The sequence below is a fragment of the Quercus suber genome, unplaced genomic scaffold, assembly GCF_002906115.3.
Source record: "Quercus suber isolate HL8 unplaced genomic scaffold, Cork oak 2.0 scaffold_434, whole genome shotgun sequence".
NCBI lineage: Eukaryota > Viridiplantae > Streptophyta > Magnoliopsida > Fagales > Fagaceae > Quercus > Quercus suber.
Window position 1 is genome coordinate 369,966 of NW_027069885.1, and position 72,089 is coordinate 442,054.

The 72,089-nt window shown below is 34.7% G+C and overlaps 4 protein-coding genes across 4 annotated transcripts; 2 read left to right on the top strand and 2 right to left on the bottom strand.

The window, feature by feature from the left end:
* Positions 1–4,850: 4,850 nt before the first annotated feature.
* On the top strand, positions 4,851–6,931 carry LOC111984266 (uncharacterized). The gene is made up of 5 exons (XM_024015891.1): positions 4,851–5,468; positions 5,592–5,933; positions 6,126–6,341; positions 6,407–6,658; positions 6,743–6,931. The coding sequence occupies exons 1-5, from the start codon at positions 4,851–4,853 to the stop codon at positions 6,929–6,931; spliced, it is 1,617 nt and encodes a 538-aa protein (XP_023871659.1).
* A 26,763-nt stretch (positions 6,932–33,694) lies between these two features.
* Positions 33,695–35,042, top strand: LOC111984260 (AT-hook motif nuclear-localized protein 23). Its single transcript, XM_024015887.2, has one exon. It carries the CDS (start codon positions 34,020–34,022, stop codon positions 34,854–34,856), a length of 837 nt encoding a protein of 278 aa, XP_023871655.1. The 5' UTR covers positions 33,695–34,019; the 3' UTR covers positions 34,857–35,042.
* Positions 35,043–36,596: 1,554 nt separating this feature from the next.
* Positions 36,597–38,691, bottom strand: LOC111984270 (heavy metal-associated isoprenylated plant protein 4). The gene is made up of 4 exons (XM_024015893.2): positions 38,462–38,691; positions 37,952–38,133; positions 37,220–37,307; positions 36,597–37,129 (listed from the first exon to the last, which is right to left on the bottom strand). The coding sequence occupies exons 1-4, from the start codon at positions 38,583–38,585 to the stop codon at positions 36,717–36,719; spliced, it is 807 nt and encodes a 268-aa protein (XP_023871661.1). The 5' UTR covers positions 38,586–38,691; the 3' UTR covers positions 36,597–36,716.
* Positions 38,692–50,692: 12,001 nt separating this feature from the next.
* LOC111984262 (uncharacterized) lies at positions 50,693–56,969 on the bottom strand. Its single transcript, XM_024015889.2, has 3 exons — positions 56,414–56,969; positions 54,587–55,333; positions 50,693–53,426 (listed from the first exon to the last, which is right to left on the bottom strand). Exons 1-3 carry the CDS (start codon positions 56,904–56,906, stop codon positions 51,028–51,030), a joined length of 3,639 nt encoding a protein of 1,212 aa, XP_023871657.1. The 5' UTR covers positions 56,907–56,969; the 3' UTR covers positions 50,693–51,027.
* Between the last annotated feature and the right edge of the window lie 15,120 nt (positions 56,970–72,089).

The window sequence follows — 72,089 nt, forward strand, 5'->3', positions numbered from 1 at the left end:
TACAACTTTCAAAAAAATCCAAAGTTATTGTAAACAATATGTATTTAGCCTGCAAAAGAAAAGTAAAATTTATAAGTACTTAGGGCATATAACTATTTATTTTCATTATTTAATAATAACACTACATTGTTTTATCCTCAATGTTCAAAATAACATGAATTTCTAAACTCAAAATACTGTACATTGAAAAATGTACTCAAAAAACTAGAGTTACAGTATCCACAACATGGCATTGCAACAAAATACTATAACTATTGAGTTTCTGACATAACAGTACAATTTTGCCATTACCAAACCAATTAATAACACCACTCAAGGACTGTAGCACACCATTCACACCACAATTACTTAAGGGGGAAAGCAAATAAGAAAGTAAATGCAACTAATTGTGATTCAATAACTTATTTGTTCTTCACTATAGAAGACCAAACTTTTATCATGCAATCCAATGAACTAGAGAACAAATACTTATCCAATGAACCAGTATCATTAAACACTGCCAATTTTCATGATCCCAAACCTGAAACAAAATAAACTTCATGCCTAAGCAAACACCAACACATTATTAAACAATAAACACATACAAAAAGATTCTAGACTAAGGAAATAGCCTAGTCTAGAATAATTGTTATTTTGAATGGCTTTTAATCTATAAATCTATATAATAGGAAGATTATTAATATAGGAATATAAGAGTAGTAAAACAAAGATCACCATAAGTGGTAAAGTAAAAATCACCATTCACACCACAATGGACAATTCACATGGTGAATATGACAAAACTTCCAAAACTTAAAAACAAAAACAGTAAAAATTGTTTTTAATACCAATACGCCAAAGTCCGTAACAAAGCTCAGCCAAATCTCTCAGCTGTAACGCAAAAAAACACAATAAGCACATGAACCCAATATCTTACATATTTGCACAACTATTATATATATTGACATATATTTCAATTGCAATAGACTGTGTCAATTCACTCAATTGTCACCTAGCATTAACCAAAAGAGAAAGATGAAAAAAAATAAAGAAAGGTCGTCATGCCAAGTGTAATTGAGTAATTCATTGTAATTACAAAAGTAAGAAGCCTCAAAAATAAATTTATATCACAGATGAGAAATAAAACCTTAGAAACCATGGGGCTTTTACTTACACCTACTATCTTTTCATGCCAAGTGCCAATCTATTCATATTTTTTGCACATAGAGGCACCCGCTAATATGATTTATCTAATATGATTCTCATCCCAAAATAAACAAATTACAGCCGATAAATACTAACATGTTACATGACTAGCAAAAAATAATTCAAGGACCCGTTAATTGAATCCAAGGACCAAATACATAAAAACAAGAAGCAACCCAATTGCAGAAAATGGATGCAATTATAGACAAGCTCCATCAAATGTGAGAAAGAGCACAGTTAGTCAGAGTGATCAAACACAAAGGCATCAATGCACAGTACATAAACACAAAAGTCTAATAAGCACCCATTTTTGCAAACTCCAAAAATACACGATTATGTGATGTAAATTACCTGCTACTTGGGTTAGGACCTTTAGGTTTGTACATTTCTACCAAGGGCCAAGGTATCCCAAGCAATTCTGGCCGAAGTATGAAAAAAAATAATAAATAAAATAAAAAAGAAACCAATGCAACTCTAAATATCAAGGCATTACTATCAACTTTTTAAAATTTTGTTTGATAATATTATGGAAGTCAGTATTGACATTTTTTGGAATTGAGATGTCAAAATTTTTAGAGATTGGGATACATGGATATTAGTGGTTGGCAGTTCACTAGCATTGAATTAAATAATTTAAATATTTTCTTTGGAAAAATTCACATATTAAAATATTTTATTTTCAACAGGTTACATGTTGCAGTTGATTTTCTCTAAATTTACAAACCAAATAAAAATTTTACATTAATTATCTCATTATATGTCCAACAATATTCTAGCAAAAATTTCATCAAAAAATAATATTCTCATTAGAGAGTCTAATAAGCCACTACAACATCTAAAATAAAACAATTACACAAAAAAAACTCAATAACAACAAAAATAAAAATGAGCCAAAGGGAATGAAAGAAAAAAAAATAAACAAAAAATAAAAATAAATAAATAAAACTTACTGATTTAAGATCGTCGGGAATGGTTCGAATTGGCGACGAATGGGCTGAAATAACACTTCAAAACCGTCGAGAATCGGCGACAAATGGATCGAGATTGGCAACGAATAGGAATCGTCGAGAATCGGCGACGCTGGGAGCTGAAATGACACTTCAAAGCGTCGCAGATGCGAAGGACGGCGAAGCGTCGCCGGTTCGAGGAAGACGAAGCGTCGCCGTTCGAAGAAGACGAAGCGTCGCCGTTCGAAGGAAGAGGAAGTGTCGCCGTTCGAAGAAGACGAAGTGTCGCCGGTGATTTGGAGTGGCTTATCGGCAACGGTAGCTGCTTATCGGCGACGGTAGCTGCTCATCGGCGACGGTTCATCTTTCTCGGCGATTCAAAGAACGGTTTAGCGTTGCCGATGAAGATTTTTAGTGATGGTGGGTCGATTCAAAGAACGGTTTAGCGTCGCCGATGAAGATTTTTAGCAACGGTGGGCTGCTTATCGGCGACGGTGGGCTGCTTATCGGCAATGATGGGCTGCTTTATCGGCGACGGTTCATCTTCATCGGCGACGGTTCGTCTTCTTCGACTAGGTTTCTTTTTTTTTTTTTTTTTTGTTTGGGTTTCTCAGTTTTTTTTTGAGTGGCTGAGTGTTTTTTGTTCTGCTGAGTGGGTGAGGCTAATTTTTGGGTTGGAGTATTTATAGTGATTTTTAGTGACGAAAACATTTCGTTGCTAAAGATCACTTTTAGTGACGAAACTGAAATTCGTCACTAGAAGTGGGAAATAGCGACGAAATATCAGTTTCGTCACTAAAAGTGATCTTTAGCGACGAAACATTTCGTCGCTATTGCCCACTTTTAGCGACGAATTTTTGTTTCGTCACAAGAGGACCCAGAATTTTTACACTTTTAGCGACGAATTTTATTTTCGTCCCTAAAGAGACCATATTTTGTTCAGATTTTTAGCAACGAAATTCAACTTTCGTCACTGTAGCATACTTTTAGTGACGAATTATGATTTCGTCACTAAAAACATTTAAGTGCAAAACCATTGTTATTTTTAGTGACGAATAGTTTTCGTCACTAATTCTTCCTTATAGCGACGAAATGATTTTCGTCACTAATACTATCACAGCAATACCTATAGTGACGAAATATTTTGTCACTAAAACTTTCAACTTTTAGTGACGAAATATTTCGTCACTATAGCTTAATTAAAATTGCGCCAAAATTTCCCTCCACTGGCGCCTATTTTTTAGTTCACAATAGCGACGAAATTTATTTTTCGTCGCTAAATGTAATAATTTTTTTCACTTTTAGTGACGAAATTCATATTTCGTCACTAAAGCTGTATTTTTAGCAACGAAAAATATTTCCTCACTAATTTTCGTCGCTAAAAATACATTTTGTTGTAGTGGTTAGGGACAATTGACATTTGATATAGCAAAAATTACTTTTTGTTGCAACCTTTGGAGAAACAAAAAGGTAGGATGCGATAGATTTGGAGGACATGTTACTATTGTTATTGGGGATTGTAGAAGGGGGGAAAAAAACAATGATGTTTTATTTGTTAGTTTTTTGTGGGAAGGAATAAAAGACATAATGTTGTGTCTCTAGTTTAGTTTGTATTATATATATATAGTTTTTTTTTTTTTGAGAAACAGTTATATATATAGTTATATACAAGATATGTTGTAATATATATACTAAAAGGTGTCTATTGGAAGTTCATAACCATTCAAATTGGATATACCAAAAGGTGCCTTTTGAGAAATCATAACCCTTCATATTGAATATATATTAAAGGTGCATATTGAACAAAAAAGTGTCTATTGACCGAAAATGTGCCTATTAAATCAAAATGTGTTTATTGATCGAAAATGTGTCTATTGAATGAAAATGTGTCTATTAACCGAAAATGTTGAATGAAAAGGTATTTGTTGAAAAGTCATAATCTTTTGGGTATAATTAGTGGTTCATATTCATTTGGTAACTTCTTCTCAACTTCTTATCTTTCATCTTTCTTAGAAGTGCAAGGAACCTGTGGATCTTCTCAAAAATTACTATTTGTAAGTCGGTTTTTTTTTTTTTTTGGGTTAAATAGTGAAAAGGTCTAGGAATCAAGCCACACCAACAGAAGCAACAATAATATTGAACGATTTCTTTACACTGCCTTACAACTACTATTCTTCTTAGATTTCTCATTTTCTTCCCTTCTCGTCTTTTGCAACATTTTATCTGAAAATAAGAGTAGGACTTGCAAAATAAGTATTTTCAAGTTATTAATATGTAAATGAAATAATGTAGAAAATCCAATATGACTCAACCTATTATATATATATATATTTTAAAAAAAAAAAATTAGAGACACTGAAGAGTGCGTGAGGGTGGGGAAGTAGTTGGTACAAGTTATTAATATGTAAATGAAATAATGTAGAAAATCCAATATGACTCAACCTATTATATATATATATATATATTTTAAAAAAAAAAATTAGAGACACTGAAGAGTGCGTGAGGGTGGGGAAGTAGTTGGTTAAAAAAAAGGTTTCTAAATTCTTTATACTTTTCAAATTTCCCAAGTTGATTCTATTTTTGCCTTCTTGTTTTTTCTTCTATTTTTTTTTCCTTCTCCATGGTTTATAAATCCTTTCATCTTTATCTCTTTGTTAATGTTTTTATCTGACAAGCACGCCGATACTATCTTGTCTGGATTCGAGGGAGGATTTGTATATGTACTTGGCAGTATTCGAGCATGCTGTGAGCGCCATATTATTGAAGGATCAGGGGGGAGTTCAGAAACCGATCTACTACATTAGCAAAACGTTGGTTGATGCAGAGACGAGGTATTTACCTTTAGGGAAGCTTGCACTGGCATTAGTTCATGCAAGAAAGTTACCCCACTATTTTCAAGCGCACACGGTGTATGTATTGACTGAGTATCCCCTCCAATCTCTACTCAAAAGGTCCGACTTTATGGGCAGTATAGCTAAGTGGGGAACTAGGCTCGGATCGTTTGATATTCGGTACATGCCCAGAAATTCGGTCAAAGGCCAAGTGCTCGTTGATTTTATCACAAAATTTACTCCCTGTGAAGGAGGCCAAGCAATTGTATGCAATGCTGAAGCTTGGCCATGTAAAGTCTTTGTGGACTGCATGTCCAATGCAATGGAAGCGGGGGTTGGAATCGTCATCGTATCACTGGAGGGAGTGAAAGTGGAACATTCTTTGAGATTGGGTTTCAAGGCATCCAATAACGAGGCCGAATATGAGGCGTTGCTTGTGGGGCTGAGGGCTAGGCTTAGTCCAAAAGCAGCCGACCTAGAGATTTATTTTGAGTCTTGGCTAGTGGTTAGCTAGGTTGAAGGAAACTTTGAAGCTAAGGACGCTTGAATGATTGATTATTTGAAGCTCGTCAAGCAGATGATAAGCAAGTTTCAGAAAATAAAGATAGTTCAAATTACTCGGGGGTAGAACAAGCATGCCGACTCCTTAGCAACTTTGGCATCTACACTGGCCGATGAGATACCGCAGTTGATCAAGGTGGAGGTGGTACAAGAACCTAGCATTGACCTAAAGGTGAATATCTCAGTCATTTCATTGCTTGAACCTAGTTGGATGGACCCGATTATTGAGTTTTTGGCCGAAGACCGTTTACCAAGCGAGAGCAAAGAAGCAAATAGGGTGCGTAGAAGTGCTGCTCTGTTCTGGCTGTCCAAGGATCATAGGTTATATCTAAGGTCTTTTGTGGAAACTTATCTTTTGTGCCTCTATCCTTCCAAAGTTAATGCCCTTGTTACCGAGTTACATGAAGGGGTGTGCGGCAGCCATGTGGGAGGTCAGTCATTAGCCCATTGAGCAATGACGTAGGGATTCTAGTGGCCTAGGATGTACAAGGACATTGCTGAATATGTGAAAAGGTGTGAACAATGTTAGAAACATGCCCTTTTAATACACCAACCAACAGAAAGTTTAAATCCCATCAGTAACCCTTGCCCTTTTGTGCAGTGGTGGCTAGATATCGTTAGTCAATTCCCTCAAGCAATTGGGAACAAAAGGTTCGTCTTGGTGGCTATAGATTATTTCACTAAGTGGGTTGAATCCAAGGCATTGGCTAACATTCGGGACATGGATGTTAAGAAGTTCGTTTGGAAAAACATTGTGACGAGGTTTGGAATCCCGGAGTCCTTAATATCAGATAATGGCTTACAATTTGACAATAAAGTGTTTCACAAGTATTGTGGCGACCTCGGTATAAAGAATAGGTATTCAACCCCAGCATATCCTAGAGCAACGGCCAAGCTGAAGCTACGAACAAGACAATTGTTAGTGGGTTGAAGAAAAGGCTAGAAGGAGTGAAGGGCAAGTGGACCAAGGAGTTGCCAAATGTGTTATGGGCATACCAAACAACATCGAGGAGATCAACTGGCGAGACCCTGTATTCCTTAACATATGGGGTGAAAGCAATTATACCTTTAGAGATAAGCCTTTCCAGTACACGAACCTTGGATTTCTCCCCAGGCACGAATAGTGAGTTAATGGTAAAGCAATTGGACTCACTGGAAGAATGCCAAGAAGTGACGACTATACGCCTAGCAAACTATCAACAGAAGTTGGCTTAACAGTATGATAAGGGCATAAAGGCGAGGGAGTTTGGTGCTGGTGACCTCATGTTGCAGAAGGCTGTAGGGAGTGCTCAAGATATCAACGTCGGGAAGCTAGCCCCGAACTGGGAAGGTCAGTACAGGCTCACTGCCATAGCTGGAGTAGGAGCATACCATCTGGAAGATATAGAGGACATGTCGCTTCCTTGACAATGGAATGTTCAAAACTTGAGGAAGTTTTATCATTAAGTATGTAAAGCTTAAAGGGCCACTTTGTGCACTACTTAATATGTAGATGATAATGTAAATATGTGTAATATATCAACTTTGTTGCTTGTGACTATTCCTAACAAACTTCCTAAGGACAGAAATCTAGGCTCAACCTGACCCCGGTCACAGGCCAAATGAAAATCTTATTATAAATCTCCTAAGGACTAAAGCCTAGGCTCGGCCTGACCCCAGTCACCGACCAAGTGAAAACTTTGTTTCAAATCTCCTAAGGACAAAAGCCTATGCTCGGCAGTGATAGGTGATCACACCATAATATAGTGCACCCTCACCTATATAATAACACCCACTTGGTGAATGGTGTTGCTTCACCAAACAACAATAGTTAGTTAATTACATAGACATATATTTTCCCAAGAGACATGAGGAGTCTATGAATATCAGGACTCCTCATTCATTGTTACATTACATAATTTTATTCACTCTGTCTGTTCAAATCTCTTAAGGACAGAAACCTAGGTTCGGCCTAACCCTAGTTACCGACTAGGTGAAAACCTTATTATAAATTTCCTAAAGATAGAAGCCTAGGCTCGACCTGACCCCGGTTGTTGACTAGGTGTAAACCTTGTTACAATTTAAGGACAAAAACTTTAACCTAAGTAGCTTAAGGAAAATTTCTATTGACAATATTGTCTATGAATCATAAATATCATGAAAGTATCAAGCATGAAATATAAAAAGAAGGTTCTTATAAAAACAAAATTCTAAAGTCATCACCAGAACTTGGTGACTTCAAATATAATTTTTAATAAAAGCTTCAATTGTTTATCACCAGAACCACAGTGACTCTGAAACTAATGTACTGTCACCACACCTTAGTGACCTAAGGAAATCAAACTAAGAAAATAGGTAGAGTAATACCCAACACACCAAAAAATAAAAAAAAATAAAAAATAAAATAACTATGATGAACAGATAAAGCATTAGGTTGTTGGTTCTTGTGGTTGCTAGGGCTGGCAGGGGTCGGCATCTACAGTGACTTGGTTGGGATTTGGGAGGACAGGTTGAGCCACTTGCCTTTGCCCTGCATTGGGGTCGCTGGAGACCTCGAGATCAATAAGCTTAGCATGTGAATCAATCTCTTTTACTAGCGCCCTTATGCTTTGACTCTCTTCTTCTTCGGCGCAGGCAGGGCTCTGAACTAAAGGAGGTGGGGGCTCTGGATAGGGGATCTGCTCAGGGATCCTGAAAGGGGACTCTTTCGATATGCCCAATGCATTCACGGTAGCCATCTATCCCTCACCATAGCCGTATCATCGGGATTGGAACATTATTGGCTCGCTTGAATTATTGGCGTCGACAATTCCCATATCATAAAAGTTGTCCTCACTTTCCTCCAATGCCACCTTCAAGTCAACCACCTCCTTATCTCTAGTAGAGATTATGCTTTCGGCCTCAGCCAGCCTCAACTTCATTTCACCCATCTTAACCCCTAAATCTGTAGCTCTTTGTTCGGCCAGCACATAAAACCCCTCGTGCTCCTTCACCCTTCCCTTGGTAACCCACAATGCAGCATTCTTCTCCTGCATAGTGGCTTTGGCCACCTCCTTAAAGGCTTTCTCTTTTTTAGTATATTCAACTAAGCTCCTTAACCGATCTTGCATCATGTGAACCAGTTGGGCGGCCTAGCAAAATAGCAAGAGATCTTTAAGTGTTAGTGAATGCTGTAGAATTATAATAATAATGATGATGAACGATCATTACCGCGATAGTGTGCCACTCAAGCCTGAGTGCCACTACTTTGTCACTACCCTCAGAGAAGTACTGCACATCATTGGGTAGCTGAAGGGCCTAGCCCATGCTTTGGGCTACTCGGCCACCCTTCCCTTTCTCCCAATTCCAAACACTGGATGTAGCCGACAAAGGCTGGTTGCTAAGTTTGCACATGATTTGTCATCCTGACACAGGTGATGCCGAGGATGAAGTGATGTTCGACACCACAATGGCTGAAGGACGGGGTGCTTGGGTTGTCTCTCAAATGATAAAGGGAGTTGTTAATTTAACAGGGGGAGTCTGGGAAGGAGCTTGTTCCTAGGGGTTAGCAGGCTCGTCCGTGCCATAGGGCCTCTTACGTTCGCGGGTAGCTAAGGGAGGAGGTGCTTGTTGTGGAGGAGTTTACCACCAACCAGACAAAAACCAGTCAACCGTCATCTTCTTTTTAACCACCATCTCGAAATTAGAGTCCTCGATTTTGGTTCCTTCAGAAGAAGAGTCTAGTGATTCAACCTCCGCCTACTACTCAACCCAAGCCTTTTCCTCAGGCTCCTCGGTAAGGATATGCTCAGCTCGACCGTGGAATACTGTATCCGTCGAACTGTCCTTCACAGGCAGTAGTGAACCTTCTCTAATTTGCCTAGGATCGAGCCTCCGGGCTTCACCAAGTGTTAGTCCTGTGGGCAAGAAATTGTGCAATCAAATGTCTAAGTATGACAATAAAAGATTGCCAACCGTCAGCACTTGACCAGGGTCTTGAAAGCTTGTATATGTGGGAGTGCAGCTGAGGATGAGGTGAGAGGCACGCAACTAGCCATTAAAATGTACGAAGATCTCAGACCGAAGTATGAAATTCAGATCTCAAATATGAATGGCGTTACGGTCCAGTTTAAATCTTTTAGTGTCGCCAATCAGAAATAGCCATTAGCATTCAAGTAAAAATAAAGATAACCTTAAATAAATAACAAAACACTAATAGCAATAGTAAATCAAATGTGAGCAGTATCGACCAATATCTCGAGGCGAGGTTGGGCATGTGAGCATATTAGCAAGCCAATTGCTACTCACCTGAACATATTCTCCAGCCGAGTTTCTGTTAGAATCAGGGAGGCATGATATCAATCGTACCAGCATGTCCTTAACCTTAACGTAATACCCCAACCTCTCGTTACTGCACAAGCTATACATAAAGTTAATATCATGTTGGTCGAGATATAACCCGTACAAGTTATTTAACTGGCTAACACTGCTCACCACTCAATAGAAATTAGGTGGAAGTTGGTCGGGAAAAAGACCGTAAAACCTAAGGGTTCTAAGTATTAATGGATCTACGGGGAACCTTATCCCACCCTCTAGTATAGACATTAATGGGAAAAACACGACATGAGGGCGCTGTTCAAGTGCTATATTATCCTCATGGCAATACGCTACATCTACATCTAAGGGGACGCCAAACCTAGCCTTAAAATTGGCTAAGGCAATCTCGGTCCTAAGAAGATGAGAAAAACCCATTCTAATGTATCAAACAAAGGGAAGGAAAACTTAAAAGTGAAGGGGAGAGCGAACAACTTACAGTAGAAATGCTAAGAGGGACTTGCTTGGGAGGGAATTTGTGCTCAATAACCTAGGGCGCTCAGAAATGGAGGAAGTATAAAATGAAACAAAGGAATGAGGTATAGGTTTTATAGGCCAAAGGAATTTAAAAAGCATTAAATAGATCTTCAGGCAGGAGAAATGATCAAAACCTTTTTTTTTTTTTTTTTTTTTTTTTTTTTTTTTTTTTGTGTAACTGTTACATGCATTGCCTTGGTTCATGAAGCGTCAGATGATCATAGTCGTCAGATGGGACAGCTTGTCATCCCCTTTTTCTCCAAGCATGCAGGCTGTCTTATTTGTAATTAATGAACTGACGGTTGGAATCATTAGTGGAATCCCTGAGAAATGAAATGAAAATCTTAATCAAAACCTTTGATTCTATCCTTGAGAATGGGGAAAGAATCAAAGGGGGGCTATTGTACGGTCTTGGGCCCATTACCCTTAGCCTAATATCAATAATCCTAAACAATTGGAATAAACAATCCTACTTAGGGGGCGGTCCACCGTGCCTGGGAGATTAGGATTTTAGTGGTATCAACCTTGAGTCTAATGCTATTTAAGCTCGGTCTGAAGAACCTCGGTAGTGCCTTGAGTAATATTGCTGCCGAGCAACAATCGGCGTCTAGCGCAAGTTCCAAAGCTCCTATTTCCAAAGTGGGACCCTCTTTTGTTAGGAACAATCTAGATGGGCCCCTTCCACATGAGTGGTGGGGAAGGTAATCATTAGTGGTCCACTAAGGCAAGGCTATAAATAGAAGAACTACATGAGAGCAAATGGTTAGATACTAGAGAGGAAGGACGAGGAAAGTAACCGAGCACAAACAGTAAAGTATTCGATTAGAGAGGTCAGTTACTTTAGCGGGCCTTTAATCAACCTATTTAGGAGCTACCCATTGTGGGATACTCAAAAGCCCACTAAAATAAGTAGACTGAGAGCCCAATTACAAGGTTGGCCTATTAGCAGGGAGTTGGGCATGCAAAATGGGCATAATTTGTCAATTTCTTTTGGTGGAGTTTTTTCCTTACTTCAAAAAATAGAATCAATTGATTTTTTTTAAGTGATTTTTACTTACTCCTTTGAGTTTATGATACAAATACTTTGCTACATTAATCTATACCACTTTTTATTTACCATACATTTGAGGAGAGATATCTGACCTTTGAACTTGTTTTGGAACTTTGTTGGCCAGTGTTATCAAAAAGAGAAGTCCTGTTGCAAATACTAAATTTCGGATTGAGGGGGAGAGAAGGGAAAGAAGAACGTTCAGAGAGAAAGATATAAAAAATAAGTGATATTTTATTTATAACTACTGCCCCAAGAGTTGTGTCTCTAGTTTATAATGATAGGCAATTTTTTTTTTTTTAAAGGTGAGCATTTAATTGAAAAGATACAATTGTTGTGTTTTTAATCATAGATGAGGCACTAATTTGTGTAGCCACGTGGCGTAATAAAGAGCGGTCAACAAAAAGTAAAATTAAATGCTTTGACTATTAGAATAGATATAGATATAGATATAGGTATAGATTTGTGGCTATCTACAATACCCTCATTCATTCCATTCACTTTGAGTGTATATCAAACGAGTTGCATGCTCGTGCCACTCACGGGACCTTAGTGGCAGCTCCATAAATATTTTTTAAGGGGAGTTAGTAAGAAGATAAATCTTAGGTAAGAGATGAATCTTGTGGTTTATGTGGTTCCCTTATTGAGGTAAAACCCAATCCAAACCTAACAAACCTAGAATTTCTATAGAATGAAATCCATAAAAAAAAAAAAAAAAAATTTAATTTTTCCCTTTACAAATCTACTACCTATCTATTTTAGGACTCAACTTGTGTTTAGTGCACTGATGCACTAGATACAAGCTTAATCCTTTATTTTAATACTTATAATAATCTCTTACCTATATAATAGATTATTATCTATTTGATTAAAAAAAAATTTATATTTCCATCTGTTACCGTAGCGTAAATAGAGGTCTAAATTGTCATAGAACTCACCGCTTTGAACGTATTTTTTGTCGTCTATATATACTATAAAACTAAAGCCTGTTGAATTTTTGTTGAATTTTTTATTTACTTCATATCATGCAACATAAGCTTTGGAAACTCCACAATTTTACACATCATTTTGATTTTTAAAATTATTTTAATTTTTAATTAAAAACCATGCAAAATCTTTGAAAACCACCTAAATTTATTTCATGTACGCTTCTTTGCTTTCTCCAAACCCTAAAACAGCCTCCTCTATTTGTCTCCACTAAGAGAGAACCTTAAGCTTTCATAAGAAATGAAAAAAATTTGAGTTCATTTTTTTCTAATATTTGAAATTGGTTGCTAGATTTTTTGCAAGCCGTTGCATGTTCAAGCAATGGTTATTTATCAAATTGTAACTCAAAAAACAAGAGCAATTCATGCAATGGTATAATTTAATTATCAATTTGAGATTTTATAAAATTATTCTAGTCTATTACTAAATAGGTTTTAGTTCTTTGCTTGGGAATCTGACTAGTTTTATTTAAAAATAGAAATCCCATCGATTTGGTGAGAGAATCCAATGCCAATACTTAGCAAGAAAGAGATGGTCATTGACACTATGTATCGAGGGCTCAAACAGCCTTTTAAACCTCAATAGGTACTAGCTGTCGAGCTTTAAAATCCAGCACTTCTTCACTTGATTCTTGGACAAACTTGCATGACTTTAACACTTGAACTTGAAAACTTGTTTCTTGAAGCCTTGTTTCTTGAAGCATTATAGCTGTCGAGCTTTAAAATCCAGCACTTCTTCACTTGATTCTTGGACAAACTTGCATGACTTTAACACTTGAACTTGAAAACTTGTTTCTTGAAGCCTTGTTTCTTGAAGCATTAAACACATCCTAGATCTACCCAATTACAAGTAAAGTGTCAAATGATTAGTCAACTCTATATTGACATATGTTCCTAACATGATTCACATATGTCCTAACAGTTGCCAACATTTACAAAATGAAGTTCTAATACATTTAGTTCCTAAAGTCTTAGAACCTAACAGTATCTCCTCTTGTTTCTTAATCATAATTAGCCTTGATTCACATTATGTTTTTCTATAGAAAATGTTTAGCAGATCACCTGGCTTTCCTGTGGTTTAACAGTCAAATGTGGGAGTAGGCAATTTTAAAGACTTTGATAAAAATGCTGATAGGAGTATTTTTAGAGGTGATATATGTGGATCAATTGCTGAATTGATGAAAGAATCAGTATGCAAACTAGTCATTCTTAATTGGTGTAATGCATTTGATGGGTTAAACCGTTAAAGGAAACAAATGATTATAAGTTTCTCTTTGCTGCTGGTTCTCTTATGAAAAACATGGTAATTGTTAATCCAACTCAGAGTTCTATTACTTATCTAGAAAAACATTTGTTACACATTTATACTGGCTTTGCTAGCCTGACAATATATTCTTTAGTAGTAACTGGCCCCTCGTAAACTTTTCTTAGATGATGGTTATTTGTATATGAAGGGAATTCAACTGAAATTCCCAACCTGTGAGAAAAAACAATAGAGAAAACACACGCCAAAGAAAAACCAATCACACGCACAAGATAATATATACGTGGTTCGGCAATTTGCCTACGTCCACGGAGTTGTAGGGATTTCACTATTATCAGGGAAAAAAATACAAATTGCGGTAGTACAGCTCTAAAACAAGACAATAATAAAACCCTAATCACCAAGCTGTGTTTTCTACATCCTGCGCACATGATACACTATGGGTTTGGGCTTGTTGACCCAAGCCTTCGCTTCATGGACTAAACCTCAGAAAATCTTCCATTAAAAACCACGCAACATTATTTCGGGTCAAGTCGGGTCGTCAAGCGGATCAAACACAACTAGTCTCCATAAAGCCCAACAAATCTCCCACTTGGAGACTAGTTCAATCACCAACATCAACTGCAATCCTCCAAAAACAATCCCTTATCCCTGTAACTCATCCTCCTGTCCTCAAGCTAGAAGACCAACTGAAGTTGCACACAGCTTCAGTTTTTCAATAGTGACACCCTTAGTCAACATGTTTGCTGGGTTCTTAGATCCATAGATCTTCTCAAGTATTACCAATTTGTCTTCAACAAGGTACTGGATCAAGTGGTATTTTTTTTGTATATGTTTCAACTTTGAATGAAAAGTCAAATTTTTAGCAAGAAAAATTGCACTCTGACTGTCATTGTGTAGAATGCCCATCTCTTGCTTCTTACCCAATTCATCTAAGAAACCATGTAGCCAAATCATCTCCTTTCCAGCTTCAGTTGCTGCAACATACTCAACTTCTGTAGTAGATAAAGTAACAATCTTTTTCAGATTTGAAGCTCATGATATAGTTGTACCACCCAGAGTAAATACAAATCTAGTAGTACTCTTTTTACTATCACCAGCAAAATTAGCATCTACATAACCTTGCAGTTTCAAACTTGCACCTATGAAGCAAAGACGTGTATTTGATGAACCCTTTAGATATCTCAGAATCCACTTGACTGCCTCCCAATGCTGCTTTCTAGGCCTACTCATGAATCTGCTCACAACTCCCACTGGATGTGCAATGTCTGTCCTTGTACACCCCATAGCGTACATCAAGCTGCCAATCGCTGAGGCATAGGGCACCTTACTTATATGGTCCCTTTCTTCTTCTGTCTTCGGTAACTATTCTTTGCTCAGTTTGAAATGACTACCAAAGGGCGTGCTCACTGGTTTAGCTTCATTCATATTGAATCTGTTGAGAACTTTCTTCACATATTGTGACTATGAAAGCTTCAATGTACCATTAGCCTTGTCTCTAATGATTCTCATACCAAGGATTTGCTTTGTAGCTCTTAAACCCTTCATTGCAAACTATTTTAACAATTGCTTCTTCAGATTATTAATCTCCTCAATGCTAGACCCTGCAATGAGCATATCATCCACATACAACTGTAAAATGATATAAGAATTGTCAAAGAATTTAACATAACAACAATGATCAGCTTCACATCTCTTAAGCCCAATTTTATGCATAAAACTGTCAAATTTCTTGTACCACTATCTAGGAGCTTGTTTTAGGCGATACAAGCTCTTTCTCAGTTTGCAGACTAGATTCTCTTGTCCCTGAACAATGAACCCTTCTTACTGAATCATGTAAAGGTTTTCCTCCAAGTCACCATGAAGGAATGCCGTCTTCATATCTAACTGCCCAAGATATAAATTTTCTGCAGCCACCATTCCCAATATGAGTCTAATTGTTGACATCTTCACAACTAAAGAAAATATCTCTGCTAGTACCCTTTAACAACTAATCTGGCCTTGTAACGTTTGCCACCATTGTGCTCATTTTTTATTCTATATACCCACTTGTTGTGCAAAGCCTTCTTTCCTACTGACAATTCAGTTAGTTCCCATGTCGAATTCTCCAACAAGGAATCCATCTCATCCTTCATGGCTAACTCCCACTTGCTTGAATTCTCATCTTGCAAGGCTTCATCATAACACTATGGCTTACCACCATCAATCAACAGGAGATAATTTAGAGCAAGTGAATAACCCTGTGGAGGTCTAATGTTCTTGGAAGATCTGCGAACTTTAGCTACAGGTGTACTTTGATCTACTTGTGAATTTACATTCTCCTTATCTTCTTCACCCATTTTCTGGACAATACTTTCAGTCAATTCATCTAAGTTGACAAACTCAGATTTATTTTGATCTATCTCTGTAACATCTAGCACTATAGTTGACCTGTCCTTATACATAACCTGTTCATTAAATATCACATTTCTACTTCTGATGATTTTCCTGTTTTGTTCATCCTAAAACCTATAGCCAAATTTCTCATTACCATAGCCAATGAAAAAACATATTTTAGACTTTACTACGAGCATCAGAATCAATATGAATATAGAAAATACAACCAAAAACTTTTAAATGTGAAAAATTTACCTTTTTACTGCTTCAAACCTCCTCAAGAAGTCTAAACTCCATGGGAACTGCTGGCCCTCGGTTTATCAAGTAAGTTGTAGTGCTAACAACATCAGCCCATAAAGTTTTTGGTAGTCCAGCATGCAACCTCATACTCCTAGCACGCTCATTGAGAGTTCTGCTCATGCGCTCAGACACACCATTTTGCTGTGGTGTCCCAAGAATGGTCTTCTCCATCCTAATTTCCTGTGCAACACAATACTCACTAAACCCTTCATTTATGTACTCTCCTCCATTATCTGACCTTAAACATTTTACTTTCAAACCTATTTCTGTCTCAACTATGGCCTTCCACTTCTTAAAAGTTTCAAATACATCAGATTTATTTTTCAAAAAATAAACTCATACCTTTCTGCTTGAGTCATCAATGAAAGTGATGTAGCACCTTGAACCTTTAAGGGATGCAACTGGAGAATGCCCCCACAAATCAGTGTGTATTAACTCTAATTTTTCAGCCTTCGATGTCCTGCCAGTTTTCAAGAAGCTTACATTTTTCTGCTTTCCTAATATGCAGCTTTCACACATGTCAAAATCAATGGACTTCAATTCTGGTAGTTTTCCTTTTGACAGCAGCATCTTCATCCCTTTCTCACTTATGTGACCGAGTCTACAGTGCCATAGACTTATATCAGTACTTGCATCAGCAATTGCAATTGTGTCTCTTGGACTTGAGGTCATATATAGAGTACCAATCTTCTTTCCACGAGCCAATACCCTAGCTCCCTTTGTAACCTTCCAAGTACTACCAACAAATAGTATTGCATGTCCTTCATCATCAAGTTGTCCAACAGAAATCAGATTCCTCCTTAGGTCAAGAATATGTCAAACCTTCTCCAGTAACCAAACAGACCCATTGGGCAACAATATCCGAACGTCTCCCATACCCACAATCAGCCAAATACACCTTACCAAAATCACCTGCAACATAAGTCTGCATGATTTCTCGGTGTGGAGTGGTATGAAACGAAGCTCCTGAGTCCAAAACCCAATCATCAAGCACTACAAGAAGAAATGCATCGTGTACATCTTCTGTTACAATATTAGCAGAATCATTTTCATTCTTCTTCTTAGAACTTTTGCATTGGTTCCTAAAGTGACCCGTTTTTCCACAATTCCAGCATTGTACTTGTTGGCCTGATCTAGATTTACTTCTATTCCGATTAAAATTTCTGGATTTTGATCTGCACCAATTTGAATTTTTGTTATTACCTCTGCCTCTTGTCTTAAGGTTTAGGGTAGAACCAGATCCTGGGGTTTCACCTGCATCTCTTCTGTTAATCTCCTCAATCAAAATTAAATCTCGTATATAATTGTACTTGAGCTTTTCCTTTCCTGTAGAATTGCTTACTGCCATCTTCATTGTCTCCCAACTGTTTGACAAAGAAGCCAAGACGATTAGAGCACGAATCTCATCATCAAAATCAATTTCTACAGACAACAATTGATTTGTGATAGTGCTAAATTCATTCATATGTTGTGCTATTGATGTGTTCTCTGCCATCTTTAGATTGAATAGTTTCTTCATCAAATGCACCTTGTTATTTGTTGACAGCTTTTCATACATATCAAACAAAGCCTTCATCAAATCTGCTGTGATTTTCTCCTTTACAATATTGTGTGCAACAGATTTAGACAGAGTTAACCTGATGACTCCTAGTACTTGTCTGTCAAGAAGAGCCCATTCCTCAGCCTTCATAGCCTTAGGTTTTGTCCCCAAAAGAGGCAGATACAATTTCCTCCCATAGAGATAATATTCAATTTGCATCTTCCAATACACGAAGTCTGTGCCATCAAACTTTTTTATTCTAGACGCCTTTCCTACTTCCTCTGCCATTGCTCCCACTCAAAACCTAACCCTAGGCTCTGATACTAGCTGAAGGGAATTCAACCGAAATTCCCAACCTATAAGAAACAAAAATAGAGAAAACAGACGCCAAAGAAAAACCAATCACACTCACAAGATAATATCTACGTGGTTCGGCAATTTGCCTACGTTCACAAAGTTGTAGGGATTTCACTATTATCAGGGAAAAAAAATACAAAGTGCAGCAGTATAGTGTTTTTTCTCTCTCTAAAACACGACAACAATAAAACCCTAATCACCAAGTTGTGTTTTCTACATCCTGCGCATAGGATACACAATGGGCTTCGGCTTGTCAGCCCAAGTCTCCGCTCCATGGACTAAGCCTCAGAAAATCTCCCATTAAAAACCACACATTATTATTTCGAGTCGGGTCGGGTCGTCAACCAGATCAAAAACAACTAGTCTCCACAAAGCCCAACAGTATAAACTTTCCTTACACGACAAAAGGTTCGATTTTTGTGATATGGGGGAGATGGGTAAATCAAATCATAATCTATGCAAATAAATTAATTGGAGAGTAAATTGAATTTTGGAATAAAAGTTTGTCTTTCCCATGATTGGAATTGGATTCAAGAATTTTGAAGTTTTGTCTAAATAATGAAATAGAATTAGCAACCAAAATTTCAAATATGGAAACCTTTCTTGAATTTTTCTTTTTGAAACGACTGAAGGGGTGCATTTAAATTTGGGAGTAGTCAAACTTGTTTAAGTCACTGAAGGTAAGACAAACAATCTTTAGATAACATCTATGGTGTCAGCCTAATCCAGTTTTTTCTACAGGATACATATATAATATTCTATCTACTCTAGTCCATCTTGTCCTATCTAGGCATCCAATTGTGTTTTATACAGAAACAGACACTCTTTAAGTTATATACACATTTCTTACTGTAAAAATAGTGTATAATGTTTATATATTATAAGGTGGAATTTATTTGTTGGTTTGCAAATTGCTGTTTGTAAGATGTACCACTTGTTAATTGGGACACTGCCCTACATTTCATACATAGTATAACAGACATTACAAATCTTCTTTGCACTTTAGAATCCACATTAAAATATAAATCCAAACTGCCCTTGTTGAGATACTTCTCTATAATTAAGTTAGTGATATTGAGTAGTAACCTTGTGATGTCCTTCCTAACTGGTTTTATCTATAGAGACTTGCACTCTTTTTCATATAGTCTTCCTGATAGCTCAAAGATATTTAACAGGCAGCTTCCCTTCTTTAAATTGTAGAAATTCTAGGATTCCTTGTTTTAAATGTGCAGGAACAGCAGCAAGAAAATTTTCAATATTTGTAGGATTTGCTCTAAGGCCTAGTAATTTTTTGAAAGCCTCAAGAGAATCTTGAAATATAGTAAGAGAATGGATATAAGCATTTGAAAATAGCATCAAGCCATCTGCAAAAAAGAGATGAGTGAGTTTTAGAGCTTCACATTTAGAATGAAATCTAAATGCAGAGGAGCTTGAGATAGCTGATTGCAACATTCTTGAAAAGACTTCCATTACCAATATAGGTAAGGAGATAACGGATCCCCTTGAATTATCCCACAAGGCCGCCATTGCAAGCAATAGAGAATTTTGGTGTGATAATACACTCCCTGGCCCAAGAAACAAATTTAGGGGGAATTCCAATAGAAATAAGGCATTGAAGAAGGAAGTTTCACTCAACTGAGTCATAAGATTTCATAAGATCAACCTTCAAAGTACATCTTGGATGGCCCTTCCCCCTGTGGTAGTTTCTAATAACTTCCATCAGTAGAATATTTTCTGCAATGTTTTCTTACAAACACAGTTTGACACTACCCAACTATGGAATTTAAGCAAGGCTCAAATCGATTTGCTATAATAGTAGCGATACACTTGTACACAATATTACAGCAGGAGATGGGTCTAAAGTCACCCATTTTTGAAGGATTAGCGCACTTAGGGATCAAAGATAAAACAGTTGCATAAACTTCACCCAAAAGCCTTCTTGAAAGAAAGAAAGATCGGATTGCAGCAACCACATCTGTATGCACCACATCCCATGCTTTTTCGAAGAAATGCGCATTAAAACCATCAGGTCAAGGGGCTTTGTCTCCATCCATGCTAAAGATAACCTTCTTAACCTCAATCTCAGTAACTTGAGATATCATAGCTAACTTATGACAATCTAAGACTTTAAAATTAAAAAGTCAAGATATGAATGCAGAATTCATATTATTGAACGTTTGAATGTTGAACATTTACTAAATGCATAGAGAGACAAGCAATAAGATACAAATCACATGTATAACGTATTTATAATGCAAATCAACATGACCGGTCCCAATAATACATAAAATCATATAAAATTGTTCTGTCCCTTATCTGTTTTGACTTAAAAATGAGATATTGATGCCAATGATATTACACATGTTGTTCATCAACTGAAAGTTGCTCCAAATTTCAACTAATTAAGGGTATGGATTTAGGAAGCTTAATTTACAAGTTCAGGAGAGTTTTTTGTCCTGCACACTATTTATTCACAGCTCAAGAAAGTTATTTACATGCATCTAGTTGATCTTTAAGAACTCAGGTTTTGTATTCACACATCATCATGATATTAACAAGTGATCTTGTGAAAAAAACTAACGTTACTAACTGCTTGGTTTTTTTCTTCATAAGTTACCCCTGAATATAACCTTCCTAACCGCAATTCAAGCCAACTAAACTAGTAACTGATAATGAAGTACAATTGAAATAATATGCTAACTCTTCCTAAAGTAAAACGGTAATTGAGACTCAAACATGGTCCATCCCGAAATTCGAATTTCATTATAATGTCAATCATCCTACTTAATTTCACATGGAACTCATTAGAAGCCCATTCATAATAGACTAACCTCATTACATGTACTTTGCGTGCGACATGTGATGAGGCTTTTTTTATTTTTTATTTTATAGTGTTATAATTTTTTATTTATTTCAATTTGAGGTTTACTTATGCATTTAGAACTACAAATACAACTAGGAATGTCATGAGGCTAGCTTCAAGAACAAATATTACATGTTTATTTTGTGGCAAAAAAAAAAATCCTGTGTTTTTATTTTATATATATATATATATATATAATTTTATTTTGAGAATCTAATTTAGAAAAAAAAAAAAATCCTGTGTTTTTATTTTATATATATATATATATATATAATTTTATTTTGAGAATCTAATTTAGAAGTAGATAAAACAATTTGAAAATTAACAAGAAAGTGACCTTATTTTTTAGACAATTTTTAGTGAAAGTTAGAGTTATATTTTTATCAGATTGTCATTTAGTTTTGTCTCTAATTAAACATAAGGGTATAAGGGTATTTTAAGAATCCCAAACAGAGAAAACCCTTTAAATAGTAATATAGTATATTACATGTTTATTTTATAGCAAAAAAAAAAATGTGTTTTTTATTTTATATATATAATTTTTATTTTGAGAATCTAATTTATAAGTAAATAAAACAATTTGAAAATTAATAGGAAAGTGACCCTATTTTTTAGGCAATGTTTTAGTGAGAATTAGAGTTGTATTTTTACTAAGTTGTTCTTTAGTTTTGTATCTAATTAAATATAGATGTATAGGGGCATTTTTAAACCAAAAAAATGAAGATTCCAAACATAAGAAACCCCTTAAACAGTAATAATAAATTATAGATATAAGCAACATTAAGGCTCCTGTCTTAAACATTTTGATGAATAGTCTCTTTTAAAACTTTGATACAATCAAAGAATCCCAGTTGCTGTAACAGAGAGTGCATCAACAATAAGATTAAGCAATACATAAACAAAGTCAACATGTACAAGTACAAATTAAAACACAGGACCCAGTTGGGGAAAAATGCAAATCCTAATGACATTGCAACCTAATCCCCAAAGAAGAAATAGTTAATCCCAAAATATACGCAATTCAAATCATCAATAAAGAGTTTCAACGTGTCAAGAGCGATCTCATCTCGGAGACCAAATCCATGGAGAACGACGAGAGATAGTGGGTTTCAGTGGAAGAGAGAAAGAATTGAGAGGAAGAGAGAAAGTCAAGGGTTTGAGATTAGAGATGAGTTTGTGTGGGTTTAAGATTTGCCTGAAAGGTAAAAATCACCCACTCAAAATTTTGATTTAAATTTAAATTTGAAATAAACCCTAACGGCTTGTGAAGTTATAAGAATTCCATTAATAACGTGTCAACATCTAAGTGGATGATCCTGTAGCCCCGTAATAATTTCCCCTTTTCTTGATATGGACAAATATATTTAATGTTAAAAAAATGAGGTTTTTTTTTTTTTTTTTCTTTTTTTGAAAAATGTCAAGATTACAAAAAGAATGTTTTTTTTTTTTTTTTTGATTTACAAAAAGAAAGTTGAATGCCGATTTGAAAGAAATATTAAGATACTATTATTAGATTGGAAGAGGGTCTATATAATATACTAACTATTCAATTTACTATGAGTTATACAACACAACCAAATGGCGTCTTTAAATTAAAGACACCATTTGCTGCTCAAACAGATAGTTGAATGGTCTACTTGTGTAGTGTTTTTTTTTTATTTTTTATTTTTTATTTTTTTTTGGTAATGTATGTCAACGGCCTCTGTGTTGTATTTTTTGCATATTTGCTGGACTGAGAACTAATTCCTGCACTGTGTATTGTAATCGTCATAGGCTGTTTATGGCTCTGGCTGTTTGTATCTTCTACAGAATTGCCACAGCCTTGTGTTTTTCTGCATAATTGTCTGGTATGCAGATGGCCTTGTGTTATTGTAATGGTCATGGTCATGTGTTTTTTCTGCATTGTGTGCTGTTTGTATTTTCTGCAAAATTGCAAGAATGAGAACCAGCTTCCGCTAGCCATGACCTTGTGTTTTGTTTCTGCATAATTGTTTGGTTTGCAGACCAGTTGTTGCTGCACCTGTGCTATTGTAATGGCCAGGGTGGCCTTGATGTATTGAATAGTCAAAGTTGTCACATGTCATGTATATTTATCACCAATAAAATTTCCACCTTTTACCTCTAAAAAAAAATATAAAAATAAGAAGGAAAGGAAAAAGACAAAAGATGCACCATTTGTTTCCCTTGTTATCAGTATCCCTTGGTTTTTTGTTTTTTTTTTTTTTGTTTTTGATAAGAGTATTCTCAGGTTATTTCTATATACCTCTATATATTAAAAGAATTCAAAAAGTTAATTATGACTTTAAAACACATGTCAAAAATACTCATAATCAAATTAGTTAATCTTTATTCTTAAAAAAAAAAAAAGTTCTATAAAAAAAAATAGAGTTAAAATTGTAATTCAACAAAATTAAAAAAAAAAAAAAAAACTACTAGATAAAATTTTTTTTCCTAAATATTAGCACTCTATTTGAATATATCTTTTGCACGAGTAATACGGAGTACATTTTTTTTTTTTTCCTAAAAATTAGCACATGCTATACTTAACAATTTATTTATTTTCAAATCTTAAATTTCAGTTTTTTAAAAATTCATTTCTGTATAACTTTACTATCAATAAATAAATTCAAATAAAAAAAATTACATTAATTTTTTATAATTACATGTTATAGTTGGGCATCTTTTATTTCTTGGTATTATTTAACACACAAAACAAAAAAGAAGATGAAAAAGGAAAAAGAAAAGGACAAAGGTTCTTTAAGGATATTGCCAGATTTGACAATGTAAACTTTTCCATAAACCTAAAGCTTCATACCATCAGGTACGGTACCATCCTTTCATCAGTTGACATGATAGAATTGCAACAAATGTGGGCCGTAGTATACCAAGACCTAGTTAACAAATAGTTTTTGACCAAATTAAATGGAAAGGGACATGTAACTTATCTATTTGTTTCTCGGTTGTACCTCCCTATTAAGAAGACTTTTAATATGTTTATCCAAAAAAAAAAAATTACTTTTGATATCAATCATAAATAGTGGTCAATTCCTTTTAATTATTATATTTTTAGATGGAACAATTAGGAAACAAAGCTTGGTTTGTATAGTAATTAAATATAAACAAGTGTAGAAAGAGTACATTCAAATGAGTTAATATCTGTTTCTCAAAAAAAAAAAAAAGAGTTAATATCTTTAATGAACTTAAATATTATTGAATATTTACGATATAGCCTTCGGTTCAAATTCTTGGAAAGTCACACATTATAGTTAAGTATAGATTTTGATAGGTTTATTTTGGGTCTCCTTATCTAATAGTATATTTGTTTATTATCAACTGATCACTAATTGGCAACTGTACATGACACAAGCCATATGTTTTATTAGTCCATAAGAAAGTATATTGTATGCTTCCTATATGAAGAGATAGTTCATCTCAAAATATGTAATATGTTTGACATATGGTACATTATAGATTTTGGATTTTAGTTTGCTCGATTCATTACATGTTATAATATTGGGTTGTCTTGTTTGATTTGAACAAATTGGCTTCTCTTTTCATTTTCTTTTGTCCCTTTTGTTTTCGAGGCAATTTTGGTCGCTTAGTCCCCTTGTTTTATGCTTATCCTTTGGCCCCATTTGAACTATTTTTTAAAACCGGTATAGTAGTCAACATTCAATGCATCTATAGATTCTATACCACTTATATTATTACACACTATTTTTATTACACATCATAATTTGTACTTAATCCTATGATTAATCTATGGTTAATCTAATGTTAATCTCTTTATAACTTAATAGACTCTATGTAGTACAATAGTTTTGTATTGTAAAAATGTAACCTTTTACAATTTTCTGTTGTACATATATCAGTCATTAAATTAGTGGCGGAGCCACTAAAGGACCAAGTGGGCCAATGATCATAACCTCCTCCAAGCACATGATTTAAAAAAATAATAATAATAATGTACATGTTGAATTTTTTTTTAATAAATATATCAGATGGCTCATTCAATTATGTGTGTCTGAAAAAAGTATTTGAATATTGCTTCTTAAAATAGGTCATATCCCATAATATTTTTCCAATGATGTTAACTCTACAATTAGGGCTCTCCAAATCCACCCGAATCCGAAAAATCTGGCTAGCCATATCACTGCCCGATTTGATCAGGCAAGAGAGACTGGCTGCAACAGGCTTGTGTGAAGGAAACCCAATTAACTCGGGTCGAGTGGCTGGTGTTATGATTTGAAACTCGTGAAAATCGACTAGTCCAAAAATTTTTAAAAATGATGCTTTTGTATATCGGTCATCTTCTAATTAGGTGTCTAGATTACTTCATTTAGATGATTGACATGCAGCATTATCTAAACCCTTCAAATCCAAGAATTTCATTTCATTTCATTTATTAGATCTCTCTCTTAAGGCTCTCACTCACTTGATCATGGCATGGTGCATGAGAGAGTGATCAATTAATTCCCATGCAGCAAAACCCATGTCTTTTCCGATTAATCTCCTAAATTCCCCTTTGTGGATGATGTCTCTATTCACTGTTTGAGATGTTTTGTTTCCCAAATTATTTGGCTTCGTGTGGGGGATTTGTATTACTGGATTTGAGAAATTTTTTTGTTGGATTTGGGATTTAATTTAATTGATCTGTGTTTATACCCAATTTGTTTCATGGGTTTGGAATTTGATTGTGATTTTTGAGATTTATTAGTTAGATATTTCCTTTTTTTTTTTCTTCTCAAATTTTGTGATTTGAATAAAGTATTGTCCAAACAACTTTCGACCGATCACCTAAAGTAGTGGGCGGTCGACGATGGGTCCAAGACTTCCTCACCTGACATGAGCGAGTTGAGTGACGATTTTACCCTCAACCAAACCCCACCCAACCTATGGACACCACTATTTACAATGAATTAAAATAAAATAAGAATAGCATGACTTAATATTCTCTCATGAGTTATGACTCTTTTTTTTTGAGAATCAAGACTATGAATATTATTAAGAAGAAGGGAAATTTTGCCTGATACAATTCAAAACAATGGGATGGAACATCTTCCATCCAAACAGAAAAACCAGTGACATGACTTGTATGCCTAGCAAGGTTGTGAGCTACGCTATTTCCATCTCTACCAACATGCTGGAATTTTACATGATTAAGTCACAATGCCAAGTCTTGTGCCTCTTTTATCAGCAAGCCAAAGGCAGCCAAATTTTGCACCTGATTCGTGAGGCTTGTGATGACTGAGGTGGAATCGCCTTCAAAAATTACTCTATCAAAGCCAAGTTCGGCAACAAGTTCTAAAGCCCGTGTTGCTGCCAAGGCTTCCATCTCTGCCACAGAGCTAGCAAGCTGTATACTCTGGGCTAAAGAGACCATAGCTAGTCCTTGGCGATTACAGAATATCACCCCAAGTCCAGCTCGACCAACATCCTGGAAAATAGCCACATCGAAGTTTGCTTTGAACCAGCCAACAAGTGGTGGAGACCACCTTGCACGTGGTTTGACCGTAGGAGCTACCACTGTCTTTTTTGGCTGTGTAGACTGGTACTCCATCAACGCCTCAAATGCTCGCCGTACTATAAGATTTAGAGGGAAACGAGATGGGGCTGTCCTGACCTTATTTCTTCGATACCAAATCGTCCAAGTCTGCATTGCGAACATTTCAGCATTACAACCCATTTCAAAAACATGGAGGAGCAAGTGGGGAAAGTCTTGGAATGCTTTGTGGTCTCTGAAGTTCCATTGGGGGTCTTCGTTCCACAACTGTGTAAGGGCTGAGTAAGACCATAAAGCGTGGAGAGCATCTTCATCATGTTGTGCACAAAGGGAACAGCTAGAATCCTCCACCACACAGCGACGTTCAGGTTCTTCAGAGTTGGGATAGCATCTTTGCAAGCTCTCCAAAGGAAGTTCCTGATTTTACATGGTGCTAAGAGGCTCCAAATTCTCTTCCATAAAGGTTTCATCAGCTCAGCATGGGTAGAAGTCTGTGAGGTGGCCATTTTAGCTTCAGTTTTTAGGAAGTAGTAACCTGACTTGGTAGTATATTGGCCGGTCTGAACATATAGCCAAAATAGAGAATCCTCTGATGTGGTTTGGCCAAAGGGATTTGTGTAATCAGGTTAGCTTCCATCTGAGTAAAATGATTAGGTAGCAATTGTACATCCCATTGTCTAGTTGTGGGGTTAATAAGATGACTCACCGTGGCATTTTGTAATTCAACTGTGAGAGGGCTTTAAAGACTTAGATTTTGCAATGAAGGCAGCCACTTATCACCCCACAACTTAATTGATTCTCCATTGTCCTCTCTTCATTTTGCTCATCTCCTTATGACCTCCCTACCTTCAAAAATACTCCTCCAAGCATATGACCCTCCATAGCTTCCATAATAGAACAATGTGGAAAGAATTTGGATTTAAACACTTTGTAAAACAAAGAGTTTGTATTATGCAGTAACCTCCATGTTTGTTTGGCTAAGAGGGCATCATTGAACAAAGATACTTCTTTGAAACCCATGCCACCTTCGGATTTTGGTTCACACATGTTCTCCTACTTAATCCAATGAATTTTCCTGCGGTATCCTCTTTGACCCCACCAAAAGCCACGAATGAGTTTTTCTATTTCATGACAAAGGGCAATTGGTAGCTTGAAACAACACATGGTACATGTCGGAATAGCTTGGACAACTGCCTTAATCAAAACTTTTCGCCCCACTTGTGATAGTAGGCTTTCCTCCCATCCTTGAAACTTCCTTCAAACCCTCTCTTTAATGTAATCAAAGCTAGCTTTTTTGTGCTTGCCCACAAGTGATGGTAACCCAAATACTTGTCATACTACAAAATTTCAGGAACCCCCAAAGCTTTTTTGATTTCAATCCTCATAGCAAGAGTGGTAGATTTGCTAAAGAAGATTGCTGTTTTGCCTCTATTTATTTGCTGCCTCGACATGCTTTCATAGGAGGCAAGAAGATCAAGCACCTTTTGACATTCTTCTCTAGTGGACTTGCAAAACAATAAGCTATCATCTGCAAAAAGCAAATGGGTTAGTTTTGGGCTTCTTCTACTCAAAGCAAATCCATGTATGGATCCCTCACGTGTTGCCTTCAAGATTAAAGTATTTAGGCCTTTTGTACACAACAAAAATAGAAAGGGCGATAAAGGATCACCTTGGCGAATCCCCCTTGTAGGTTTTATCAAACCCTTTGGCTCACCATTCACCAACACCGAGTATGAAACTGTTTTTACACAAATCATCATAAGTGCTATCCATCTTTCGTTAAACCCCAAATTTCTCATCACCTCCTCCAAGAAACACCATTCCACTCTATCATACGCCGTACTCATGTCTAGTTTTAATGCCATATAACCAGACTTCTTCGAATTGTGATTATTCATGATATGCAATGTTTCGAAAGCCACAAGAATATTATCCGAAATCAATCTATTTTTTGTGAATGCACTTTAGTGTTCGGTTATGATTGAGGGTAGGATTTTTTTTTACCTATTTGCAAGGACCTTTGAAATTTTTTTGTAAAGGACATTGTAAAGGCTAATGGGGCGGTAATCAGTGATAGCAATGGGGTTTTTTTTTTTTGGAATTAAGGTTATGAAAGTCTGGTTTAGGGGATGGGGTAGTGTGGCAGAATTTAAGTATGATAGTATGGTTTTGGTGACATCATTACCTACAAGGTTCCAATAGTTTGGTAGAAGAGAGGAGGCATACCATCGGGGCTAGGAGCTTTTAACGTAGCCATCTGTTTTAGTGCAGCTTCTACCTCCCATTCCATGAAATCTTGTGCCAATTGTGCATTCATATCATCGGTAACCACCTTCTCCATTGAAATCAGCCCCAAACTCGGATTGGAAGACTCAAAGAGTTGTTGGTAGAATGTTGTAAATGCCTCAGCAATACCCTCATGTTGGCTTACCCAAGTACCTGAATAATCTTGGACCCCAAAATCCTATTTCTTTGATGCCTTTGAGTAGCCCTACTATGGAAATACCATGAATTTTTATCACCATCAGCCAACCAAAAGGCCTTAGCTCGCTGCCTCCACATTTGATTTTCCTTCACCAACAAGTCATTAATCTCCTTTTTCAAGCTCCTCACTCAGGAATTACTCCCATTTTGTATTGCTCTTTGTTCGGTTTTCACTAACCACTTCCTTTTTTCGGCTAATTCTCTCCTAACATGGCCAAAGTTCTTACGACTCCATTGTGATAATTCACACCCACATTTTTCAATCTTTTTGATCACTTGTCTTTCGGCTTCACAAGGGAATGAACCTTTCCATATTGCTTCAATCACCCTTCCATACCCCTTATCTAACATCCACATTTCTTCGAAGCGGAATGGCCTTGAACTTAGAGGGGGGTCTATACCACTTGGAACAATCCATAGAGGGGAATGATCCGAAGTAGTACAAGTAAGGTGAACAACCTTGGTGCCAGCAAAGTGGTTGAGCCAATCTGTTGTACATAAAGCTCTATCTAATCTTTCCCATATTGATTGACCCAAGGTATAATGTTTACTCCAAGTGAACCTTGAACCTGAATACCCTAGGTCCACAAATCCACATGCATCGATTGCTTCACGAAATAATTGCATTTGATTGTGACTTCGTCTACTTCCCCCAATTTTTCTTCCCCTCTTACCATCTCGTTGAAATCTCCCGCACATAACCATGGACTTTGAAATTTCCTTTTTAGAGTTCGTTGTAAAACCCAAGACTCAATCCTCTTTTGAGTATCCAGTTTACCATAAAATCCTGTGAAACGCCACACAGTGTCTTTGTTTTTATTTATGATTGCATCAATATGGTTCTTGTCCGAACCCTTCCACTGAAATATCAATTGATAATCTCCAAAATAGCACTAACCCTCCTCCCCTACTTGTTCTTGGTGATACGAACATGCTTTCAAATTGAATTTTCCTTTGCACATCTTTTAGCCTTACTTCATCTGCCCATGTTTTGGCTAAAAACACGACAAAGCGATCTTTTGCCCGCACCATCTCAGCAAGCTCGTTCATTGTACATGGGTTTCCAAGCCCATGACAGTTCCATACTAAGCAACTCATTGTGTTTGGTGGGGCTGACAATTAGCCTCCACCATTGAAAAAAGTTTGTTATTCTCATCTTCTGAAACCCGTCTATGTTTGCTTGGTAACTCTGGATGAGCATCCCCACTCCTCTTCCTACAAAGTGTCCTCCCCTCTTCTGTATTGCCCTTTGACTTTGATTAATCTCGGCCATAAGGTATTCTTTTGTTTCTTGGTTTCTTGCTGGGTGCTGGTTCGGACTTGGAGGAAGGAATTTTTTTTCATGTCGCCCTAGTTCTAGCAAGCCGTGCTCCTTGATTCTCAGCTGACGTGGCATGCTGATTACAGTAAGGAAAATCCCCCTTATTTGCTACCTCATTAATCTGCCTTGACTCAATTAAGGTGTCATAAACAATTCCCGTTACCTCCTCATTAATCCCTTTAATTGGGATTTCAAATAGCTCTGCCGTTGGAATCTGATTTGGAATGGATTTCTTTGCACCATTAATTTCCTCCATTAATCTAGGCTCATTAATAGGAGTTTTAATAGGATCAGATATTATTGGGATTGAGTGCATTTCTGTCTGTACCTCTATTTCAACCCCGTGTAACGCTTCTTCCACATTAAATTCCTCACGCTGCATGCAATCAATGCTCTCATCATTGCTTGTACCCGTTGTCATGGATGAGTGGGGTGCTTCCACTGGACCTCCATTCCCTGCCTTCCCCTCCGCTGCACCTGGTTGTGGATTGTTGACCTGAACCGAGGCATGCACTCTAGGTTTCTGCCTCTCATAATACCCAAGAACGTAAATAACATCCTTGCCTGATGATGTATACGGTGCTTCCTTTAAAGTTGAGACAAATTGTTGTTGCTCCGGTGTAAGTGTACCCTTACTATCAATCCAGAGTTTACAATTCTTGTCACTGTGATTTAGACGTCCACACCAAAAACAAATGTTAGGCAGTCGCTCATACTTGAATTTCACCCAAACTTTTTCTCCATTCTCCATTGTAATCAACCTTCCTCGACAGAGAGGGAGAGAAATATCTATAAGGACTCGAACTTGTATAAAAAGTCCCCCATCATCATCAACTGCCCCAGTTGATTTTTGCACCTCACCGACTACGTCACAGATTTCTTCAGCCACTCGCCTATTCATATAGTGAACTGGAACATCATGACATTGAACCCAGAATAGAGTAGTTTTGAAGATCAGTTCACACACTGGTACATCGGAATTGTATCTCTGCAGTATGACTAAATGCTTGTCAAAACTCCACGGTTGGTGTTGCAAGATCCTATCCACATCGCCAAGATTGTCAAATACAAATAAAACTCGCCGATTCTTGTGATTACGGATTTTAAATCCATTAGTGGATCTCCATAGCTGCTTGAAAGTCCTCGCCATTGCTTCCATATTCAAAAATCGGGGAGTTAAAAATTGTGCTGCTAGCAGAAATTCCCCTGATCGTTGGTCTCGTTGAAGAACAAGACCTGTGGTCTCTCTCTCTGACAGAGAAAAATTTCTCCATCTGGCTGCTAGATCCTCCATGATACAATTTGGAGAAGAAGACAACCTAACTTGTGTTTCCCTTAACCCCACAGAAATACCCAACTAGCTCTAATTACAAACTTGTTGCCTTAGAGGACAAAACTCTCCTTCTTAGGAAGGGACAAAACACTACTACTACCGTAGGAAAAGAGAGAGAGAGAGCTCACCTAGCAACAGAGAGACTAATGCTCTATAAGTCTACCAATGTACTATCATGAGTTATGACTTAACTGAAAAAATAGAATAAATCCACGTTTTTTTTTTTCTTTATGCTATGCTTAAGTAATTAAGGCAAGATAGCTTGTTTTCTATTCTACACTTTGCTTTTGATTTAAGACGGAGAAAGATGCAATATTTTTCTTAGTATTAGAACATTTATGTTAAGTTTGGTTGACTCTTTCTTTATACATTTATTAGTTTTAAAAATACTTCATTTACATGTTGAAAATGTCTGTAATTTTTTTACATTGTTATTATTATTTTCTTTTATATCATGTGTCCAAAACTAATTGAGAGTGCCTGATGACTATTCCTCCAAGCATGTGTAAAATTCTCTCATCTCACATACATCATATAATTATTACAAGAAATTACCTTTATTCCCAAGATACTGGTTAGGAATTTTGGAACTAAGTCCACTAGTCGACCAGTGTTGGTGACATAGCCCACAATCGTTTTCATCATTCTGATTGTTGTTTTCACTTTCGTCCTGCCACTCATGATACCTTCATCTACTGATTATTATTCGAGTCACCAGTACAACCATAACATCTAGCCATAGAAACCATCGTCTATCCACTGCCCGTTGCCATATATATATATGGTGTCAATTTGTCTAAATTGACAAATTGAGAGATGTTAGAGATTTTAGTTTGAGGGAGATGTTAGAGATATCAGTCTAAATTCAATGTTATTTGTACAACTTGTTCTACTACATTACTTGTTCAGAACGTCATAACTTATACAACAATTAATTATGGTTAATTAGTTTAGAACTAGTCTCTCTCTATATACTCTTAGTAGTTTTTTGTTGTAACCCAATAATTTCATATACTAACAAGACTTTGTGTGTGTTGGCATAAACAGTCAACTGAACCAAAATAATAATCTTTCACTTCGGGTCTTAATTTATCCTTTCTCTCTCACAATGTTCTCTATTCCATAAACAATTCTAATATAAATGAATAGAAAGTCGAGTCCCCCTTTTTCTGTCGTGGTCTGCGAGCAAGTGAGCAACTATGCTATCCCTCACCATTAAAACAACAAGTGGTTGGTCCTTCTCAAAAAAAAAAAAAAAAATGAAAACAACAAATGGTTGGTGGCATCTAATCTAACGTAAATACTATATTCCAGATTATTAATCAAAAAGAGTGCCGCTGAATGGGGACCATTATTAACATATTAGAGTTTTCTTGAGGTACAGTTTATTATGATAATTAAACATTTCTCTTTCTTTTTGGTGAGCTTTAAAACATCTATATCTTATTAGAAATGATGAAGATCAGTAATGTCTGAAAGTTAAAACACAGGTAAAATCGCTTATAGATTCAGAATCTAATCCTTAATTGTTATAAAAAGTTCATTGGCTCACAACACAAAGTCCTCACATACACGTACTTGTGCACGTTTAATCTTATTTCCTTAATAAGTTTCATTATCATTGACAAATCCAAATCATTTACTAATTCATTTTTTTGCTCTATAGTTGTGGATTAAAACCAAGTAAACCCTGTTCAAGTTTCACCTCAATGTATCTTTCAGCACGTAATTAATTATTATACACCACAAAATGCGGTACCTCTCTTTCTCTCTTCATTGGCCTAATAAAAAATTAAAACCCAAAAAACATTTTTTATGTTTTTGGGGCCAAGCACGACGCATCCTTGGACATAGACATATACATCAAACAATTCACCCCATGTTTTACTTTACTTTTTAAAAAGCTCATTAGAAAATAAATTAAACTAAACCACCAATCAAGAACATAATCTATAAGATAATATTTTTATTATTTTTTTAATACAAGTTTACTTTTTTGGTTGAGAACAAATGGGAATGGCTACTTCTGCTACACAGTTTTATCTCTTTCCCTCTTCCCTTCCCTATTTCCCTTCTCACCTCTCTGCACCTCTCCGATTCCCCTTTTTCTTTTCTTTTACTCAAGGGTTTTCAATCATCATGATCTCTCATTTTCTTTAAAAACAACCTTAAAAAATATTAAACCCCACTAATTATTATTAATATTCTTAATTTCACTTTACATTTTTTACTATAATTTTTTTTTCTTTCTCTTTTGGTTTTTTCTGTTCTCTCTCTCTCTCTTTCTATAGAGCTTTAGCTCGATCTGTGTATGGCTGGCTTAGACTTGGGCTCAGCATCTTCTCGCTTTGTTCAACACCTTAACCTCCAAAGACAACACAACAACGACGCTGACCATGAAGAAAACGACCACAACAACAACAATATTCCACAAGAGCTCGAGCTGGTCAACCCTAACCCCACTGGTTCAGGCGATATTGGGGGTCGCAGACCAAGAGGTCGACCCCCAGGTTCCAAAAACAAGCCAAAACCTCCTGTGATAATCACCAGAGAAAGCGCAAACACTCTCCGAGCTCATATCCTGGAAGTCACAACCGGCTGCGACGTGTTTGACTCCATCGCCACCTATGCTCGCAAGCGTCAACGTGGGATCTGTGTTCTAAGTGGGACGGGCACCGTCACAAACGTGAGTCTCCGGCAACCCTCAGCTTCTGGCGCCGTTGTCACGCTACCAGGCCGTTTCGAGATACTGTCACTGTCAGGTTCTTTCCTTCCACCTCCTGCTCCGCCTGGCGCCACTAGTTTGACCATATATTTGGCCGGAGGACAAGGGCAAGTCGTCGGAGGCAACGTCGCCGGAGCTTTGATCGCCTCGGGACCCGTCATCATCATTGCTTCGTCGTTCACTAATGTGGCCTATGAGAGGTTGCCGTTAGATGAGCAAGAAGAATCATCGCTACAGCAAGATCAGCAGCAGCAGCAGCAAGTCTCACAATCTTATGGTGGTGGTGGTGGTGGAATTAATAATCCATTTCCGGACCCGTCTACGGGGCTGCCGTTCTTTAATCTGCCGCTAAACATGCCGAATGGTGGTCAGTTGTCGGGCGACGGTTGGGCCGGGAACTCGGGTGGACGGCAGCCTTATTAATTGACCTAACTTTTGGTCAGGAGAATTAAGGTTAGGGCATCCCTTTTAGACCTCAGAATCTTTGTACAATTACTAATCATCTACTGTGTACTTGCTTGTTTAATTTGTTGTGTTTGTTAATGGTTGTGAACTTTGGTTTCTGACTTTCTGAGATGGATTTTGAAGTGGATGTTGATCTTTTATGGATGGAACTTTTNAATGGGTGAATCAATAATGCATAATATATAATATTATCTTGATACATAAGAACCATCATTGTATAATACCCTTTTCACTTCACGTACTATGAATTTTTTTTTTTTGATTTTTTTTTTTTCAAATAATGTGCACCATGGAGATTTGAAGAGTAACGGATGCATCAAACTTATTTTCACATGTGCACCCTCTAATACTTTTTTTCTCTTGTTGCACTTTCTCCTTTTCAAGTTGTGACTCTTTGTTTCTCAAAAAAAATAAATAAATAAATAAAAGAAAAATAAAAAAATAAAATAAAAAAAAATAAAAATAAACAGAAGAAGAAGAAGAAGAAGAAGAAGTTTGGACTCTTTAATAGGCAATATTAGGTCTACATATGGTTGACTCTTGGCCTAGGGCTATTATAAAATGGCCCCCTTATTGCAATTATTATTTTCCTGTAAAACGATACTTAAAATAAAATTTGATAAAAAACTAAAGATAAATTATATCACAAGATCTTCTTTATCAAAAAAGAGATGAGAGCAAGCTTACTAGATGCAAAAACTTAAGTAGTAATTGTGTATCTTAAAAGGCAAGAATAGTGGTTTTTAAATTTAGAACAATTATAATATAGAAAGTTAAATAAAGGTTATTTACATAATATTAAATATTAAAATTTTCACTTAAATTTATCATCTTAGGTCTTGAGTCGGTCTTGGGTTTACTACACATTGTTTAAGTTGTATTAATTCTACATATGTCGGTACTTGTGTTTCATTTTTAGAATTAGGCTTTGATGGTACTTTATTTTCCTCATCACCAAGATCTTGTTACTATTGTCACTTGTGTAGGAGTCTGTAATTTTATTGTCATCCTTAGAACTAGAAGCTATGTGAACACCTTGATATTTAATTATTTATTGGGGTAAATATCTCTTGATGGGGTTGGCGTATATATTTTTCTCTAAGTTCTTCTTTCATTTCTTTTCAATCAGTTGTCACAAACTGGTGCCTTCCAAGTAGATTATTACCATACCAAAAATCCTTAGCTACTTATGAGTTTCAATTTTCTATGAGTAGAATGTGTGTTATATCAAGACTCTCAAGCATATTTTTTTTTTTTTAGAATCAACCTCTAAGCAAATAAATGTCACAAAAAGAATAACAAGTTTTTAGGAGTATAATTAAAAATTATAGTTGCTCATACATTCACCACAATTAGCTCTCTGCCCTTTTAGTTCAATTAACAGATTCCTTATGCTGATGTTGCTTAATATGGATTTAGGGTTGCGCATTTTCAGCAAGATATACTTCTCAAAACATAGATAGTAAGCCGTAATTTAATGAGTGAGCAAGGTATGGCTGCTTTATGTTATCCGGGTGTCATCACTAACTTGCATTTTGTAATTCCCAGAACGCTGAAGTATGGATTATAATGGATTAGTAAGCAATATATAAACCATAAATGCAAACTAGCATTGTAAATAAATAAACAAAGTTACAATGAAAAACGTAATATGGAAAAGATGTTCAGTTTGATCTCCAACAAATAAATCTTGGAATATAACAAAAAGTTTCTTGCTTATATAAAGTTCTTTTGCACATTTTGGTAATTCCATTTACATTTCAATTGTAGGATTAAATTAGGGAATTAAGAATCCCAAATAAAGTCAGAACACTCTTTCTACATTACAGAACAAGCATTTGGATTTTCATCACTAAACATTTGGGGAGCATAGACATAATGAATAAAGTATGGTGCATTGCCCTCTTTAGTTTTAGCCTCCACAACCTTTATCTCTTCCTTCAATTCTACAATCTTGGTTGTTTCAGTGGTTTTCCCTTCACCTTTCCCAGTAGGTTTGCCTTCTCCTTTCTCGCTGGGTTTACTTTCACCTTTCTCGGCTGGTTTACCTTTTTCTTTCTCTTGCTCTTTCTCTTTCTCTTTTTCTTTTTTCTCAGCCTTTTTCTCTGACTTTATAATCTCTGCATGTTTGTGCACCTTGTTTTTCAAGTACGATAGTAATTTTTCAGGTTCAATGGTTCCTTCAACCGTTAGATTTTGTGCTTTCATGTCAGTTTTAACGTTGTGAATACCTGCGTATATATGTTGTTGACAGACTAATTATGAACCCAACATCAACCTGGAACAGAGTTTAATTGTATTAACACTCTTTTGGTTGTTACCTTTGTGCCTTAGTAGCCTTTTCCTCAGGTCTTGCTCACATTTTTCGCAGTGCATGTGAACTTTCACTGATGTTGTACGCGAAATCAACTTGTGAACAAATAAACAAGACCAGTTTTTACATTTCCGTCAGTATATAGTAATTGAAGAAATGTGTGTTTAGCAGTTGCTTTTTTTACCTATGGATGAGTATAATTTTTGACAAACTCAAGATAGAGAGCACTTATAAATGAAAATTGTGAACAACATATTGCAAAGAAACTATAACAATTGGAAATGCAATGAGTTCAGCTAATAATAAGATTTACTATGGTCCTCCAATGCCAATGGACGCAAGATATTATGCTATGTGTTACATATTGCATTCTTCAAGTTGTTTGAAATAATTCTATTTTTTTGGGTGAGAAGTATCATCCATAATATGCTTGAATGACAATGTTTTTCAGTGATAAAAAGCGAAGTCCACCTCATTGGAAACCATGTATGTTGGTTTCTAAAATGAAAATGGGAGGGTTTTCTGTGGTGCATGTGATGCTAGCTGTAATGGCTCAGTTCTGGGGGACAGACTTTTGTGTGGAAATGTTATGAAGTACAAAATTGTTTAGCTGAGTACTCCATGTGAAAGTGCATGCATCCAGATCATAAGTACACACACATGCAATTGCTTTTTGTGATTTCCATTATTAATAAGATGCAGGTTCTGCTATTAAACTTTATAGTTAGAATATACTCACTTCTTTAGTTTCTTTGACTTTCTTCTCTATTGTAACACTTTCCTTGGCCTTGATTTTTGGAGATACCAACTCAACCTTTCTCTTACTCACTTTCTCTATTCGTTTCTGAATTTTAACTGGGTCGATCACACCTTTAACCTTCAATTCACTCTTCTCCATGTCAATGTCCACAGTGTGAACCCCTGGTCACAACGACAGTGCCATGACAATTTCGCTTTAGGCTCCATGCATATCAGGTTAACAAGTGAATAATGAAGGAAATAAAATAGAAAACTTGAAACCATATATGAGAAATCTTCAAACCCGGAGAAAATTAAATAGTCCTAATTAAAAAGAACTGCAAATAATTCATTAAGATTTTATTTCCGGAATTCAGTATTATACGAAATGTCATATCATTTAATCGACAAATAGATCGAAAGGAGTATATAAACTAAAAACATGGTTTAGGATTTTATAGCACAGAGATTGAAATCTAGTGAAAGGACTAAGGAAGGAATCCACAAGTACCTTGTGTACGTAAAAGAGGCTTCTTGATATCGTTTGCGCATTGCTGGCAATGGAGATTAACATTGTAAACCGCAGTGATCACCTCAATTTTTTCTTTCTCTTTCTTTTCATCTTCAGCTGCCATCACTCACTATAATGAGAAACAAAAGAACAATTCCAAAAGCAAAATGGCAGAGACTATGAACAATTTAATACCGTCTCAATGTTGCTTTCAAAAAGTTCAAGAAAGAGCTATGAAGCATTGGTGTTTGCTTACTTTTATTAGGCAACATGTTGGGTGGGAATTGATGAGGGTAGATCACCAGCAAATTGAAACTTTAATATATAGTATATGCTGAAAATGCATGGTTTCCCTTTTAGTGAGTGCACGTTAGATGACTAGTATTCACTAATATCTACATGAAACTTGCACGCATAAAATTAAAAAAAAAATAAAATAAGTGGATGATTTCTTCCTAGTGAGGGGCATATTATTAGGTGGTTGTCTTTCTTTAGGCAAAACCTAAGGCAGTCATCGAGTAATTAAGTCCACTAAGATGATAATCATGAGCTATAAAGTCCATTATGACGATTTGATGTTTGAATCTTATCTCTCCCACAAAGAGCTATCACTATAGCAATTTACTGACAAGCAATTTTTAGTGGTATTGGACATTCGGACTATCCATGTTTTTTTTTTTTTTTTTGGGTAAGAGTACTATCCATGTTCGCTTGTCCTTGTTGAAAGGTATGTACTTCTACATTGTCATATATACCCTCTCATGAGTATGTCTCATTGAGAAGGTATTTGATATCAAATGATACTATGTTAGTGGTATCAAAATTCAATAAGTGTGAAACATATTAGTAAAAAAATTAATCAACTAACAAATGATAGACATGTGTTAGTGGGTAGTTATTTTTGTATACATGTCTTTTGTTTATTGGATTTTGATACAGATAATATGATATCATTTGATATAAAATACTTTTTTGTGTCTCCTTAATGATGAATAAATTAAATAAATCGTTTAAACTGTCAAATTTATCTTATTTTTTGTTAACTTTATCTATACTGGTATTTAAGGGGCTTCCCTTGTTTGGACTAGATTTTTTTTTTTTTTTTTTTTTTTGTTTCAAGATATCCTTATACCCCTAGGTTTAAGTAGAGACAAAACTAAAAGATAGTTTGGTAAAAAATGCGTGTCTAATTTGCACTAAAATATTGCTTACAAAATAGGAACACTCTTCAACTAATCCATTTCTTCAAAGTAACTACACGTTTATTGTTTATTTTTTATTTTTTTTTGCCTTAAATAGAAAAATTAGTTAAACACTCCACATTTATCCAAAAACAAATCTAAATATAAAAAAAAAATAGTTATTAAAAAAAAAACTAAACTAAATAGAGATAGAAACTTTTGTTTTTTGATAAGTAGATACGTTTTTAACTCCCACTAAAAAGTTGTCTATAAAACAGGACTACTCTCCTGAAGATTTTCAAATTGCTTTATCCATTTATTAAAAAGATTAAAATTAAAACAAACACACATCTCTTTATAAAAACACATCTGCCATATTGATAAAAAAATAAAAAATAAAAAACATCTACAGTTATTTAAAAAAAAAACTAGTTGTACACCCACATTTTAGTCACACAAACAACTTCAAACTTCTACCCAACAAATTTAAATCTCCCCATTATCATTAAGTACTTACTAGCCTCTGAGCACGTGCTCAAATGCTCTTCTATTTTTTATGTAAAGGTTAATAGTTTAAACCCATTATAATTTGGGATTATTACATTTTTCAATCACAAAAATATATAAGGGTGTAATGAAAAAATTATTTCACCCACAAAAGCAAAAGTCATAACACTTATAACACACCTAGGTATTTTTGAGAGATTGAAACTCTTACCCATACTATCTCTCCTTTCTCTCTCTTCTTTTGTATCATCTCTTTTCTTCACTACAATTCAGAAACACTTTTTAATTGTTGATATATGTATATATGTGAAAGGAAATTATTGTATTGAATTCTCTTTTCCTATTTTTCTTTTTTAAATGTTCCCGCTATTTGGAGCCGCATTGCAGGACGAAAAAAACTTTTAGTCACAGTGTTGAGGGCTCTCATAAAATGGGTGGGACCCACATGTGAGCCCCACCACCTTTGTGAGAGTTCAGAACACTATTTCGGGACTATTAAGAACTCGTTTGGTAAGAAATTTTTAGTAATATTGTTTAAGTGTTGTAGAAATATGTGTATATTAAAAAGTGTTGTGAAAATATATGTTGTGATGTTTAAACACTAAAACTATTGTTTAAACAACAGTATCAAACAAACCCTAAGTATTGCTCATCACAAGACAGCAAGAATCTCAAATTTCCCAAATTTTCTTCTTCTTCATCACAAGACAGCAAGAATCTCAAATTTCCCAAATTCTCTTCTTCTTCTTCTTCTTCTCTCTCTCTCTCTCTCTCTCTCTCTCTCTCTCTCTCTCTCATGCAGCATTTGGATTTGGGTAGTACCCATTTGGGAAGGGTAAGAATATCGATTTGGATCAAAATCTTTAAATTTGAACTAATTTTCATGTGTTAAGAGCCTTAGACCAGCAAGTGTGATAAGTAATATTTGAGTATAATCATCGCATCTTATATTTAGAAAATTGAAATAACAAACTCACAACTTATAGATAGTAGTAAGGTCCAAGTGCCCTTAGGGTATCTACTAATCATCTATTTTAATAAACTTTTTATGGTATGTATGTTGTGACCAAGCCTTGAATCCCATTACATAATTGGATAATTAATTCAACTTAGCTTAAAATTTGATAATTGGCAAACCCGAGTTCTAAATTTATACCTATAGTATTTGTCATGCCAACATATTTTGTTTGTTGGGGATTTCATTAAATCAAGGAGTAATAATAAAAGAACAAAATGAACACATTAAGTAAATAGAAATTAGTAATTGACTTGAAGGCATAATTGAATGTTATCCTTAGAGAATATTTGTCCTTATATGCAAGTTGCTAAAGGACTTCTACAAACTTGTCCCCAGGATACAACCAAGTTATAGGGTTCTATAAATACCAATTTTGGAGAATACCCACAAGATTTCAAGTGAACATAAACCTCCATTTATACCTATATGGAGAGTTACAATCCTCAAAAAATCATTTACAAGATTTAAAACCTTTCCTATCGTTCAGAGCGGTTACCACAAATTTTGCTGAAAATTTTACAAAAACAGTTTTTACAAGGCTCGATCGATAAAGAGGAATCAGGCATTAATTGAAGGCTCTTTTTGATCAATCGAACATGAATCGAGCGTCAATTGAGTCAAGCGGAACCTTCAAATCAATTTTCTTGATCACTTCCATTGATCGAGCAAGATCTTCTACCGATCGAGAAGCCTTTCTCACTACTTCGATCGATCAAGAAGAAGTCTAAACCAATCGAACATCCTGAAGCTTGAATTTTCACAAAGAAAATTTTTTGAAATTTCATTTTATTCATTTTATTAATGAATACTCTCCAAAATTATGCCATTATTATTACAATTTATCCATGTATATATGTAACACTGTTTAGTTCATATCAAGTCTAAACCTTGTGTGCATTAGTACAATGAAGGGCAATGGAGAGAATTGTGTAGCTCCAATTTCATATTCTAGTTTTGATTGGAAAGCTACACTTACAGAAATGTATAATGCATCAAGTGTGATTGATACACATCTAGAGCTAGATCATTTTCCAAATGAGCTTAATCATTCTCAAATTTGTATTTTTTTTTTTTTTTGGGTACTTTTCCACTGCTATTGTCATTTCATTAGAAATATAGAAAACTAAGACTTACACTCACTCATTAATGAAATATAGAAAACGAAGACTTACACTCACTCAATTGAGTCGAGTCTAAATCTCATGTTCTATTTTTTCTATCCCACTCTATGTTCCACAAATAAAAAATTGCCAAATGTCCACCTACTTAATTAAGAGCTAATTTTCTGTCTTCTCTTATTTTAGTTTCTTAAAATAAATAAAATAAAAACCAAAACTCCCCCACCGGTTATTGCCATTGGTTCACCACAACCAACCAACGTGGGTTCCACTATATAGCCATCTACCAACGCCTTGTTGTTTTCAAATCCATGATTGGGTACAGGTATTGAGAAATTGCGTTGTCCTTTTATCAACTAGCATCTATTCATAGAATCCACCAACCAATGGTCTATTTTGGTAGATTGATAAAGTATATTAGAAAAAAAAAATTCAAGTGGCTTTATGGCTGTGATTTTCTTTTGGAATTTAACATAAATTGTGTTGGGTATATACTTTGATATTATTGTCTTAGGAATTTAGGATCCTACATTTGCTTTTAAAATAGAAGGGGACTGTTTCATAATATGGGAGTCCACATGGGTTCATTTAGTTCGATTTTAAGAAGAATTTCATAATAAAACAAAAATTAGCTGCTTAAGAATACTTTGGTTGAATGGACATCTAACATATTCAAAAAATTGTATGGTATATTGGAACACAAACATAACTAGTGGTGGATGGTTGCTGTTGATGAAGTGGCATCAGTGCTAGTTGTTGGTGGTGGACTAGTGGTGGTAGCTGGTGGAGATGTATTGGTTTTTATTTTATTTATTTTATGAAACTATTTAATCGCAACAAAAATTACTATTGCAGTAACCTATCATAACAAAAATTTTGTTGTAATAAATTATAGCAACAATATTTTTTGTTGCAATTAAGTATTTTTAATAATAATAATAATAATATTTTATTGCAACAAAACGCTATTGCAACGAATTGTTGCGATAGCCTATTGGCACAGAATATTTTGCAACAATGGGTAATGAAAATTTTTCGTTGCAATTAAAGTTATTTCTTAAAGGTTAAAGTAGAATTTCAATCTTTTGTCTAATTTTTACTCTTTCCAATTTTAAGCTATTTCTTATTGTTTTCCCTTTGTCATTTATAAGTAAACTAAGCCTACTTTTGTGACTGTGCTAAGGATAAATTTGGCTTAATTTGTGCAGTTTTATGTCTGTTGTATTTTTTACTCTCTGTGAGTGTGTGTGTGTGTATTTCAATCTTTCTTCTAATTTACATTCATTGCCATTTTAAGCTATTTCTTATTACCACCGCACACCTTTGGTGCGATGGTCACTTCATAAGTATAAGTGCTTGTGGGGTGTGGGGGATAAGAGCCAGGATTCAAGTCTCCAGAAGGGAGCTTCACACACATATATACTTAAATTAGGCTAGAGTAAAATTTCTATCTTGTAAAAAAAAAAAAAAAAAAAAAGCTATTTCTTATTCTTTTCATTTTGTTATTTATAATTAAACTTGGCCTGCTTTTGTGATTGTGCTGAGGATAAACTTGGTTTAATTTGTAGTTTTATGTCTATTGTAATTCCTACTACTATTATCTAATCTAGGCTAAGCTGCCAAAAAAGTTGAGAAAGAGGTGGCAGATTCATTGATTTTGTAAGCTAAAAAAGATATTTTGTATCGAAATTTTAAATAAACACCACTTTGCTGCTATCAATGTTATAAATCTAGATCCAATAGTATCTCTGTACAATTTTTATATATTATGTATGAAGTATTATACATTTTGCATCTTTTATAGATTTTTTTGATTTTGTGTATCTATGTTTATATTGTTAGTAGGTTAAATATGATGTGCTTAGTAAAAAAAAAAACCGATTTTTATATTAAAAAAAATGATAATTTATTGCAACAAAAACTACTATTGCGGTAACCTATCATAATAAAATGTTTTATTGCAATAAGTTTCCAGTGTAATTTTTTTGCAACAAAAATTACTGTTGCAGTAGCCTAGCTATCACAACAAATAGATTTGTTGTAACAAGTTTCCAAAGCTAATTTATTGCAACAAATATTAACATTGCATTAACCTATCACAACAAAAATTTGGTTGCAATAAATTATAAAAACAATATTTTTTGTTAGAATAAAGTATTTTTAATAATTAAAAAAAAAAATATTTTGCAACAAAACGCTATTGCAACAAATTGTTGCGATAACCTATCGAAATGCCCCAAGTGAAGACACAATCCAAAAAGATGTTTACTTCTCTGCTAAGAAGCATAACACTCTCAATAACCAAAAGATAAATAGAACTGAATTCTTCTTCTTCTTTTTCTCCGCTTCTTTGCTAAGAAGCATATCACTTTCTCAAAAACCAAAAAAAAAAAAAAAAAAAAAAAAAAAAAAAAAAAAAAAAAAAAAAAAAAGAAGAACTAGAACTCCATCTCCAATGTTAAGCACACCAGCCACACATTTATCATTACCATGGTAGTCTCGCTGATAGTGGTGATATTCATCGGCCTTGTTTGCTTTGCCATCGGCTTCTGGATGAGTAAGAAGCTCATTACTCCACCACTAGCACCAAAGTGGTCCTCCACCGTTCATCAAGTACTCCACCATTCATCAAGTACTCCACTCCACTAAAACTGTTGAATTTTAATAAATCAACATTTATATATATATATATATATATACATTTTCCATCTTTTGTAGATTTTTTATTTTGTGTAGACATGTTTATATTGTTAATAGGCTAAATATTATATGCATTGTAAAAAAAAAAATATATATATATATATATACATATATATATATATAAAAAGATAATTTATTGCAACGAAAACTACTATTGCAGTAACTTATTGCAACAAAATGTTTAATTGCAATAAGTTTCTAGTGTAATTTATTGCAACAAAAATTATTGTTGCAGTAAGCTATCACCAAAAAGAGATTTGTTGTAAATAAGTTTCTAAAGCTAATTTTTTGCAACAAATATTAACATTGCATTAACCTATCACAACAAAAAATTTGTTGCAATAAATTAAAGCAACAATATTTTTTATTGCAACAAAATATTTTTAATAATAATAAAAATATTTTATTGCAACAAAACATTATTACAACGAATTGTTGCAATAACCTATTGGCACACATAGGGTTCAAATCAATTTTTAAACTACTCACAGTAAATAAGTTTCACATCACATAAAATTGAAAATATCATTTGCAAGTGTAAACTACACAAATCCAATTATAACATTCACAAATACCTATTCACTTGGAAAGCCTTATCCACACATACCTATTGCAATAAATTCAACTCGCCCTACAATGTTATCAAATTACAAGTAATAAAAGTTCACATAATATTCATATCAAATATTTAAAAGAATACGATAATATCTTTTTGTTATAACTTATAAGCATAGTTTGATAGTTAAAACTATTTTTTTGGGAAAACCCCCAAATTAGTAAACACTATTTACTTTTTATTTTACAAAATGAAATTAATCCACCTTGAGTCATGTGGTGAGCCTTTTTGTTATATTGGGATGGGCTACTTCCTGCGGTACTAGACCCAAATATTTTGAGTAAGGGAGTTGAGACCGGTCCAATTGCAACTCAATTTGGTCTGACTTGTGTGCAAATATTAAGTCCAAGTCCAAGGGAAGACACAGCAAAATGGGCTTATCCTCTGTTTCTGCCATAGGGTTGACTTTTTTGTTTCTGCCGCTGCCAGTTTCTGCCACATGATTAACATTTCTGCCGCAGAAGGAACTTTTCTCCAATTTCTGCCACAGGATTGACTTTTCTATTTCTGTCACTGCCAATTTCTGTCGCAGGATTGACGTTTCTACTGTAGAAGGAATTTTTTTCTGGTTTCTACCACAGGTCTGACTTTTCTGCTGTGTAGCAAAACTTTCTGCCATGTAGTAAGACCGTCTGCTGTGTAATAAAACTTTCTGTTGTGCAGTAAAGTTGTCTACCACATAGTAAAACTGTCTGCTATGTAGTAAGTAAAGTTTTCTGCGACGTGAATGAATACTCTTCATTTTTCTTACCGCATAAATACTTTTCTACTTCCTGCACATAAAGAAATCTAAAACCCAAAGAAAATACCCATCAAATAAATGTTAGTTTAAATGGGTTAGCATATTCTCAAATATATATACATACATATATGAGTATATATACTTATACGTATTCACATATACATCTATAAAATATATTCTGCAGGACATGAGAGACAAGATATATGTATATATATACTTATGGCAAGATAATAATTAGTTTGTGTCAAAAGTAAAACACGTAATAACAAATAAAGAAGAAAGCTTTGGTAGAAAAGGTTTAGCTAGTATAATAGTTAACACGGTAAATATAATAAAAAGGTACTACAGCAGAATAACTAGTACAGCAAGTAAAGACACCGCAGCAAGACAACTGATGCGGCAGACGCAATAAAAACGTGTTACAGCAGGATGACTAAATACAACAGATATAAGTTATAATGAGAGAAATCAAATATATTTGCAGTTGAAATCAAGTATTGAATCTTCCTATAGAATAAGTAAACCAAAAAGGACCCAAACTCCAACTTGAACAACCTTGTCATAGGCTTTTGCCATAAAAATTGTACATTTTAGAAAATAGGCCTAAATGGCTACTAGCTATTACTTTTGGAGACTTCAAAGAGTGGGTTTCCTAAGAAGGAGAGAAAAGATGGTCTATTGATGCATGCCCCTATTCCTGCCACGTTTTCTCTCTTTTTTTTCTTTCTCTCTGTTCTTTTTTACTCTTAGTTTCTTACTACTCTCTTGCTGTGGGTTGTTCCCCCTTTTTTGGCATTTCCTTTTCATGGGTTCCTCTCTCTGGGTACTTACTACTCTCTTACCATGGGTTTCCTCCCTTAGGTACTTCTCCCATCCGGTCTCCTCCTTTTATCCATGGCTAGCTCCTCCTTTTATAGTGAATTGATTCAATGAAATTTTTTCCTTTTACCCCTAGGGCTTCACCAACTGTTTTTGGTTTGTTGTGAGCATCCTTTCAAGACTACCCACCAACCCATAGTTGACCCGACCACTGCCATTTCTCTAGTAAATGTTTGCTGCACCACTACTCATTTCATGAAAAAATTTCCTTTTGTTTGTTCTTGCTGTATACCTCTATCTCTGGGCTACTTCACTACCTAGCTCTATGGCATGCATCAGATGGTCCCAACTATCTATTACTTCTTTTGGGTAAGATACTGTCTCAACAAGGTATATTCCCAAAAGAAGTCATGGCAGGAAATCAAATATAGACTCCCTTTTCCCCCCACCACCAAACCACACCCTCTGAATCCCTTTGACTGTAGGCCCAGCTCCCTTGTATTGGCTGGGTACAGGTTGGTGGTGCTCTGGCCTTTCTGTTTTTATCTTCTTTCATTCCCACGCCGTTTCTACCATAGCAGATTGGTTCTGTTTCATTTTGCTGCGTATTTTTTGTCTTATTTCCTTATGCATTTCCTACTGCGCTTGTCATTTCCTTTGGTTTGGCTTTTCTTTCCTTCATGTGATTCCTACTGCTGACACTTCCTGTTGTTACTTGTTTCTTTTCATCGTGCTTCTTCATATCAGTTCTCACACCTATCTTTTTTATACAAAAAGATTTGGGCCTTTGTGAGCTAAATAATATTGACTGGATCAAAAAAGTTTTGGGCCTAATTTATCTTCATCTGCCGAAGCCATTTTGCTAAAGAACTGTATTTTGTGGTAAAGCTGTATTTTGTGGCAGATTTGTATTTTGCAGCAGATTTGTATTTTGCAGCAGATTTGTGGGCTAAATAATGTTGACTGGATCAAAAGGGTCTTAGGCCCAATTTATCTTCATCTACCGAAGCCATTCTGCCAGAGAACTGTATTATATGGTAAAGTTGTATTCTGTGGTAGATTTATATTATGTAGTAGATTTGTGGGTCAAATAATGTTGACTGAATCAAAAGAGTCTTGAGCCCAATTTATCTTCATCTGCCGAAGTTATTCTGCCAAAGAACTGTATTCTGCGACAAAGCTGTATTCTGCGGCAGATTTGTATTTTGCAGCAGATTTGTGGGCCAAATAATGTTGACTGAATCAAAAGGGTCTTGGGCCCAATTTATCTTCATTTGCCGAAACCATTCTGCCAGAGAACTGTATTCTGCTGTAAAGATGTATTCTACGGCAGATTTGTATTCTGCTGTAGATTTGCATTTTGCTGTAGATGACTTTCACTTGCACTTCTTTCTTTGGACCTTTCTTACTCTTCGGTCTTCTTAGTGGGTCTTTGGGCCTTACTTTTCATTGGGCTTTCCTTCGTATGGGCTTTTGCGTCTTGCAACTTATTGGGCTTTCTTCCTTATGGGCCTTTGGGTACAAATTTGCAAAATTGGACATCAACAAGTCACAAAAATCCGTAAAGTTAGAACCTAGCAAACACCAAAACCAAAATATAGGTCCATCAATCCACAAATTATCTACCGTAAGAGTTGTTATAATTCTTAGTAATACTAACGTTGACAACATTAATATTTCTAAATTTTTCCATTCCTTTTACTTGCTGTACAGAACACTTTCAGCATGTATATCCCTTGTTCTAGGCCCCAAATTCCCAATATCTATCAATCGGAGCACATATAGCAATTTCAGGTCATGTTATTTCTAATTCTACTAGCTATATTATTAAGCTATACTCTTAGGATATTTAATTATAAAACCTTAAAGATATCACTTTGTCTAGAGTGTTGTAAGGCCTCTATTAATCTAAGCAAGCGAACCAAGCAGTGAGGACTTACCTGAATCCGCAGTACATAATGTCTGTATAAGCTGTTATAATAAGTGTAGAAACATAAAAATTTTGGTAATTATTAATATGATTTATTGTGGTTGATGCATAATAAAAATAATGTTTATGACAGGAACATGCAAAAAATAATATTGTTCGAATTATAACAAGAAATTAATTGTGTCCCTATTGTCAATAAAAATAAGTAAATAAGAGTTTGATTGAAAGATGGTATTAAATTTCATTTTGATTCGATAATGTTAGTTCATCCATTAATATAAGTGTTGTTTTTTTATAGATATGATAATATTTCAAATTTAGATGTTCACTTTATGATAATTGTTTTTTATCATTAGGTCAAGATACCAATTAGTTTTTGGTATATATGAGGATTGAATCCTAAATCTCTTATTTGATAATAAGAGACTTTACCAATTGAGTCAACCGAAACTCACAACATGTGTTATTTGAGAGTGTTCACATTAAACAAATACAAAATAATAATAATAATAATAATAATAAAAAAATAAGTCTTGGAGAATCATAAAATAAGTAAGATTTATTTAGGAGAAAAAAAAAGTTGTTATTTTTAATTTTGTGCCAAACGGCCAGATTAATTAAAAATATAATGACAATTTTTTTTTTTTTAAAGGCAACCAAATTACTAAAAATATATATATTTATTAGCAACACGAAAGAAGCTAGCACCATAGAATAAATTGGAAAATGTTAAATATATTATAAATTTTACTATATAATTTTTCTAAATTAATGTAGCAACTAATATGATTAGTATAATATTCATAACATCACTCAATATATGGACTATGGTTTGCCTCCTACATTTTTTTTTCTTTTTGCAATAAAATATTTATTTATTTGGAGAGGGTGAAACAGCTTTTAGGAAGATTTTTATTGTACAAACCAGAAAGTTCTTTTACATGAATGTTCAAGTTGAAGAAATGATAACTTAGTAAATAATAATAACATAAACGTGGGAGTAAATAAGAAACCAATATCGATTGAACGACACAAGGGGTTGCCAGCAATGGCAATTGACCCCTGCGCTAACTCATGCCCTATAATATAAATAAATAAGTTTTCTTTTTTCTATTTATAAATATATATATATATATATATAACTTCTGAAACCTACCCAACCAAAGCCCATTTCTTCTTTATCCACTAGGCCTAAAATTACTTGCTCTCGTATAACCTCTTTAGGCCCAGATTAAATTAAATTTATTAAACCATGGGCCTCATCCTTTATTTTATATATTTATGTAAAATGATGGGCTGTTAGAATGCTAGAGGAGAAAACATTAGCTAAAGCATCAAATAGTTTTCTGTGGGCTATTGGGACCTGGATTTGTAGCTCAGATGGGCCGAGATCACCACAGCCTCTTTTTAGACAAATGTTGTATTAATAAAATGACTACAGAGAGCTGAAAGAGCATAGTGACAATCGTTGCCCTTGCCACCCCCATATGATTAGAAACACTACCGATAATAATAATAAAACTGCAAGGGACACCTGATACACATTTTTTCTTTTTAATTTAAATCCACTCAGAAGCTACTAGTAAAATCCACCACTGCCTTTTGGAGAACAAAATAATTCCACTCAGATCATCAGATTGAACTGAAAAGCTGTAGTTGCTTATCATTTTTTTTTTTTTTAGTTCTAATTGCCATATGCAAGAAACTTCAGTAATAAGACTGCCCTGACTAGTGACTACCAGCACAATTCATGTACTTAGTTACTAACCAAAAGATAGCATCTCCAAAAATATATGAACATTTTCACAAAATTGGGAATCCTTCCTAGTGCAAGCACATCAGGACATGACATTTAGTAGATTTCCCCTTTAGCCAAAAAACAGAAGGGAGAAATGAAGCAGAGTTGTCATCGGTAGTAGATCAAAATCAAATGATCTATGTCACCATTAAAAATCTCACCTTGTGAGGTTTTTTCTTGTCTCTACACTCAAGGGGGCTAGATTTTCTGAGACATGATTTCAGATTCATTTGTGTCTCAGTCAATGAAGGCGGGGATACTGAAAACTTGGTTCCTCTTCTCTTGTGGTCCAGTGGGTCAAGCCAAAACCGGACATTTGCCACACCAAACATAACCCTCTTTTTCTTAGCATATTTGTAAGCAGCCACTGCATCAGTTGGCTGTAAGAAAACCACCTGGGCAGCTCCTGTACATGAAGAGACATTTGTCCTGAAGGAATCTACTGTGCCAAATCGACTAAATTTCTTTACCACCTCCTGCGTTGATGGCAGCTTAAAATCCTTGGGAAACTTCATATGCAAAGATGTAGAAGCAGCAGTTGTGGCAAGTTCTTCCAATTGCTGACCCCTTTGCGACTTATATGATGAATCAGTAGTAACATGTTGATGTCTTTTTAGATTCACCGGTTTCCCTGTCAACAAAGGCGGGGGAGCTGAAAATTTGGTTCCTCTTCTCTTGTGATCCAATGGGTCAAGCCAAAACCGGACATTTGCCTCACCAAACACAACCCTCTTTTTCTTAGCATAATGGTAAGCAGCCACTGCATCAGTTGGGTGTAAAAAAACCACCTGGGCAGCTCCTGTACAAGAAAATACTTTTGTCTTGGAGGAATCTACTGTGCCAAATCGACTAAATTTTTTTACCAACTCCTGCTTTGATGGCAGCTTAAAATCCTTGGGAAACTTCATATGCAAAGATGTAGAAGCAGTTGTGTCAAGTGCTTCCAATTGCTGATCCCTTTGTGACTTAAATGATGAATCAGAAGTAACATGTTGACATCTTTTTGGACTCACCGGTTTCCCTGTCAGCAAAGGTGAGGGAGCTGAAAACTCGGTTCCTATTCTCTTTTGTCCCAGTGGGTCAAGCCAAACCCTAATATTTGCCTTACCAAATAAAACCCTCTCTTTGTTAGCATATTGGTAAGCAGCAACTGCATCAGTTGGGTGTAAGAAAACCACCTTGGCAGCACTTATATAAGAAAAGATTTTAGTCCTCAGGGAATCTACTATGCCAAATGGACTAAATTTCTCTACCAACTCCTGCTTGGATGGCAGCTCAAAATCCTTGGGAAATTTCAAATGCAAAGAATAAGCAATTGTGTCAAATGCTTCCAACTGACCCCTTTGCAACTTGAATGATGAATCAGAAGTAACTGGTTGATAGAGCTCCTTATTCTCCTTGGAGCTGTCTCCAAATGCCACATTGATGCTGGCTTCTTTGTCGGATCTAATGGACGTAGCATCATCAATGTCACAAGGAAGCATCTTTATTTTATCAGCAGTAAAATCAGATTGTGATGGGAATTTTTGTGCTGCCAAAATACAATCAACACTAGATATACTGGCCCTTGTATCATTTAGACTATCAAAATTTTCTGCAGACTCCTGAAGCTTGCTGATTTCAACTTCACCACAATGAGATGCTCCTCCGGGAAGGGAGATGTTGAACTTATTCTGAACCGAGACCATTAAATTATTATTGCATAAATAGGTCAGTCTCTGGGGCTTAGTGGAAGAGTGGTGTCGCATTTTTAATTTCGCTGGAGAAGATGGGAAGAGAGCATTAATTAGTTCCACTTGGAAACCACTACTATGTTTTCTACTCAAGTAAGAATCACTGCCATTTAATGAGAATAAAGGCATAGTCATGCACAACTTGAAAGAAGGATCAAATAACGTAGAGTTTTCCTTGTGTCCAGCTTTATTTTTCTGCAGATATGCACTAGTTCCAGCGTCCAAGGAAAATTGCATAGTTTTGTGTACCTTTAATGAACGATAAGAATTAGATGGCTGATCAAGCTTCCTCTTTAGCCCCAGACTGTTAACAGGAGCAGCCATGTAAGATAAAAAGGGGCAAAAAATTTCTCCAGAGCTTTGTTTTCTGTCAACCTTCACACCAGACTCAGTCTTTGTATACCCAGGATCAGAAAAATGAGTTTCGGGGCTCTTAGGATGCAAGCATTTTTTAAAGCAGAAGTCAGAATTGTTCTGGAATGACAAACTTCTGAACCTCAAAACATTATGCTCCACGGTTTTCAAGCATTTCCCAACTAGATAAAATGGATCTAGAGCAAGACAATGCAAGCTTACTAGCACCTCATTAACTGATTGTTCCTTGCTTTGCTTAAGTTGAGTATGTGAAAGTTGGTGCTCATGCAACGGATTATATGATTCTGTCAGAAAAGGAACTTTTGAGCTCATTCCGTTTGTCACACCAGCTTCCAAATTCTTTTCCAGTTCCTGAGAGAGTAGCTGAAACTCATCTTCCAGTTCTAAAATATCCGATTCATGAGCAATAGAGTTCTTGTTCTTGTTACCTAGAAAGATATTCAAACAGAAAGAAATTACAAACCAATAAATCTGACAGCTGATTGAGGAGAACACGAGCCTTCAAGCAAGATAGTTGTAAAGAGTATTAGGAATGGTAAGTGCCTAGAAAAGAAACTCCAGGTCCTCTCTTGTCAGGATCAACATCCTTTTCATTATATATATATATATATATCCTGTCTCATCTCATCCAATCTACAAACTTCCAATTTTAAAGAATAATAAAATGTACAAAATAAAATACCATACTAACTAAATTTTTTGAGTGTCTTGTGAGTCAGCTTTATCATTGATAGGCTGGTTGCTATAAACTATGGGTATCGATTCTAACTCACTCCTTATTGTACATTATTCGTACACATCACCCACTTTTTAAACGTGGAAATTGCACGTGAAATTATGGACAGTGTGTGCACAGAGTGTATATCAATGAATGAGAAAACAATTACCAATCAACTGACTTTAAGTAATGGTCCAACAAATAGGAGCCAAGTACATTAGACAAAGAGATTTAGCTCAACACTCTGAGTAGCTTCTAGCATTGGATAAATAAATAAACAAAGAAACATCAAATTCTAAATTCTAAACAATGAAAAGATGAGTATAAGAGAGCAACCAACAAAAGGAAACAAGAAACTAGTTTGTGAGAGCATGTACACAGAGCATTTGCTGACTTTTGACTTTGTTCTAGAGGTTCAAATTTAGCAAGAACACCAACTACCTTTTTAACTGCCCTTTAATGACTAAATTAATTAAAAAAACAATTTCCAAATTCAGAAAATAAAATAAACTATAGATGAAAAAAAAAATTGATCAAACTATATCAAGTATCAACAACCATCAAAATTTTAAATTAAATTAAAAACCATCTACCCTCAATTGTTGCATAACTTTGTATTTCAAATCACAATTTCTAAATTCCATACTAATGTAGCTTTGTCAAATTCTATATTAACACCGTTAACACAATGCTTCATGGACTACAACTGTAACTAACTAAGTAACTACCTCTATGCTTTGTTGAGTTGTACCCACGGAATGCCTGAATGTAAGCATCAACACCCAAATGTTTTTTTTTTTTTTCAAATCTGTGCTCAAAAACAATGTACCTATGATGTAACTAACTGTAAGTAATTAACAAAATAACTACCTCTAAGCTTGGCTGATTTGTACCCGCGAAAAGCGTGAACGAAAGCCTTCGCTTCAACCGCTTCAACGAACTCAGCTTTCTCAACCCACGGCAACACGGCGGCGCTGAACACAAACCCCAACACATCCTCGGCCCTCTTAAACGGCGCCGTTTTCGCAGTCGCATCCGAGGAAAATTTCATAGTTTTGTGTACCTTTAAAGAATGATAAGAATTAGATGGCTGATCAAGCTTCCTCTTTAGCCCCAGATTGTTAACAGGAGCAGCCATGCAAAATAAAAAGGGGCAAAAAATTTCTCCACAACTTTGTTTTCTGTCAACCTTCACACCAGACTCAGTCTTTGTATACCCAGGATCAGAAAAATGAGTTTCGGGGCTCTTAGGATGCAAGCATTTTTTAAAGCAGAAGTCAGAAATGTTCTGGAATGACAAACTTCTGAACCTCAAAACATTATGCTCCACGGTTTTCAAGCATTTCCCAACTAGATAAAATGGATCTAGAGAAAGACAATGCAAGCTCACTAGCACCTCATTAACTGATTGTTCCTTGCTTTGCTGAAGTCGAGTATGTGAAAGTTGGTGCTCATGCAACGGATTAAAAGATTCTGTCAGAAAAGGAACTTTTGAGCTCATTCCGTTTGTCACACCAGCTTCCAAATTCTTTTCCAGTTCCTGAGAGAGTAGCTGAAACTCATCTTCCAGTCCTAAAATATCCGATTCATGAGCAGCAGAGTTCTTGTTCTTGTTACCTAGAAAGATATTCAAACAGAAAGAAATTACAAACCAATAAATCTGACAGCTGAGTGAGGAGAACACGAGCCTTCAAGCAAGATAGTTGTAAAGAGTTTTAGGAACGGTAAGTGCCTAGAAAAGAAACTCCAGGTCCTCTCTTGTCAGGATCAACATCCTTTTCATTATATATATATATATATATATCCTGTCTTATCTCATCCTATCAACAAACTTCCAATTTTAAAGAATAATAAAATGTACAAAATAAAATACCATACTAACTAAATTTTTTGAGTGTCTTGTGAGTCAACTTTATCATTGATAGGCTGGTTGCTATAAACTATGGGTATTGATTCTAACTCACTCCTTATTGTACATTATTCGTACACATCACCCACTTTTTAAATGTGGAAATCGCACGTGAAATTATGGACAGTGTGTGCACAGAGTGTATATCAATGAATGAGAAAACAATTACCAATCAACTGACTTTAAGTAATGGTCCAACAAATAGAAGCCAAGTACATTAGACAAAGAGATTTTGCTCAACACTCTGAGTAACTTCTAGCATTGGATAAATAAATAAACAGAGAAACATCAAATCCTAAATTCTAAACATTGAAAAGATGAGTATAAGAGAGCAACCAACAAAAGGAAACAAGAAACTAGCTTGTGAGAGCATGTACACACAGCATTCGCTGACTTTTGACTTTGTTCTAGAGGCTCAACTTTAGCAAGAACACCAACTACCTTTTTAACTTCCCTTTAATGACTAAATTAATAAAAAAAACAATTTCCAAATTCAGAAATTAAAATAAAATAAACTATAGATGAAAAAAAAAAAATTGATCAAACTATATCAAGTATCAACAACCATCAAAATTTTAAATTAAATTAAAAACCATCTACCCTCAATTGTTGCATAACTTTGTATTTCAAATCACAATTTCTAAATTCCATACTAATGTAGCTTTGTCAAATTCTATATTTACACCATTAACACAATGCTTCATGGACTTCAACTGTAACTAACTAAGTAACTACCTCTATGCTTTGTTGAGTTGGAACTAACCGTAAGTAACTAACAAAATAACTACCTCTAAGCTTGGCTGATTTGTACCCGCGAAAAGCGTGAACGAAAGCCATCGATTCAACCGCTTCAACGAACCCAGCTTTCTCAACCCACGGCGACACGGCGGCGCTGAACACAAACCCCAACACATCCTCGGCCTTCTTAAACGGCGCCGTTTTCGCAGTCGCAGTAGCAGCATTGTTCTCGAAACGACGTCGCGGTGTGGTTTTGCCTTGACAAGGGCACGTGAGCGAAGAGAGGCTCTTCAGACCGTAGAGCCGCAACGCGCGGTGGAGGAGCGCGTGGGGAGCGGAGGGCGCGAGGGAGCGGAAGTTGTCGGGGAAGGAAAGGAGGAGGGAATCGAGGACGTAACGGGAAGGAGGGAATTGGGGGAGGGAGAAGAAGGAAACGAGGACGGAATCTTGAAAGGCGCGGAGAACAAGAGCCGGCCAGCATGTTTGAGAGAGTGAAACTCTTACCCATACTATCTCTCCTTTCTCTCTCTTCTTCTGTATCATCTCTTTTCTTCGATACAATTCCCTTTTTTTTTTTTGAGAAACTCTTCACTACTGTATTGAATTCTTGATATATGGGAAAGGAAATTATTGATATATGTGAAACACTTTTTTATTTTTGATATATGTGAAATGAAATTACTGTATTGAATAATTTGAATTCATTTTTCCTATTTTTTATTTTAAAACGTTCCCGCTATTTGGAGCCGCAGAAAAAAAAAAAAAAAAACTTTTAAGAAAAATGGGTGGGACCCACGTGTGAGCTCCACCAAGGACTATTAAGAAATTTTTAATAATATTATTAAAGTGTTGTGAAAATATACGTAAATTAAAAAATATTGTAAAAATACATGTTGTGATATTTAATCAATGAAAACTGTTGTTTAAACAATAGCATCAAACGGGCTTAAGTACTACCCATCACATGACCCCAGGAATTTCAAATTTCCTATGTTCTCTTTTTTCTCTCTCTCCATTTTTTTTATGCAGGATTTGGATTTGGGTAGTACCCATTTGGAAAGGGTAAGAATATGGATTTGGATCAAAATCTTTAAATTTGAACTAATATTCATGTGTCAAGAGCCTCAGACCAGCCGTAGCAAGTGTGATAAGTAATATTTGAGCTTAATCATCACATCTTATACTTAGAAAATTAAAATAACAAACTCACAACTTATGAATAGTAGTAAGGTCCAAGTGCCCTTAAGGCATCTATTGATCATCCATTTTAATAAACTTTTTATGGTGTGCAGTTGTGACCAAACCTTGAATCCCATTATATAATTGGATAATTAATTCAACTTGGCTTAAAATTTGATAATTGGCAAACCCAGGCTCTAAATTTATACCTACAATATTTGTCCTGCCATCATGTTTTGTTTGTTGGGGATTTCACCAAATCAAGGAGTAATAATGAAAAAATAAAATGAACATATCAAGTAAATAGAAATTAGTGATTCACTTAGAGGCATAATTGAATGTTATCCTTAAACAATATTTGTCTCCATACGCAAATTGCTAAACAGACTTGTCTCTAGGATACAATCAAGTTATTGGGTTTTACAAATAACAATTTTGGAAAATACACACAAGATTTCTTGTGTTTCAAGTGAACATAAATCTCTATTTATACCCATTTGTGGCATTTGCATGGTAATGTTTTAGAATTCTCAGGAATGTTTAAAAATTCTCATGTTTGGTTGCAAATCACACTAAGGAATCAAATGTCAGGAGATTCTAGATTCTCCCTCAACCCCCTTTCTGTAAGAATGTGGATTCCCTTTAAAACATATGGGTATCCAAATTCCCAAGCTTAAAGGAAATTGTATTTTTTATAGATTAACAATTTTAACCATTTTTTCCTTATCATTTAAGCAATTGAGAAAAAATATAAAACAAATCATCAATATTTTTCCCTTATTTTTATCTCTTCCCGCCAAAGAAACATAAATAAAATAGACAACTCTATAGATATATTCATTAACAAAGTTCGATTTAGGTTTCACATGTGAAAAAAAAAAAAATGTGTTTGAAGGGAACCCTTCATTGTTGCCAGGTATTCACTTTTACTGTTATGTGTGTGTTATTCAACAAATTATTAATGAATCTATTTTCATAGAAATTTGTTAATGTGTCTATTCATATCTCAAATCTTGGTTTTGTTTAGTTGCTATATATATACACACACACACATATAGATTGGTGGCTTCATCTGGTTTTTTGTTTTTAGATTAATGGCTTTGTTTCTAGATTCATACTTTACAGGACAATTTTAATAATTTGTATCCTATCTAGTACTTTTGATGTTTGTTATACAATGATACAGAACGTGTAGATTTTTAATTTTTAACAACCCATCTTATTTGTATGCGCATTTTTGGATTTTGAAACGCATTGGAAGGTCTTAGGATTTATGCCAAAGGTGGCTTTGGTGCTATATTTGACCACTAGTTGCTATATTCAAATAATGGTGTAAATTCTTAGTTTGCTTTATGGATACTTCGTTCTTTAATTCGTATTATTTATTTTATTGTATTCAGCCTATAAATTTGAGGCAACTTTGTCTCTTATTATTGCAGTTTATGGAGGCAATTAGACTATAGTTTTAATGAATTTGTCATAATTTATAGTTTATATTTTGTTTTTCATTATTTATTTACAGGAAGATTAAAAAAAAAAAAGTATTGACATTGGATTTACAAATTTAAAAATAGAATGGGAAAAATAAATAATTCATTTAATATTTTTAGGATTAAACCAAACATTATAATCTCACATTCCTAGGAATCTTATTAGATTCTCAATTAAACTAAACATAAGAGTAGTTACATTCCTAGGCATCCAAATTGTAAGGAATCATATTCCCAGTAATTTGGATGCCAAGAGTAATATGGATTCTCCCACACCAAACGCCACATATGGAGAGTTACAATGCCTCATAAAACCGTATACAAGATTTAAAACCTTTCCCAAGATTCAGAGCGGTTACCACAAATTTTGCAAAAAATTATGCAAAAAACAGTTTTTACAAGGCTCGATTGATCGAGAGGAATCGAGCATTAATCGAAGGCTCTTTTTGATCAATCAAATAGGAATCGAGCATCAATTGAGTCAAGCAAAAGCTTCTCTTGATCACTTCGATCGATCGAGCAAGATCTTCTACAGATCGAGAAGCCTTTCTCACTATTTCGATCGATCGAGAAAAAGTCTAGACTAATCGAACATCTTGAAACTTGAATTTTTACCAAGAAAATTCTAGATCTCAAAATTTCATTTTATTCATTTTACAAATGAATATTCTATAAACTTATATCATTATTATTACAACATATCAAGTCTAAACCTCGTGTGCATTAGTACAATGAAGGGCAATGGAGAGAATTGTGTAGTCCAATTTCATATTCTAGATTTGATTGGAAAGATAGACTTATAGGAAATGTATATGCATCAAGTGTGATTGTTACACATCTAGAGCTTGATCATTCTCAAATTTGTATTTTTTTGGTACTTTTCCATTGTTGTTCACATTTCATTAGAAATATAGAATACAAAGACTTACACTCACTCATTAATGAAATATAGAAAACAAAGACTTACACTCACTAAACTAAGCTGAGTTCAAATCTCTTGTCCCATTTTTTCTATCCCACTCTATGTTCCACCCAAAAAAAAAAAAAAAAAAAAAACCAAATGTCCACCTACTTAATTAAGTGCTAATTATTTTCTATCCCACTCTATGTTCCACCCAAAAAAAAAAAAAAAAAAAAAACCAAATGTCCACCTACTTAATTAAGTGCTAATTTTCTGCCTTCTCTTATTTCAATTTCTTAAAATAAAAACCAAAACATCCCCCATCAGTTATTGCCACTGGTCCATGTATTGAGAAATTGCGTTGTTGTTTTCAAATCCATGATTGGGTACATGTATTGAGAAATTGCGTTGTCCTTTCATCAACTAGCATCTATTCATCGAATCTACCAAACAATGGTCTATTTTGGTAGATTGATAAAGTATATTAGGGAAAAAATAATAATTTCAAGTGGCTTTGTGGCTATGATTTTCTTTTAACATAAATTGTGTTGGGTATATACTTTGATATTATTGTCTTAGGATTTAGGATTCTGCATTTGCTTTTAAAATAGAAGGGGACTATTTCATGATATGGGAGTATGCATAGGTCCATTTGGTTCGATTTTAAGAATTTCATAATAAAACAAACATTAGCCGCTTGAGAATACTTTGGTTGAACGGACATCTAACATATTCAAAAAATTGTATGGTATAATGGGACACAAACATAACTAGTGGTGGATGGTTGTTGTTGATGAAGTGGCATCAAAGCTAGTTGTTGGTGGTGGACCAGTGGTGGCAGCTGGTGTGGATGTGTTGGTTTTCATTTTATTTATTTTAGGAAGCTGAAATAAGAGAAAGTAGAAAATTAGCATTTAATTAAGTAGGTGGACACTTGACAATTTTTTATTTGTGGAGCATAGAGTGAGATAAGAAAAGTGGAATAGAAAATTTAGGCTCAACTAAGCCTAAATCATACTTTTTGGAGATGAAAATTGGGTCTGGTTAATGTATGACCTTAGGGCACATATTAATTATCACTTTTAAGAAATTTTTTTATAAAAAAATTGAAAAATTTGTCAAAAAAGTTAAATAACTTTGTCACTTTCCCATAAAAAAAATTTTAAAATGGTTTTCTAAATTCTAACATATGTCATACATTACTAAAACCCATGAAAATTTATATTTGGAAAACAAGAAATGCAAGACAAGAATTTCTTGGTAAGACTACCGTTGCACTATGAAAAGCCTCTAGTTGGCTGTATTAGGAGCATGATTAGTATTTTGGGAACATGATTTACCAAATACTGAAAGTAAAAGGTTTTGCGATGAAAATGAATTACGAACAAAAAACCACAGCAAAAACAGTATCAGTGTATCGCTAATTCTAATTCTAAAAACTCCACCTTTTGTTACATACTGAACACTTATACTTCCCCGCTACCACCACTAACATTCCACTCTGCATCTATTACACACTGAACACTTGTACTCCCACGGTCCCACCCCTAAAAGAGCGTGTTGTTCATCTCTTTTCGAAGACAGTGAACCTCTGGAGTTTGGACAAACAAAGACATGACGTGACTCTCACGAACTACTAGCTGTATTAGCACCTTCAATATATAAATAGTGAATACTTTCCCAAAACACTCCTTGTCTCTAAGAATCTATAATCTTACAATTTTTTTAGATGAAACTTGCTTATGAGTAAGAAAAGTGCCTGAAAATTGAGATCATTACTGGATAAATAGTTTCCAATAGCAGCAGGCACCAATTATAACATCATCTTCTTCTTAAGGTACCATATGACATTTGAGTGGATGCTCTTCTTAATGTTTTCGAGCTGTTTGTATCAAGGTCAAACGGCTATGTGTGACCTGCAAAAGCATCAAATTTAGAGTGTGTTTAAGAAAATCTGTGGTTTTTTCATTCATGGTGTATGGTATAAATGAAACTGGAATTTTGAAAATGATGACAGAGTTCACCAATCACCAGTAATATTCTTCAATAAACGCGATGCTTCCATTATCTTGGGCCAAAATTCTTCTGCTTTCTCCTCTTTAAGCAGCTGTTTAGCATATAACAGTGATAGATTCATAGCACAGCACAGCACAGCAAGCAGAAAGGCATTCTTCTTACAAGGATGGGTATCTTTGGTGGGATCATCAGATACCTTAGGAAGGTGATATTCTGCGCGCGCGCGCGCGCACACAACACCAAAAAAAAAAAAAATGCTACTTAAGTGCAAGCAGATGGAACTTTTTGTTTCTCTCCTAAATGCGTATCAAAGGGCCTCCCAAAATTCCAGACTCTGAAAAATTTGAGCTGTCTGGCAAGCTTGGAAGCCTGTCACCTCCCCGTACATCCCAATTATTATGAGAGGTAAGGTTTTCAAGTCCCCTGGGCATGGATTTAAGATTTGGCAATCGCTGAAGACAGAGAGGCTAAACCGGTAGGCTGCAACCAGTCCTCAGGAAACGATTCTAATTCCTGACATCCACCGAAGGAGAAGTCCATAGGACAAGTGAGTCTGTGCAGCCCCCACTCACATGAAGGCTTGAGATTCTCGCAGTTTAAGATTGAAAGTGACAACAGATTGGACGCATGGGCGGCGCTACACTATTATTTGAACCCCTGACTTCCCAAAAGAAAAAAAAAATTATATATAAAAAATATTTTTTTTTTTAGTTTAATACTATAATTTTTTTCTTAAAAATATATTTATACACCTTGACTTAAATTTTACACACCTTTATTACAAGTATTTCCAATTTTAAGAATAAAAAGTAAGTGTTTGTGAATTGTAAGTGTCACTATTTTTTTATAAATTTATATTATGCGTATGAGTGTGTCTAATATTGATTGTGTGCATTATTTTTTGTTATAATATTATTTGTGTAAATTATGATGTGTGTGGATGTTTGTGTGTACATTAAAATATAAACATATATAATTTAATAATTAGGAAATAGATATGGTTTGTTACATTTGTGTATATTGTTAACATGTTATAACAACCTTTTGTTATAAAGTTAGTAATATTCAAGGAAAAAAAACATAAAGTTAGTGATTGTCCAAGAATTTGATTGGTTAAGTAGACATTCGTGTATAATTTTATGTATGAATGAGTGTGACTGTGTGCGTTAATAATTAATACAAAACTAATAAGTTTAGTTTAGCCATTTAGTTTAAAATATTTTTATAAAAATAATAATAAATAAATAATAAAAATTGCATAAAAATAAAAATGTTAGATAAACTTAACAAAATAAAATGATTATAGGCTCATAGCTACTCACTTTGGCAATAAATACTTATAATGAACTATCATATAACAATTCAAAATTTGAATATTTGTAGAAGGAAATTGTAAAATTTCATGTATTATTTCCATTAAAAAAAAAAATTCATGTACTATTATTTTTATTTTTTTGTCGGTAACTCGATATATTCAAGTTCCTTTTTTATTAAAAATTTTTAATGACCCTTAAACAAAATTCTTAGAGTCACCATTTGGACGGTAAACCCTTTTATGGAAATGACAAAAGACTCGAGCAACCATCTATGTTCAGTTCTTGAAGAGATGTGAGTCTGTACATCCAATTTGGTAGGGGCTCGGGACTCCTGCAATTTGAGATTTTCATTGATCGCAGTAAGGGTGGCAAGCTAGGTTCTGGAAAAGATAGAAGAAGTGGGCACTCAACTATTTCCAAGTAATCAAGAGACGTGTGGTTGTGTAGGCCTCTAGGTAGTGACTTGAGTTCTGAACAATTGTTGATAATAAGCTCCTTGAGGTTCATGACAGTGCTGGATGTGACTGTAGAAATCCCAAAATTACTTTCTGAGAAGGCCGTAACAAAATGGCACAATGAAATCTTAAAGAATTCAAGACAGCTATTGTTGTGAACAGTGGCGGAGCCACACACAAGGGTGGGGGGGGGGGGCGGCCAAGGCCCCCCAAAATTTTAAAGATCACAACAGGGCGGAGCCAGAAATTTTGGTTTGGGGAGCCAAGTTGTGATGCAAATATGTTAGTTAAGACAAACCTTTACACACACATATATAAATTAATTTATTAAGGGAATTTATAATCTTCTAAATTTTAATGAGTATATAAAAGTCATGTATTTTTTCTATTAGACATGTACAAAAATTTATCATTTTCTACATAGCTTAATTTGTTAAACCTCTTAAATTATATAATTTTAGTATACTTTCTCTTTCTTTTAAGAGCACCATTGAAATGACTCAAAATTTGGGGGGGCTAACTTCAATTTTTACATGCTACATTTTTTAAAATGTAAATAATATACATACTATAAATAATTTTTTTAAAATTTTGGGGGGCCTTGGCCGCCCCCCCCCCCCCCCCCTCCCCGCNTCAAAGATAGTGAATACCCACTAGGGCCATTGACAATGAGAAGAAGTTCATTAGGCGCATCGCATGCCAATTCTTTCTGAGTGGGGCAGTCTTGTACAAGAGGAACCACGAGACAACCTTGCTTCAATTCATAGATGCCCTCGAGGCTGACCATTTGATGGAAGAGAGGTATGAAGGTTTGCTTGGAGCCCATGCCACTGGACCCCTATTGACCTGAAAAATCATGAGAGCCAGCTACTATTGGCTCACCATGGAAATCGACTGCATCAAGCATGTAAGGATGTGCCACCGTTGCCAAGTCTATCAAAATAGAAAGATTGTTCCTCCTTAACCTCTGCAGTCTCTCCCATGATTCCGAAAGCCTCCAATGGGCATGAGTATATCTTAGTGGCTATTGATTACTTCCCCAAATAGGTGGAAGCTACTTCCTACAAAAGCGTCACCCAAGCTATAGTGGTCCGATTCTTGAAACAGAACATCATTTGCCGCTATGGCATACCAGAAGTGCTCATTACCAATAATGGGAAAAACTTAAATGGAAAAATGATCGAGAAACTTTGCCAACAGTTCAAGATCGAACACCGGAATTCGGTTCCTTACTATCCTCAAATGAATGGTGCAGTAGAAGCCGTTAACAAGAACATAAAGAAGATCTTAGTGAAGATAACAGACACCTATAAGGATTGGCACGATTTCTTGCCATTTTCCTTGTGCGCCTATCGCACTTCTATTCGTACTTCCATGGGCGCAACCCCGTATTCCTTTGTTTACAGCATGGAAGTCGTCCTCCCCACAGAGGTAGAGATCCCATCTCTCAGAATCTTATCATAGACAGAGGTGTTAGAAGCTAAATAGGCCCATTCCTGATATGAATAACTAAACTTGATAGATTAGAAGCGCATGACCTTAATGTGCCATGGACAGTTGTACCAACGCTGTGTTGAGCAAGCATTCAACAAGAAAGTTAAACCCAGAGTCTTTGAAGAAGGCGACATATTTTTGAAAAAGTGCAACCAGGCTATGCCTGATCACAAAGGAAAGTTTGCCCTTAACTAGTCTATTTTGACCCAATTACAGTAACTCTGATCCTTCAGTCTAGACTAGAATCTTTCATTCTATCCCAAATAGACAACACTTAACCCGACCATTCCCTAAAATTTCATGGCGAATCTATCAAAGCAAGGGCTTGCAAAGCCAAGACACAAGAATCCTAGGAGATTGTATCTCCACCTACTTAATTGGCCAAGAAGGTGAGCCTTATCATGCCCCCAACCTTTACATAAGGATCCTATGTTGGAACTGTTGAGGTATATACAACACCTCTACAGTTCCAGCCTTAAAGGCTCAAATAAAAGGCTCAAATCCTGACATCATTTTTCTGTGTGAAATAAAAGCCTCTAATAGTAGAATGAAGTATGTTATGGAGTCCTTAAAATTTTCTGAAAGAGTTGTGTTTGATGCAAAAGGCAAAGTAGGTGGTTTATGTACGATGTGGAACATAGGTTGCCTAGTCAAGAAGTTAGAATTCAATAAACACATGATTGCTGTTAAGGTGTTTGATGATATGTGTGAGTGAACTCTGGTAGGTTTTTATGGTCCTCCTTATGCAGCCAAGAGGAATAAGGCTAGGGAAGACCTCACAGCTGTCCTTGAATCCCAACAATGTCCATGGTTATGCTTAGGAGACTTTAATCTTACCATTAATAAGGAAGAAAGGTTGGAGGAAATAAAGGAAGCTCCTCTTCTACGAACTAATTAAAAGACTTAATGTTTGAGTTTTGAGCCATCGATCTAGGTTTCTTTGGAAATAAATTTTCGTGGGCCAAAGGTAAATGGGGAAGCACTGCCATTAAGAAAAGACTTGGTAGAGGAATTGCCAAAACCTCATGGAGACTGGCCTTTCCAAAAGCGATCATAAATCACCTTGGAGCAATTAAATCTGGTCACACTTCCCTCCTTCTTGACACCCAACCAATGGATACATTTGCTCATAGACCATTTTCAATTCAAAGCGCATGGATCAAAGACCCTTGTAGACACCTCATTTTGTACCCAGTTAATAAACTTTAGTCCTTAGTCCCAATGATGAGCTTGATATGTCTATAAAAGGTAATTGAAGTTATTTTGATAGTTTGGAAGTAATCACAACTCAAAAATGCTTAAATCGCTTTGAAAAAGATGCTAAAAAATGATCTTTGCTCATTTTTTTTACCATAAATTTTGATCTACAAAGAATATTTGAGTGAGATTTGTTTCATTAGAAATAGACATCATGGGGCTTTAATTTGAACTCAAAATTTTGCCTAATTTGGACTTAAATTGAGTGAGTTATGACCGTTTGAAGCTAGGCCATCAGAGCTATCAGAATTAGGGTTTCTAATGACGCATGCGCGCACAAACCCTAACCTGCGCATATAGGCTGAGTTCCAGAGGCCTAGAACTTCATCTTTTAGGGCCCAACGCCTCTCTCTTTGATGGGGCCCAGCCTCTATACCCTTTAGAATGTTTAAAACCCTCTAAATGAGGCTGAAAACTCTAGTTTAAACATATAAATATAACCTTATGCCTCCAAACTCAAGGGCTAGCAAGAGAGAGTTGATTTTTCACCTAAAATCTTCCAAAACTCTTTTATAACTTTGAACTTTATGCACACACATCATTGAGCACGTCTTTGGCTTTTCAAAACCTCTCTCTATTACTTATTAGGGCAAAAACTATTTTCTAATATTTTTTTAAACCCTTTTCAAACAATCGTTTTAAGAACATCTTTTTATTTTGAATTGTGATTACCTATGAACTATTGAATACTTTGATTCTCTTAAGTATCATTCAATCTTGTTGTGTAGGCATTGAGGAGCTGGTTAAAATATCAACCAAGTTGTGTTCCATAAGCAAGGTGAATCTCTCTCCATGACTCTTCCTTAATTAAGGGTTTTATAACTTGTGTTCTTTTGTCTTAATTCGATTTATATGTTAAGAATGCTTAGAAATATGTTTTGCCTTGTTTAATTTTGTTTTGTTGTGTCTTATCATGTTTTGATTGGAGAAATGAATGATTGGATTTATCGTTGAACATGTTTTGATGTGTTAAATGTCGTTCTTGTTTGTTGTTATATCCAATGCAAGTTTAGGAACAGATTTTGTTTTGTTTATCTTTGATATCTTTGTTGTTAGTTTAGGATAGTTTAGTTTTGTATGAGAAGTATGCTAGCGTTTGTTAAATTGCCGTTTTGTTTGCTGTTCTAAAGCTGTATTTTTGGGCCTGTATGCGTGCACGTACTTGATGCCCGTGTACGCACATACGCATACTCGAGTATGCGTACGCATACCTCATGTATGCGCACACATACTTGTGCCCAGAAATGCAAATATAGGTGCTTTATCTACTATTAAAATAATCTTAAAACCCCTTAACTCAAATAAAATAAAATAAATATTGAAACCTCCAGCCCTAAGCAAGATACATATCTATATATATATATATATATATAGAGATATATATTTTGGCTTACCTATAATAGATACAGACAAAGCAAAGAGCAGACAACACGAAAGACATGTTGAAAAAAAAAAAAAACAACTGAAAAAGCTGAGACAAATTGTCTAGCAGACTTACCATTGTTGCAATCCTTTATATATATATATATATCAATGATAGAAACAATCCTTCTTTTAAAGCCTGAAACTCTCAAACTATTCTACCAAAAAAAAAAAACCCCCAAGCGTGTGCACTTGTAGGGCGGGAATTTATATCAAGAAAAGGATGGTTGTCAAAATCAGGATCTTACATAAGATTGTGAAAGGTAAGTAGAATCGTGGATCATAAGATCGGATAGTGAACTGTAAGATTCTACATTATTTGAGAAAAAAAAATTGATATGTTAAATGATCACATAAATTATACATTTATAAAAAAATAAAAAATTTGCATCCATTTAATGTAATTACCATGCATTATTATATCCATTTGTAAGTATCATTTAAGATGTCAAAAATCTCAAAACGTAACACTTTATTGGAATGTTATTTTTTGTTTGTTTTCAACTAACACTTTATCTCGCTATATTAGAATAGCAAAATTTGATCTATTGGAATATTATTTTTCATTTGGGTCTAACGGAACCTTCTGTTAAGTTAAAGAAGATTATAAGAAACCAAAATCGTTTGGAATCATCAGAATCGTACAATCCTAAACGATCGCTAAGATCTTTGAAAGATTTAGATCGTTTTGGACAGGTGAAATAGTAAAATTGTAGAATCGTAGGATCCAGATCGAGATTTTGATAACCATGAGAAAAGCCCATTTCACATGTCCATACACAAATCCTTCATTTCATTTGTTTTATCACCAATTTATAATCCAATTTGAAAGTACAAATTACCAATTAGTCACGTAACATCCTTTTTATAAGAAAAAAAAAATTTATAACAAAAAATTCAAAATTGTAATCTATATCTCTACACGGTACATAAATATTTCAAGTAAAATTCAATTTAGCATTAGACTAAGTCATTCTAATTTTGTGTAAAGTATCACTCCAATTTAAAACTACTTCCGTTAAATTGAAACTAATCCAAATTCTCTATCTTAGAAAAACTTAAAAAACTTTAATGAAACATTTAGCACTGTAAGAAAGTTATTTGTGTCTTTTTAAATATATTTTATAACCAACTTAATTGAAAATGTAATAAATATTTACAAAATTCATTATGACATAATAATAAAATTTAAAGGGAAAATATACAAAACTCCTTTTGGTACCCCCTAAAACATAGAATAAGTACGGTTAATTATATAACACTTGGCTTCCCTAAGAAGAGAGTCAGTTGTAGCTCATAGGTATTGGTCTATTGGTCTTCACATGAGGGTCCAGGGTTTAAGTCCTGACAATGGGGAATTTTAATTTAATTTTTCTAAAAATAAATTCCCCTAGGATTTTTAGTGTAACATAAAACCACTTTGTGATACTATTTTATGTGAAAATATTATGTACACATGTTATATTACATGGGCAACTTATTGTTTGTTTTCAAAGGTGTTTAACGATTTATGCATAAAGCAATATTACAAAGTACATGTGTTACACTCAATACGCTAGAGTATCCGTGTTTTAATTAAAAATCATAGGGGATTTTGTGTATATTCCCCAAAATTATATTAAAAAGTAAAAAATTAAGTTTATAAATAGGTTAACAAACTTTAATATATAGGGTAATACATAGTTAACACTCTTAAGATTTGGGCTAATACTAAATAACTCCAAAACTTCTCAAATCTAACCGACTCGGTCCCTAAACCCAACTTGGACCCTAAACTACTACTCATTTTTCTCCTGTCTCTCATGGTGATTAAGAACCAAGTTTGTCAATTTTGAAAAGTTTTGGACACGGCTAACATTAGCACAAATCTTAAGAGCCTTAATTGTATTTTACCCTCTATATATAAGTAGCTTATATACTCTATCAAATCATATATTTATCTTCTTCTTTTTTTAAGTTGAGAGAAATAAAAAAGAACATGATAATATATTAAAATCAGATATATCATCATTTCTTAAATATATAATAATGTTTTTTTCTTAAATATTTCTATTCTAAAATAATTGTTACCATCATGACTGTCATGATCAAGATCATACACAAGATTAGTGAGAGGGTCTGGTAGATAAGTTTGTAAGATCAAATCAAGGAACTGAGAGAACATAAGATTCTAATTTTGGGGGGAAAACTAGTGAAAAATCACTTAAAAATTATATATGTTAACAAATCAATGGAAAGGAAAAAAAATTTGAGTAATTTGACACAAATCAGTTACGAGAGACAATAATACATGAACAAATATCAAACTTCAAAGTTATAAGGTTCAAAAACGTTCCAAATTAATTAACAACATAAGGATATATAATAATGAATTTTCAACCACTCAAACCAATTTCTTTATTACCTTGTTGAATGTTTTTTCTCAAAGGGGATTTCATCTTAATCAACAACATTCTCATTGATGTCATTGCTAACACCCATTTCATTCATGGGAAAGAGAAAAGGCAAGTTTAAGAATGATTAATGAAAAAAAATAAAAATAAATAAATAGCAAGCAAAAGGATTGGCAATAAATTAACCAATAAATTTATTTATTTATTATAATTCAATAGTTATAATGGGAGTGTAAGAATTTGAACCTTTGACATCTTCATAGGAAATACTAGGAGATACTAATTGACCGTGGCAAAATTGGATATGACTTGCAAATTTGTCACGACATGATATAACACAAAATTAGTAGGTTATGAGTTGACGTTTAATGAGTTCGTATCATATTCAAGTTGACACGACTTATCCATTTAATAAACGGGTTGAGTTAATGTTCAACCTATAGAACCCATTTGATCCGTCTAACATATTTAATTAAATGACATTTTACCAATATACATTTTAAACCCTAGGCATATTATAAACTTATTAGTTGTTGTGGTTTATTTTATTTTATTTTGACATGTTATGATTGATTATTTATGATATTGAGATATGTTTTAGTCTTAAATGATTATTTGTAATGCAGTTACTTGTTAATTCTGAATTTTATATTAAAAATATTTATTTATTTTTTCATAATTTTTTTTATTTAGAAAATCTGATAAACAAGTTGACATGACTGGCTCATTTAATAAACATGTTAAGATAGTATTGACCTATATAATCAAACACTCATGATGAGTTAACACGACATGAACCTGACATACAAACACAAATTGTCACCCCTAAATTGAGCTACAACGCTTGTGACAACCAAGATTAACAAACTTCGACCTACATACATTATATTCTATGCTTAATTTCATCTATACTCCAAGTAAAGCTAGGCTCATGAGAACAAAATAGTTTGAAAATTTACTAAAGTGCCTCTGCTAGAATGATTTTTTTTTTTTTTTCTTTTCATGTGTAATATGCATGCTAGTTAACAATATATGTTTGGCAAATTGTTACAATTGTAAATGGTTGGTTGTATAATTTTTGCAATCTCCTTGGTATAGCATTAGGAAATAGAATTACTACATTGGAAAAAAAAAACCGTTGGTTTTGTTCCCAAATAGGCAACTTATTTGTTCTAGTCAAAGTCCCTGGCGAAAACTACATGTTTGGAATGATATATCATAGTTCAGAATTTATTTTATTTTTTTCTTTTAACAAGATTTAGTTGAACAGGAGGAGGTGAATGCTGAGATAGTCTCTAATGCCTATAAGCATCCAAGAAGAAACTGTTTTACGAAAGCAACTGGTTTTTTTTTTTTTTTTGATGGGTCATTTTCTAACAAAATTCGTGTACCTTTCAGAAGGTCTGGTTTCTTCTTGACAAAATTCGTTCCCACCCTTTTTTTTATTGGAAATGTCTATTTTTGGANGCATGCTAGTTAACAATATATGTTTGGAACATTGGTCCTTAGACAGTTAAAATGAAAGTGTGAAGAGCATCAAACAAAGCTGATTCTAATACGTATTTTCACCATTAATAAAAAAAAAGAAAATTAAAATCTAAAAAAGTACTTACATGATAGCATGGTAGCAGCACTGCAACAACAACTCTCAACATGCAAACGTCTCAAATAAGAAATTTTAGGGCTCTAGCTTACGACTTTAGCAAGAAATGAAATTGGGAATTGAAGGAATTAAGGAATTTTTTTTTTTTTTTTTAACCTTTACATTTCTTTTTAATTTTTTTGCCACACTTTAGGTCAAGT

Coding starts and splice junctions, on each gene's coding strand:
- LOC111984266 (XM_024015891.1), top strand. CDS start 4,851: ATGTACTTGGCAGTATTCGAGCATGCTGTGAGCGCCATATTATTGAAG. Junction 6,342..6,406: donor GCTTACAATTTGACAATAAA/GTGTTTCACAAG, acceptor AGCATATCCTAG/AGCAACGGCCAAGCTGAAGC. Junction 6,659..6,742: donor GCACGAATAGTGAGTTAATG/GTAAAGCAATTG, acceptor TTGGCTTAACAG/TATGATAAGGGCATAAAGGC.
- LOC111984260 (XM_024015887.2), top strand. CDS start 34,020: ATGGCTGGCTTAGACTTGGGCTCAGCATCTTCTCGCTTTGTTCAACAC.
- LOC111984270 (XM_024015893.2), bottom strand. CDS start 38,585: ATGGCAGCTGAAGATGAAAAGAAAGAGAAAGAAAAAATTGAGGTGATC. Junction 38,134..38,461: donor GCCTCTTTTACGTACACAAG/GTACTTGTGGAT, acceptor CGTTGTGACCAG/GGGTTCACACTGTGGACATT. Junction 37,130..37,219: donor AAGGCTACTAAGGCACAAAG/GTAACAACCAAA, acceptor ATATATACGCAG/GTATTCACAACGTTAAAACT.
- LOC111984262 (XM_024015889.2), bottom strand. CDS start 56,906: ATGATACAGAAGAAGAGAGAGAAAGGAGAGATAGTATGGGTAAGAGTT. Junction 55,334..56,413: donor CAAATCAGCCAAGCTTAGAG/GTAGTTATTTTG, acceptor ATATCTTTCTAG/GTAACAAGAACAAGAACTCT. Junction 53,427..54,586: donor CAAATCAGCCAAGCTTAGAG/GTAGTTATTTTG, acceptor ATATCTTTCTAG/GTAACAAGAACAAGAACTCT.